The sequence below is a fragment of the Bubalus kerabau genome, chromosome 16 (genome assembly GCF_029407905.1).
Source record: "Bubalus kerabau isolate K-KA32 ecotype Philippines breed swamp buffalo chromosome 16, PCC_UOA_SB_1v2, whole genome shotgun sequence".
Classification (NCBI taxonomy): domain Eukaryota; kingdom Metazoa; phylum Chordata; class Mammalia; order Artiodactyla; family Bovidae; genus Bubalus; species Bubalus kerabau.
In genome coordinates, this window is record NC_073639.1 from 22222175 (window position 1) to 22283122 (window position 60948).

Sequence of the window (60948 nt, forward strand, 5' to 3'; positions counted from 1 at the left end):
AGAACTGGACATGGAACAACAGCCTGGTTCCAAATAGGAAAAGGAGTACATCAAGGCTGTATATCGTCAGCCTGCTTATTTAACTTCTATGCAGAGTACATCATGAGAAACGCTGGGCTGGAAGAAGCACAAGCTGGAATCAAGATTGCCGGGAGAAATATCCATCACCTCAGATATGCAGATGACACCCTTATGGCAGAAAGTGAAGAGGAACTCAAAAGCCTCTTGATGAAAGTGAAAGAGAAGAGTGAAAAAGTTGGCTTAAAGCTCAACATTCAGAAAACGAAGATCATGGCATCTGGTCCCATCACTTCATGGGAAATAGATGGGGGTCAAACAGTGGAAACAGTGCCAGACTTTATTTTTCTGGGCTCCAAAATCACTGCAGATGGTGATTGCAGCCATGAAATTAAAAGATGCTTACTCCTTGGAAGAAAAGTTATGACCATCCTAGATAGCATATTCAAAAGCAGAGACATTACTTTGCTAACAAACGTCTGTCTAGTCAAGGCTATGGTTTTTCCAGTGGTCACGTATGGATGTGAGAGTTGGACTGTGAAGAAAGCTGAGCACTGAAGAATTGATGCTTTTGAACTGTGGTGTTGGAGAAGATTCTTGAGAGTCCCTTGGACTGCAAGGAGATCCAACCAGTCCTTCCTAAAGAAGATCAGTCCTGGGTGTTCATTGGAAGGACTGATGCTAAAGCTGAAACTCCAATACTTTGATCACCTGATGCGAAGAGTTGAGTCATTGGAAAAGACTCTGATGCTGGGAGGGATTGGGGGCAGGAGGAGAAGGGGATGACAGAGGATGAGATGGCTGGATGGCATCACCGACTTGATGGACGTGAGTCTGAGTGAACTCCGGGAGTTGGTGATGGACAGGGAGGCCTGGCGTGCTGCGATTCATGGGATTGCAAAGAGTCGGACACGACTGAGTGACTGAACTGAACTGAGACACGGGATGTGATTATGACTTTAAAAGTGTGACTCCGCCTAGTTGGCCATATAGGATGTTGTGTGGGAGAAACTGGTTTGAAGAGACATGTAGATATGGAAAGGAAGACTAAACTCTCAGAAGCTGGCAGGCCCATCTAAGCAAGTATGGGTGGGGTGGGTGGGCTGCCTCAGGCTTTCAGGGACTTGTGTCAGGGGTATTTCTCTATGGACCATACAACTAATTTCATTTATTCTAAATCCAGTTTAAGCAAACATCTGGATAGAATTTGTCTCCTCAAGTACCTTTATTTGTAGACTGTGCTTGCCATGGCAGCATGAGTATTCTGGTCTGTTGACCATAATTCAGGTATGTACATCAGTCTCTGGGGGTCTGTTTAATGTGAGCTTATTTGAGGAATTTCCGAATCTGGGCCTTGATAAATGTTACATTTGTGGTAAATAAGACAACTGGAAATGCCGTTCCATTCACTCTGTGGACAGTAATGTCAAAAGATACACAAGGTACCCACCCCCTGCAATGTTAGCATTTGTACATGACTGATTACAGGACCCAATAACCTTAACTGCAGCCCACTAAAATATTTTTTAAAAAGCAACACAATAACATGATACTTAAGAAAACACATTTGGTTTTGATGGTCGTTATTTTTCAAATTCCTGCACCTTATTGATTTTTCTAAAGTATTTTCTAAAGCAGTCACCTCTTTGAAATCGTTTCCATTTTTTTTTTAATTATGTCATTCACCAGCTTCACAGAACCCAAGACTGACAAGGGTTTTCATAACCCATAATGCAAAGGCCAAAAGAACCAGGCACATGGCATAGGAAGAACATGTGTTCAGAGTGGACCCAGACAGGGAGACCTGGCCTTCATCTTCCCTTCCTCCATGCTCCAAAGATCTAAATTTAGTTTACTGTATCTACTGCAATGACATTAACATGTTGCAAGAACAAGAATCAAGCCAAAGAGTGAAGAAGAAGCATAATGTGGTGCGAGATATTTAAATGCCATGGCAACAATGTCTTCTCCATTATTTAATTCACTTCCTCGGGTCAGGTTATCCTGCCTTCTCTCCCCTGCACTTCCTGTTGCAGTGATCAAATCAGGTCACCCTGAATCTGTGAGTCCTCCTCACGACTGCAGTCATGTCTATTTCCAGCAGAATGAATTTTCTCCATCTCTTCCTTTGCTCCCAGACCTTTATTTTGGTGCCCTTGATGTTCCCAGTTGCTCTTCGCTGAGCTCCACACGCTGTAAATGCTTCCCTTTCATCCACATCTCCTCCCCCACACCCTTCCCCCCACGCTGCTCTCTGCCCCTCCCTCCAGCTTCTGCAGTTATCACTAACACAGTTAGCCACTTGATTAGCAACTCAGTGATTCAGAAGCCAAGAACCTTAGCCCTCCGCAAAGGCCCCTGCTTCTCTTTTCAGAGTCAGATCAAGTCCATCACCCCCAGATCTCTGTACCATTCAGTATAGAAGACCGGGGGCCTTGGATATTCCATTTGCCAAGTTTAGTCCCCACCCCCCACTTCTTCCCTTTTCTTCTTCTATGAGTGTCCCTGGAGCTCTTCATGCTCTATTTAACTTTTCCCCAGGAAAGGTGGACAGAGACGGTTTAAGTTTAGGATTTCGGTGGACGACCAACCTCCTCGTTTACAGATGGGAAAACCAAGGTCCAGAGAGTTTAACTGAGCAGCTGCATGGCTAACCCTTGGAGGAACCAAAACATATGGGATGAAAACTCAAGTACAGTGGCAGATTTGGTGCGGAAAAAAATCTTATTAAGGGGTGAGCAGTGCCAAGACCTGACTTGATGATTACCTAAGAGTTCCTTCACTCATTCTGCTCTTGTCTCCCTGCCAGCTGTGCAAGCAAAAGATCAAAGCAGAGCATGCATACCAGTCATAGATCCACCAGGACACCTGGGGAGGCTCCGCCTCCTGGGAGCTTGGAGACCCTGAAGACCGCCTGGGCCCCTCCAGCCCGGGTCAGCGGGACAAGACGAGGGTTCAGAGACAGCCAGGCTAATGAACTCCGCTCGAGTCCCACATCACTAGGGTTTTCACTATTAGCCAGCACACACAGTGGTGAATTGACAGAAAATCTCCCCCTCAGTGTAGGAAGATGCATAAAATACATGATGCCTGTGAAAATATATTTATTGCAAAAGTTATATCAGTCTTGTAAGAAAGCACCAGCCTTCTTTGGGGAAAGGCATGGGTGGGAAAATGAATAAAATAACTTAGTATTTTGACTGTTTGCTGCAGTGGAAGAGGGACTTCTGTTTCTCAAGCTGAGTGGGAAGAGAGGGATTTATCCTTGGATGCCTAGGAACAAGGCAGAGTAGCGTAGAAAAGTCACTCCTTGGTGTGAGCATGGGGGCAAGTCCCCACCCCTACCCCCAGGCCTAGTCGCTGGTCATTCCGAGCCAGCCATTCCTCCCGGGTCGGGCTTGTTCCGGCCCATTGGGATCTGCTGAGTGAGGCACTGAGCCTGGCTGCTGCCGCTGCTGCCCAGCACTGTGATTAAGAGCTCAATGATTGATTTTCTAGCCCATGACCACATTGGTGGGGACAGAGTATGGCAGAGGAGGCTGGCGGGAAGCCAAGTGGAAAGAGGGTTTATGAAATGAGCTCTCAATGAAGAAAACTGTGGGAAAGAATGCGATGGGAGCAGATCTGGGACCAGTAGATGTGGGAAAGCAGACAACTCAAAAATGCTCTTCAAACTCGAACTAAAAACACAGCATTTTGCCAAACACAGGAAGGATCTGGTGTGTGAGAAAGGCTCAGCGCTGTTTATATAAAACAAACTATTCCTCTCTGCACAACCATCGTGGACAAGGCTTAACCTCCCTTCTGTACTGGGCACTGTGCTGGGTTCTGAGGCTAGAAAGAAGAATCAGTCTAGAGAAGGGGATTGAAAACACACGGAATGAGGTGTTAAAAATGCAAATGGCTCTTAAGGGAGGCATCAAAACATTTTGCCTAAACTTTGGGCCCAGAGCCAGCAGGCAGGAGTGGGGCAGGGAGGGCCTGGGACTGTGCCCTGGCTGCTGCCTGCCTCCCGTGCAAACCTGAGGAAGGTTCTAGCAGGAAGACCCTGGTTGCTTCCCCCCGCACCCCACCCCCGTTACATCCAGAGGAGGTCTGCTGAAGTTATGGGAGCTGGGAAAACCTCCCAGTACCAAGGGGCAGTTAGACATCCTCTTTATAAGCCTCAAGTTGTGGACACTTGTGACATGATTCCTTTCCCTCCCCTCACACACACCCCCACCCACCTCGAACTTGGGTCTCAGTTGACTCCCCATGTGTGTTTTGAGGGAAGATTTAACCTACTATGCCCCTGTTTCAACCCCCTTTGAGTAAAGAAATAAATTATTTGTGTTTCGTTTAGCTTTCAGCATCTTTTTTTTTTTTTTCCCCTGTAAAATAAACTGGAAACTGAAGAAGATGAGTATCTGTGTGTTTTTGTGCATCCGTGTTTAATATGTAAGAGAGGAGATGATATGTTTTAAAGGGGGAAATAAGAAAAAAATATCATACAACTCAAAACTAATGCTTGACCAAGCTCAGTACCTGATGGTTTTATTTTTTTAATATCTGAAATAAAATTCTATTTCTGCAGTTCATGTCTGAAAATGGTGTAATCCAAAGTGGCTCTTTCATCTTCCACTGCAGGAACTGGTTCTTTTTGTAGCTTTGGAGCCCAGGTGTCTGCCCTGGAGGACTTTAAGGAGGTTATATTTAAGCCAGAAGATTTTAGAAAAGTATAGACTAGGCTGGAGGACCTCTGAGCAGTCTAGCCTGAGCTGGCAGACCTGATACCAGTGTAGCCTAAGCCTCTTATCTCCTAGGGGAGGAATTCAAGCTGTGAAAAGGTGGCCTGCCCAGGCCCTTCTGCAGGTGAGCATCACCAGGACACAACCTTCTTAACCCCTGCGCAGGGGCCTTCCCGCTCTTTCTCAGTCAAAACTGAAATTTCTGGCAGTGCTGAGACACATGTCCCTAACATTGTGCTCTTTTTCACAGAATAAAAACTGAGTCTAAGAAGAAACACAGTACTCGATTAAAAAAAAAATACCTGGCATTTAAGCACAAAGCCCCAAAACAAGGCGTGGTCTCCCGGGTACTGGAAGTACTCCGAAATCCGCAAAGTCTCATTCGTGGTTCAGAAAACAGAATAGAACAACTTTCTCTGCTCCCTCCTCTCCTCTCCTCTCCTCTCCCCGCCCTCACCCGCTCGCTCCGTGCAGTAGCTGTTCTTGGCAGATGCCCAAAGCGGCACCCGGTGATTCCACGGTACATTGTGTACATTTGCATCCATTTAACCAGCTATTTACAGCCGCCCTTTACCGCCACCTGTAAGAGGCAACGCCGTAATGACACTAAGTGGCGGGGCCGGGAAGCGGGGGCCCCGTGATGTTCTACACTTCAAGAGCAGGAATCTGTGAAGGGCTGGCACTTGGAGAAACCAGGAGACGGCTGGGGACATCACACGTACTGGGCGGGAGGCGACAGGAGGAGGCGCGCCAGACGGAGGGTCCTTCCTCGGGAGCTCCACTCGTTGGCTTTTCCGTTACCACCACCGCGAGGAGGGACCTGCCGGGCCTTCCGCGCGGCTTATTTCCTGCCTGATAAAGAGCCCGCTGCCATTTGGATTTGCTGAAGCTCTGAATCACTCGAGACGAGACGCCTGATGGTCCCGAGGAGGGTGGGGACGCAGCGCGCTAGGGTGGGAGCCGCAGTCCGGCGGCATCCGGGCTGGATGTCACCCCCTGGCGCCTGGGAAACCTGCTCGCGGATGTGATGCTGCAACGCGGGGACACCTGCGCTCCCGTGCGTGCCGCACTCGTGCAGCTCCGGGTGGCAAACGGGATGAAGTGGGGGCGAGGGCGAGAGGAAGTTGAGGCGCTGGAGTATCAGGAACGCTGCCTTAGCTTGCCCGGCTCTTTGGAGGCTGTCCCGAGGAGCCGGGGCGGGGAGGGGAGGGCTGCTGCGGCTGGCGAACACTGAACGCGGACTTCCAAGGGGTCCCTGGCATAGTTGGAGGTCGAGCGTTCTGAGCCCTCCCCACCCCCAAGGGTGGCTACCCGGAGGTCCCAAGTGCCGCGAGGAGCGCTCTCGGAGCGCACCCAGCCTCGCAGAAGCAAAAGCTAAACCCGTGATGGGCCGGGGGACTGGCGGGGTGGGGCGCAGAGCCAGCGCGGACCGGGAGCGCCTTTCGTTTTAAGGAGCCTTACTTCTGGGAAGGGACAGGGAACTGTCAATCAGCGAGGGAGGGAGCGCACCGGCGCTGGGTGATGTCAGCGGATCAGCTGCTCGATAACAAAGAGGGGGTATTACAGGAGAAAGTTGCAGCGGCGGCGGCGGCGGCCACGGCAGCACCCCGGAGCCTGGGAGGCAAGGGGGCAAGTGGGCGAAGGGAGGAGGGACGGCTGCCGACGGAGCAGCTTAAGGCCAAGGAATTGAAAGGGCTGTAGGGGGAGGCAGTGCGAGCCAGCCCCGACTGCTCCTCCTCTTCCTCCTCCTCCAAACTCGCAGGGTTCAGCCCCAGCGCTCGCTCAGCCGCCGCGAGCACCCGGAGGGACGCAAGGCAGCCGCGCGGCCCCGAGCTGGGCAGGGTCCCCAGCCGCCATGGATAGCGACGATGAGATGGTGGAAGAGGCGGTGGAAGGTACAAGCATCTCTGTGGGGCCCTGGGAGGAGGCGCCGGAGGGGGCACGGGACGCGGAAGGAGTGGCGGGCTGCGACCGGCGCGGCTCCGGGCCCCCAGCGGCCGCCACTGTCCCCTACGCGGGTGGCCGGGTTCGCTCAGGGGCCGGACGGCCACGGCCACGCCACTGGGAGCGCGCAGGGAGCGGCAGGGCGCAGGCCGGGAACGGGGCTCAGCTGGGTCGGGGTCCCCGGGGGGTCAGGAGAGGGGCACGGCTGCTCCATCCTGCCCGGCCACCGCCTGCATCCGCCCTAGGAGTTGCAAAACCTGCCCCGCACTCCGGCCTTCCCCTTTTCGGGGATGGGAGATGGAGGTGCGCAGGAGGACAGACCACCCCCCCGCCCCCGCTCCCCCGCCGCCGCTAGCGATCTCGGCGGAGCAATCCCGAGCCCCTCTCCCGGCGCCAGCCCTTTCGTTCGGCTTGCCGCTGCGACCCGCGGTGACCGCGGTCGCGTCCGGGTCCGTCCCCCGGCGCAGCGCACAGGGCTGGACCAGGCACGTGGCAGCCGCGGCTCGCGCGGTCGCTCCTCCGAAAAGATGAAATCATTGCAGGGCCGGGGATAAGGCTCCCAACCCGGGGCTTGAACGCACGCCGACCTGGCCTTCGCTGCCCCGGAGCGCGTCGGCCAAACCGCCCCTCCCCCTTCCTGCTTCCCCGGCGGGTGCCGCCGCCGCCACGCTGTGCAGGCGCCCCGCAAGCCCGGACCCAAATTGCTGGGTGACACTTAACTTTCTGAATTCCATGCAGTTGGCTGTGGGTGATATCACCGCCTCTGTGTCGTGTTTCTCCGCCCCTTCGCTTCCAGTGCCCCTCCCCCGACTTTTCTCGCCACTTTGTTTTGCTGAGTTTCTCCACCTCTTTTTTTTTTTTTTTTGGCTAGTTCTAAAAAAACGAGGTGGGGACGTTATACAATCTAGTTGTTTGTATCATGAGACGTTATGATTTTGTAACAGTGAATACTGGAAAATACACGTTAGCGTTACTTATTTCTATGATTCTACCCTGGACAGTACGTCGTGATGTTTTGCAGTGTTTCGTGGTATTATTCCAGAATATTTTAACCAAACAGCTAAGTAAACATTTTTTAGCTTTTGGTTGAATCTGCTTTCTATCTAATTTGTATTAACAAGTTCTTAGAAATGGTAAAGAAAGACAAAGTGACAAGGCTTACAGATGCATGAGAATGCAGTTACTGCTACTTTGGGAGGAAAAAAAATCCATTTTTATATCAACATAATTGACTCCGTTTGCAATGCTCCCAAGGTCTTAGGGAGAGATTAAGTTGAATAATATTTTTGAATTCTCTAAAATCTGTCTTCATGTAACTGTTGAAACTTATTTCTTTATCGTGCTTCAAGGAGTGTTGGTTTTGTAAATTGACAATGCCCTGAACTATTTCTAAGTAAAGCCAATGCTGGGATTTCCTGGGGCCCAAAGACGTTGATTGGTAATCTTCTTTAAACTTAAATTATTGACTACGTGTGCCTTCATGTTATGAAAGATAATTGAAAAATGCTACTCTCAAATTGTTAGGACTTGCTCTCATTCTTCAAAGTTTACTTAGACTCGTAAAAATAATGCAAACCCTTGATCCCAGGCAGTGCTCCCAAGGTTAAACTACCTTACCCTTTGAAGCTGTTTGGAAACCTAAGGCTCAGTTGTCCACAGTCCCAGGCTCCTTGCAGAATGTGAACAAGCAGCTTTAGAAATACATGGATGCTTTTGAGATTGCTTAATGGGTAGAAGCAGAGAAACTTCTTTATATAAGCAAGGAAGTTTCTGTTATATAGAGTGTGAGGGTATGTTCATATACATTATTATCCAAAGTCAGAATATACTTGAGAAGGGTCACTATTTAATACTTAGGCTGGCACAACTGGCTTAAACCTTGAATGTCTGGAGGAATCCAGGACACATGGTTACTCAGTAATACCAACAGTAAACAAAGTAACGCAGAGTCTTTAAGTCCTTAGAGGCACACAAGGCGCAGACTCACACAGTGTCTAGAGCATGCATGTGTAAAAGCAGGCTTTTTCCCAGCCATTCTTGGCCTTTTAAAGTGCTGTCTGTAATAGTGTCAAGATCTAACACATGCATGGGGGACTGGTAAAAGGCTAGTCTGAGCATCTTGGTGTTGAAGTACCAGCTAACCTACTTCTGTCCATATACAGAGCGTGTGTTCTCTGCAGTTTCATTGTCTTAGCTATCATTATTGCTGTAATTATTTAGTTCTTACTATGTGCAGGCTCTGTGCTAAGTATTTCACACACACGTTATGCATTCAGTCTCATGATGTGAGTACTCATATTATCCTAATTTTACAGAGGAGGAAGCCAAGGCTTAGAGAAGTTAAGAACTGATCCAAGGACCCTCAGCCATGCAGGGGACAGGCTTGGACCCCAGTGTGTGTGTGAATTGCTCAGTCATGTCTGACTCTTGGCAACACCCCCCCCCCCCGCCCCCGCCCCAAATTGTAGCCTGCCAGCCTCCTCTGTCCATGGAGTTCTCCAGGCAAGAATACTGGAGTGGATTGCCATTCGCTTCTCCAGTAGTCTCCCTACACCCTTCTTATTTTTTATTTCTTAATGAGCCAGTCACATATAGGAAACAGTTGGTAGCTGAGTTTGAAAGCAACCATTAAATGCTGTGTCAGTGTCATTCTTTATCAGTGTCCCTCTTTAGAGGCTGGTTCTGAAAGAGTTCAGTGACTCTCAGAAAAAAATATATTTGGGGAAAGAGAATTTAACTTATAGCCTCTGCTACCGACATCCTTTTCCTTCCTCCTTAGAAATTTACTCTGGGGAAGAAACTGGTCCCTTCAGGACTTAAGTTTGAGTGTTGATTGTCACATCATGTATCTTTTGGTTACCTCTCTGTTAGGGTGGAACTGCAGCTTGGTTGGCGTTCTAAGCTCTGGTGGAGGAATCCCTGAGGGCAGGTGGGTGGAGGGGAGGGAGTTTCTGTTTTTGATGTTGGCTGGGCTTCCTTGGGAGGGCAGCCCTGGGCCTCAGCAGGCCTGCAAACATCACCTGAGCTCCCGCTGTGGTTTTTATTCTTTTATATTATTATTATTTTAAAGGTTTTCTTGGCTGCCCTGCACAGCATGTGGGAATCTTAGTTCCTACAAGGGATCGAATCCATGCCCTTGGCATTGGAAGCACAGAGTCTCAACCACTGGATGGCCAAGGAAGTCCCCTTGCAGTGGTTTTTTTTCTTTGAGGCTCATTGGTTCAGCGAAGGGTGATGTTTAACTTTGGGAATAGAAGTTTTTATTACATCTATTTCTTTGCCTACCAGTAGACACAGAGATGAATACAAGGTTTTCCCTAATGTAATTTGAAATAAATATATCATATCTAATCAGATGAGTGATGGTGGTTGAGAGGAAGTGGAAATTGCATACAGCTTGTGGAAGTAGTTGGGGAAGGAATTCCTGGAAGAGTTGGCGTGGAATTGAGTCCAGTTGAGAGAGGTACTTTGCGAGAAAAGAGAGGTGTGGAATGAAACAACAATTCACAGGGAAAAAGAAAACAAATGACCAATAAGCATTTGAAAAGAAACAACTTCACTAAATAAATACAAATGCAAATGCTGAGATAAAGGTTTTCTCTAATTAGGTTGGCAAAATTCAATAAGACTAATATCATCCTGCAAAGAAGGGGACATTCTTACGTATGATTCATTAGTATCATCAAGGAATTTCAGCTAATCAAAGGTTAACCCAGGTACATCAAAACATAAAAAAGGAAAAGAAAAAAAAGGGGGAGAGTGGAATTATTGCAGGCACATTCAGAGACAAACTGCTGGCTTCTACTATAACAGAGGGTCGAGGAGGAGAAAAGTGGAGGGTAACACAGGGAATGGAGTCTTGTCACAGGCCAGACCGTGAAGTGTCCTAGAGGCTCTTTAGAGCTCAGAGTGGAAGGATGGGGGCTCTGCTCTGGGAGGATGAACAGGCAGTGGGGAGCAGGTGAGGTGATCATCTAGAAGGCTCTTTGAAGTAGAAGTTATGAGGGCAGGAAAAATCAGACAGCCCTGGAAACATAAAGGCGACATGGAGGAAGAAAAAAAGGGGAAAGAGCAGCATCACTAGAACGAAGAAGCCAGAATGAAAACAAGAATCTCCATGTTTCACTGCCCCAGTCCCCTCAAATAGTAAGAGGACTTTTTTTCCCCTTAAAATATTTTTATTTATTTTTAATTGATTGATGATTGCCTTATAATATTGGTTTGATTTATGCCATACATCAAAATGAATTAGCCATAGGTGTACACATATCCCTTCCATCTTAAACCTCCCTCCCACCTCCCACCCTTTCGCACCCGTCTAGGTCATGACAGAGCCCAGGTTTGAGTTCCCTGAGTCATACAGCGAATTTCTATTTGCTGTCTATCTTACATATGTTAATGTATATGCTTCCATGCTCTGTGTGTGTGCTTAGTCACTCAGTCGTGTCATGGACTGTAGCCTGCCAGGCTCCTCTGTCCATGGAATTCTCCAGGCAAGAATATTGCAGTGGGTTGCCATGCCCTCTTTCAGGGGATTTTCCCGATCCAGGGATTGAACCCAGGTCTTCCACATTGCTGGTGGATTCTTTACCGTCTGAGCCACCATGGGAAGCCCCATGCTTCCATGCTACTCTCTCTCAAATATTAAGAGTATTTTTACTGTCCTCCTAATTACTTATCCTACCTGTCTCTAATACGACTGCTGATGCTCTGAACTTAGGAAGAATACAGGCGAGGTGTTCTGGTAACACCCTTTGTATGTGGGCTTCACATTAAAACTATTAACCCTCACAACTAATAACTGAGCTCTTGCAAAGGATGACTTTCAAAAATCAAACTGTGTTTTTAACCACAAGCATAAGTGCTTCATCATGAAGGCACATTCTTGCACTAAACAGAATAAGTTTGCCTTTTTTATGATTATTACCTTTTTAAAAATAATTCTGTTCTACAAAACCAACAATGCATGTAAGGGTCTCTGGTTCTGAGAGGAACACACACACATTCTCTCAGACACACACACACTCAGATCTCCTGTGAGTAAGCCTGAGGCTGTACGCAGCAGAGTGTCTGATCCAGAGGGAATTTCCTCTGCTGAGAAGAACCATCACTGCACAAAATACAGCCCTCGCTCTCATCAGGTTCAGGAAAAAAACAGGAGGGAACCCAAGGGGAAAAAAAAATTGAACTTCTGTCTGTTCAGTAGATAATGATCTTGAGAGCAAAGTGAAAAAGTAGATTTGTGAGACGGTTCTTTTTTTTCCCCTTTCTCTAACTTCTGTCAATATTTGAACACCGTGCCGCAGACAGATGTACGACACAAGAGCTGGGGCAGCTCTCCCAACACACGACCGTCATTCGAGTGGGTTTTCCTTGTTTGGGTCTGGCCCTCAACCTCTGTGGAGTGGGAACTGGCCTGGAAGGCTGTTGGCTGACTTGGCACATTGCACAGGCTGACCTCGATCTGAGCGGGCAGGACTGGTGTTGCTCTTTGCGTTGGTAACACGTGGAAGAGGCAGGCATTTGCCGTCAGGATATGCTGGTGCTGTGAGAACTCTCTGAACTCTGAAGGCCTCTTCCATTTCTCTGCCTGGGACCTGAGATCACCTCTCTTTAGAGGTCACTTATCCTGCCATCAGCAGGAAAGGATACCCTGCCAGTTTGCTCTTATCCTAGGATTGAAAGAGTGGGGGAAGGTGTTCTTAGCCTCCATTAGCTCATTCAGGGTAGCTGTTAATGTGTTTCTTGGGCAATAGGGATGACTTTCTCAGCTGTAAGACTGGAATTTGAGGGATGGTTGTGAGGTTTAATTTAGATAATAGGAAATTACATAACTCAGTGCCTGATGCATAGTAGGTAGACAGATGTTTTTTTCTTCTCTGTGGTTCAGTCTCCCTCTCCATTAAATTGACTTACTGGCAAAATAAATATTACATGATCTTATTGTCCAAATGGCTTTGGAACAAGAGTTGTACCAGAAGCTCCGGTAGCACTAGTCGGTAGGAGATGTGAGGTCATAGCAACCCAGTCTCTTCTCTTCCTGACATTTCTTTTCTTGGAAAGTGTCTTAGCTGTTATTGTTTTGGTTGTGGGTGTTGTTTTAAATATAAAGTTCTGCTGCCAGAAACACCACCCCAGGCTATTAAATATTCAGGATGGAAGTCTTGAATGATCATAAGCCGTATTAACTTTTAGCTCCTTTTCATTGATCCTGGTCATTGATCACATCCTGGTCATTGATCACATCATCCTGCTTTTGGAAGGATGAGAAGAGAACAGACAAGCCAACCAGAGGACCCTGCTGTGATCTGATAGAAGGCGATTTCAGAGATTTCTCGCAGCATACAACCTGAACACCTGTGGAAAGGCAGTAAAGGGTCACCCATCCCAGCCTTCTTCCTAGACACGTGGTGTCACCAGAAAAACAGCCAACATTCAGCAGCCCCTCTGTTCCTTTCTCCCTAGAGACTAAGAAGGTGATGGGACTTCTCTCCACTGGCCTGTACAGAGACAAGCATCCTTCATGGAGCAGGGTTGATATTACCGCTTTCATCTCAGTAGGATTCAGGATTGTCCCTCAAGTGTTTTTATTGTGTTCTGTGATGCTTCCCATTTTCTCCAGTATCTAAATGCCGCTGCTGAGGGTGTACCTGTGGTGTTTTGCTCGGAAATAGGGCAGGACCGTTGCAACTGAGGAAAGGTGGGAATGAATTCACATTGCGTTTCTTTTCCCCTTAGGGTTCATATTTATCATAATACTTCTCTTGATCCAAAGTAGAATAGGGACTTCCCCAGTGGTCCAGTGACTCTGTGCTCCCAATACAGGGGGCCCAGGTTTGATCCTTGGTCAGGGAACTATTACTAGATCCCACATGCTACAGCTAAGACCCGGCATGGCCAAATAAATTTTTTAAATATTTAAAAAAAAAAAAAAGAGGCAGAATCACTAATTTCATCAAACATTAGATTTATAAAGTCTGAAATATGTGAACTGTTTTCTATGGAGAAAGCATTTTCAACAGATTAGTAGGTACTTCAATATAAGGCTAAAATGGTTATTCTGATAGTTATACCTAAATCAGAAGTGGGATGCTACATTCATAGGAATGCTAACAGCTAAATTTAATTTGATCTGAGCAACATTTCATTAGAAAAAGCTTTTAACTATACACTGAGTGGGTTTTTTATGAAAAAAGAAAAAGACTTAATTTATTTCAATGAGAAAAATGTCATCAGTAGATATTTAGGAAATAATTGTCCAAATTATTTCATATGATTCAAGTGTCATTGAATCATGTCACATACAGTTTTTGGTTTTTGAGCAAGGAAGCAAATGTGGTCTAGTTCCCTCCTAACCATTAACTTCCTGGCCCTTGGTGAAAAAAAATTGTGTTAAGAGAAAAGGATCCTTATTGACTGTGATTTATTTAAGTAGCCATGTTTTCTTGTGATATATTCTAGGTAATTCATTCTATACAGAATGAGATATAGCAATAAAACAGTCTTTGTTCATTTGTATTTTATGTTTATGTAGTCAATAATACAAATAAACAGGTTTTTTGTTCTTCATAAGAGTGCTTGCTTACTATCCCTTCTAAGGGATGATACTGTTTTACCACTTTAGAAGAAATTATTTTAGGAGAGTAAAGCATTCATTGTGGTGTTGTGGTCTGTGTTCCTTTTTTTTTTTTTTTTTTTATGTCTGTGAGCCATCTGGAAGCCATATTTAAGTGTTTAATGTCCCTGCATTGCACAGTATTTAATTATTTTATACCTTTTCATCCATGACTCAGGTCATTAACCCAGGAAAAAGTCAGCAGATTAACTGCTGCCTTTATTTTCAACCCAACTCTGCAAAATTAGCTCAGCAAAATGACTGGGGAGACACCAAGGAGGTGACTCCTGGGTTTTGTGAAATACGTAGATAATAATAAGAAACCTAAATGTTGACTGGAAACATAAATATTAAAATATACCAGTTGGTGACGTGAGAAGAACCAGCAATTTAAAGATCCCAGTGTAATCATGGCTACTGATGTTCAAAATCACTGCTTAAATGGTCATGTGGATACTTCTGGCTACATTTAAAGTACAAACCCTCTGAACCCAATGGGCAGAAGGTATATGACAAGGTTATTACTGAACATTGAAAGCTGAAAGGTTTTTATAAAGTAAAACAGTAAGTTCAAGCTTAGAAGGACTCTGAGTTTGTGTGTTTGTACAATGAGGTGCGGACGTTAGGGCAGTTGTAGAGAGAGGTGGGTCGAGCTCTTGTTGTCAGAAGGTAACAAAGAGCAGGGGGGTTTTCAGAGTGTGCCTGGCCAGCAGAGCTCCACATCAGACCGCATCAGTTCAGTTTAGTCACTCAGTCGTGTCTGACTCTTTGCAGCCCCATGAACTGCAGCACGCCAGGCCTCCCTGTCCATCACCAACTCCCAGAGTCCACCCAAACCCATGTCCACTGAGTCGGTGATGCCATCCAACCATCTCATCCTCTGTCATCCTCTTCTCCTCCTGCCCTTAATCCCTCCCAGCATCAGAGTCTTTTCCAATGAGTCAACTCTTTGCATCAGGTGGCCAAAGCCTTAGAGTTTCAGCTTCAACATCAGTCCTTCCAGTGAACACCCAGAACTGATCTCCTTTAGGATGGATTGATTGGATCTCCTTGCAATCCAAGGGACTCTCAAGAGTCTTCTCCAACACCACAGTTCAAAAGCATCAATTCTTCTGCTTTCAGCTTTCTTTATGGTCCAACTGTCACATCCATACATGACCACTGGAAAAACCATAGCCATATAATGATGTATAAAATTGTATTGTGCTTGGTTCTAGAACCACATCACATATTGTCAAGACAGTGTGCCATCTCAACCACATTTCGGTTAAGCGTGACCTGTCAGGGGCATTAATTCCAAACCTGAGGAGTACCATGTGGTTTGGTACTAAGTCAATTGAAACTCACACTGCAGATGTTATTATTGAGAATAACTTTCAGTCCCTAGTAAAATATGAGTGTGGCTTGGGTTCCTATTCTTACATGCGTCTAAGGTGCTCTATCGTGGACCCGTCCTTTTGAAAGAGTATTTGAGTGGAACTGATGCAGGCAGAGAAAGCTTGGCATTCGCCCTTCCCTGAGCAAGGAAGGGACCCCCAGGCTGCTCAGGGCACTTGCTGGCAGCATCTAAGCACAGACCTGAGGGTGGGGGAGCATGGAAGACGTTAAGGTTTGCCTTGTGTTTCCCTTTCCCCAGGGCACCTGGACGACGATGGATTGCCTCACGGCTTCTGCACAGTCACCTACTCCTCCACGGACAGATTTGAGGGCAACTTCATTCACGGAGAAAAGAACGGACGGGGCAAGTTCTTCTTCTTTGATGGCAGGTAGCACTCACGGTTTGGTTTTGTTTCGTTCTGGGGGTAGGAGGTAGGTACCAAACTATTTGGAAGAATGATATGAATGAGAGAATTTCAGTATTTTAGTACAATGTATAGAAGAGGTCAGGGTAAGCCCAACATGCATGTACTGCTTTGGGGCCCAGGGAATTCGGCCCCTGTTACAGAACTCAAGTGGCCCGCACACAGGGAAGCCAGTCTGCTGACACCAGGTGGTGGTGAGGGAAAGTGTTCAGTGCAGGGCCCCAGGCAAGGAGTCCAGGGCACCTAGTGCTGCCTGTTACACTCCTGCACGGGCTTCAGGAAAGCATTTTTAAAGACAAGGTAAGGGCGGGGCATCCCAGGATATGTAATGCGCTTGTGTACAATTCTCTGATTGACGGTGAGGTAACAGGGCGGAGTCATGGGGGTTAGCTTTACCAACCCAGAGGCGCCAGTAAGTCTGGGGGCTACTCGCTCATGGTCATCAAGGGGTCAGTTTCTTCCATTTGGCGAGGGATTTAGCATCTGTAAGTCAACCTGGGAAATGTGCATCAGTACTGTTATCTAGGTACTTCAGAGGGGAGGTACCGCAGAGGATATGGGGGAGGGGTCTGTCCTGGGAAGATCCCGTAGCCATCATCACCTTCGAGGGTGTACTTGTCAAAGACACCCTCTGCCGTGCCAGATTCAGGGGCCCTCATCTTGCACAAGTTGGTGGGTCTTTGATGGATTTCACCTGCTTGTTCAGGTAATGTGTCTCCATAAAGTTACACAAGTGGGGATCGTTCTTCGTCAGGGACCAGTGTGTGCAATCCCAGTAGTGACTGATCCACGTTCTTTTTCGAGTGTAATGCACACTTACTCCATTGCATTCAGCCCATTCTCAGACATCATGGTCCAGTTTCTTGATTTCCTGAAAGAAGCTTCAGCCACTCCACTGTTCCTGCAGCTTCATCATTTTCTCAGCATATTCTCTCTCCTCCTGAGATTAGTCAAGAGAATATTTAGCAGAGGTCCTCAAAGCCCCGTCATCACGGTTCACACAGTAAGACGGGTGAACATAGGTGGGGCCAGCTCCAGGCCCAGTGTTGTAAACGCTTGTCTTTGGGGTGATCAGACACTGCATGTGATACCTTAATGCTGACATTGTAATAGTGTTTCCTGTGTTCTCCCTCTAGTTAAAATATTTTTCACAGCAGGATTCTTTTACTTTGCTTTCACCTCCTGTATGAGAACACCATAAGGCAGAAGTTCTTCACCCTCTTGAGATAGGTGGGAATAGCTAGGACTGCTGCTGCTGCTGCTAAGTTGCTTCAGTCATGTCCGACTCTGTGCGACCCCATAGACTGCAGCCCACCAGGCTCCCCTGTCCCTGGGATTCTCCAGGCAAGAACACTGGAGTGGGTTGCCATTTCCTTCTCCAATGCATGAAAGTGAAAAAATAAAGTGAAGTCGTTCAGTAGTATCCGACTCCTAGCGACCCCATGGACTGCAGCCCACCAGGCCCCTCTGTCCATGGGATTTTCCAGGCAAGAGTACTGGAGTGGGGTGCCATTGCCTTCTCCGATAGCTAGGACTAGTCTCTTTCAAAAGAGATGGGTTACACAGGCCCAGCTTGCTGGTAGTGACTTTTAAGCCATGTTGTCTTCAGAAATGAGGAGTGGCTGGGTGAATTTCTCCAGCAATTAGAGGAATTCAGGGGCACAGAAGAACTGGCTCTTTTCATACCACTTGACTGAGTAATACAGAAATGGATTTTTCTTTTGGCCACATGTAGGATCTTAGTTGCCTGAACAGGGATCCAACCCACGTCCCCCTGAGTGGAAGCACAGAGTCCTAACCACTGGACTTCCAGGGAAGACCCCAGAAATGGATTTAGCTAAAAGCAGATTATAGAATTCTGTGGGACAAGATGCTGAAAGCTCAGCTTCTCTGTACACCAGTGCTGAATCAAATCTTGGAGACATAGTTTTGGGTGAACTAGAAAAGACTAGCTTTATTGCTTTGCCAGGCAGAGGGGAACACAGCAGGCTAATGCCCTCAAAACCAAGTGTCCCAGCTTGGGGAAGACAGTGACAAGTTTTATAGTAATTGTTCACATAGGGCGTGACCAACTCATGGATATCCTTCTGATGGGTTGGCAGTGAGATAAGTAGGAGTCTATATGGTCAACCTTCAGGTTCAACTGGTCTGGGGTCTACATTGCTTCTGGGCAGCATACCGTCATTAATCGCTAACTTCTCCCACCTGGAGGGGGTTTCAGTCTCTGCAGAATGGCTCAAAGATATTGTCTGTCACCTGTATCTGTTGATGGGAAAATAGGACTTTGCCCCAAGGCTGCTTTGAACTGTTTCTCCCTGGTCTTGCATCCCCTCCCTTCCCTAATTAACAACTGCTTGAATCTGCCCCTTGAAACTCAGGAGAGGTCATGGAGACTGAATGAAGTTTGTCGCCTATAATCAAAGAAATGGGAGCACAGAAAGGCCTTCTGCCCAGGAGCCCCACAGGGTCCTGCTCAGTATCAGGCATAGCACCACTTGCTAAATTCTTGACACTGGTAATAAATTAGGCTTCCACAAACCTTGAAATTTCTTCAGGAGAGAGATTGTCTAAGCTGATAGCTGAAGGGTGATCATAGACACTGGCTTGTGACCCAGCATCCCATCCCTTTTCTGTAGGTGGAGTGAGTTGCTTTTAAAAAAAAATATTAATACATCTTCAGGCTCTCAATTATCTAAAATAAGGAGGGGTGAGGAAAGCAATAAAAGCCTCAGAGAACTTTTGTAAACTTTTAACTCCAACCTTCTCTTTCCCATTGTCCCCAACCCCACACTCAACCTCATTTTAGCAGAAACTGGCTTCCAAACTATTCATGTTCATCAGTATTCTACTTCCTTTTTTCTGCCCTGGTGGATACCCAAGGCCTGTAGTGGCCTCTTACTGGATTTGGTATCAGCGCTTTTCTCTCTCACAACCCCTTTAAGCCATCCAGAGGGAGATTTTTCCTGCCTCGTTTATTTAAAAATAAAATAAATATAAATAAAAGAGTTTATAACTCTTTTTTGGAAAGTGTCACTATTTACCTCATGCAGTTATTCTTTTACTCATTCAACAAATATATATTTATAGGAATGTCTTATTTCCAAGGACTTCCCTGGCAGTCCAGGGGTTAAGACTCCTCACTTCCAATGCACGGCGTGCAGGTTCAGTCCCTGGTTGGGGACTGAGATCCCACAAGCAACAAGTGCAGCCAAAAATGAGTCTTATTTCCCCTACAGAAGTGAGGTTTCCTTGAGGGCAAAATCTGTGTCTGTTTCATCTTCTATGCTTAATAGCACTTTCTCTTAATTTGGTACTAAAAAAAAGTTCTTGCTGAATGAGGATAGGAGATGAAAAAGAGGGTAGAATTCTCACACACGTAGACACACACACACAAGTATTTAAAGAGCACCTTAAATCTCTTACTTTGAAGGTCATACCTAATTAATTGATTGACTCTGGGAAAACAGTCCAGCAGGTTTGGTTGAATTTAGTGTTGGTTGTGGGCTTGCTTTGGGCTTCCCAGGTGGCTCAGTGGTAAAGAATCCACCTGCCAACACAGGAGACTTGGCTTTGATCCCTGGGGATCCAGGGGATCTTCTTGACAATGGCACCCTGCTTCAGTATTTTTGCCTGGAGAATTCCACAGACAGAAGAGCTTGATGGGCTACAGTCCATGGGGTCACAAAGAGTCTAACATGACAGAGTGACTGAGCATATGGGCTTGCTCTGTACTCAAGAGTTGGGCTAAGCTTCCCAACCAGTGTGCCAGGAATGAGGCCTGGGGTGCTGAGTGGGACCTTGAGACTTCCAAATGCATCCCTCCTTCTGCCAAGCTAGTCACATCCAGCTCTGACCAGCTTCATCCAGTTCCTCCAGTGTGCCTTACTAATGCAGCGATCTGCCTATGGGTCAAGACCAGGGCAAACTGGAGCACCAGGTAAGGCTGAAGCATTAGGTCAGTAACCATCTCAGGAATAGAAAGAAATTCACTTTTTTTCTTTTTTTCTTTTGGGGGCACAAACTCACTGGTTTTTATACCTACCACTCAAACACCTGAAGAGACTTAGGTCCAATGGGAGACTCAAGGAATGATGGAATTAGCAAGGACCTGAAAAGCTCACCCTTGTTAGCCTTGTGCGCATGGCAGGTAATCCCTTGAGGGGAGAAGATCAGTCTCACTGCTTTTGTGACATGGGATGAAGTCGTGTGGTGACAGGTTCTCAAAAGGTCGCAATCACCTTCTCTCTTAAGCCCAATAACGATCATGTTGTGACACATCTATTAGAAGGATTTGTGAAAGAATAGATTTATGGTCACGGTGGGGGAGGGAAAGGGTGGGATGACTTGAGAGAGTAGTCCTGCAACATACATTACCATATGTGAAGTGGACAGCCAGTGGGAATTTGCTGTATGATCCAGGGAACTGAAAGCTGGTGACTTGGAGCGGGCGATGGGGAGAGAGGTGGGAGGGTGCTTTAGGAGACGGGCTGGAGGGGCGTATGTATCCTATGACTGATTCATGTTAATGTATGGCGGATACCATCCCAATATTGTACTAATAGAATAATTATTCTCCAGTTAAAAGTAAAATTAAAAAAAAAGAATTTGTGGAAAAATTAGTGACTCTTATGACTGAAATAAAATGCTATGTAATCTGTTAGATCTAACGGGGAGGTGCAGGAAGTGGTCATAGAGAAGTCAGTTTCTACATGAAGCAGCACCTTAGTTTACATTGCTTTATTAATTTTTCTCCCTATTACTGCTTCCAATTTTGAGGGGGTCTGATGTATTGAGTAAAATAAAGTGGGCATTCATGGTTTTTTACTAGCAGTCAGGAGGCTTTAGTCTGGAAAAATTCCTCCAAAAAGGGTGAAATTAAGGTTTTGAAATAACCATTGAGGAAACAAAAGGTTTCTGATTAAGTTTTTTAAAGTTGTGCGAACCTGTAGCGCTAGCTTATGTTGCCATCAAAGGCTTTGTTTGCAGTTACAGGAGCCTGTGTTTGGAAAATTCCAGGGTAGTGACAGAAGACTTGGCTTGATGCATTTTTAATCTTATATAAAACCTGAACCTGAGTGTATGATTTTTTTTTTAACTTGAGGCATGATTCATATACAAAAATCTGTACATGTTTAACGTACACAACTTGAATTTGGCGTAGTCTGCATCCATGAAACCATCACCACAATCTGTGCCATAGACTGGGTGTGTGATTTATGAGAAGGTTTCAAACAAATAAAAACTTATATCAAGAAAGGTCTGGAATCAGTTTTTCCCTTACACTGCTGCTGCTGCTGCTAAGTCGCTTCAGTCGTGTCCGACTCTGCGCAGAATATGATAAATCTGAATAAGAATTTTAAATATGCAGATCGCCAGGAAAGATGGCCTGGAAAAATAGAAGCAGAATATTTTATTTTGATTTTAAATTACATAGGTAGCAAATACTTGGTAGAAAAAAGCACTTCAAGAAATACAGAAATGTAAAAAGTGAATATGCTCAGTGCTTCAGTCATGCTGACCCTATGGACTGTAGCCCGCCAGGCTCCTCTGCCCATGGGAATTCCCAGGCAAGAATACTGGAGTGGGTTGCCATTCCCTTCTCCAGGGACTCTTCCCAACTCAGGGATCGAACCCAGGTCTACCACATTGCAGGCAGATTCTTTACCGTCTGAGCCATCAGGAACTAGTTATCTATTTCTAAATCAGTGTAAATAGCCAACATGTACATTTTTACTGCTGTCTTAGCTTCAGAGGCTTCAGAATTGTCGCCAGTTTTGAGATCTTAACAGTTGACCTGTCTTCTTAAGTTAAATCTGGCTTATTATGTCAGAAACGTAAAGTCTGACCAACCAGATAGTTTATCCCACAAATGAGGAATGAATGAGAAAATTGACCTGATTTTTTAAATTGTCTTTTTAAGCCTTTTTTTTTTGCCACATCATGCTACTTGCAGGATCTTAGTTCCCTGACCAGGGATTAAACTCAAGCCCTGCCGTGAAAGCACCAAGTCCTAACCACTGAGCTACCAAGCAGTTCCCCATTTTTCCCCCTTTCTAATGCAAAGAAGAGGATTGTCCTTAAGATTAGGTAATTGGGACTCCCTAACATCTGCTCTCGTCCTGATATAATGGTATTTATGTGGTGAGGAGAGAGGAATCTTGAGGTTTTGTTGGTGTGGTTCTGGAGTCTCTCTGGCACTAGTAATTCACTGGAGTACTGTAGGGGATTACAAAATGTGTAGTATGCAAAATGCTTCAATATACACATCTCTGATTTTTATACAGTAATAATCCCAGATTCTGGGACATGTTAATATCCTAATTGTTCTCATCTCAGCCAAGATTTGTGGATGTAAAGACAATTTAGCAGGACTTCTCGAAATCTTAGAACGGTAACAAGAAAAAGGTATTTCAATGTAGAGTGGCTTTGGGCTGTGTGATATTAGGGCATCATGTGGTTTTTAGCCTGATTATGAAATAGAGATAAGTGAATTCATTCAGGTTTTTTTTTTTTAAACATTATTGATGCTTCCTCCTGACCTGCCAATTAGATTTCAAAGTATTATTTGTTACTCCATGACTTCATCCTCCTCTGCCCAAGACATTTTCTGATGTTGATTTGTTCCTAATGAATCTAGTTAAGAGGACTCCTTGTAGTTAATCACTGACCAGATAACTTAAGAGAAGCTGCCCATCTGATGAGCCACTGAGAAGGGTGATATTTTCCAGGTGACAGGTCCACAGAGGAGTTCTTTTGTTGGGTTTTTAGAAAGTGCTTGGTTGCATTTCAGAGAAACTGGAGTTGGAACAGACTTCTGAAGTCATGTATCCCAACCTCCTACACAAGGCAAAAGTCCCTTCTATGTTGCTTTTGTTGGAACCAGGCTCAACAAATACATTCATCTGTATCCTAAGGAACAGTTCTGGCTGAGGCAGAGTTTTGTGATGGATGAGAAGAAAGGGAGAGGGAATGAGATGGAGAACTTTGAATACCTACCATTTGTTCAGCACTGGGCATACAGCCTTCACAGCAATCTGTGAAGTGGGTTTCATAGTCCTTTTTTACTTGTGAAGAAACTAAGGCACAGAGAGGTGAAGTGACCTGCCCCACGTGACCTCACCGGTAGGAGCTGGAGCTGAGAGTCAAGCCAAGGTGAGTTCAATTCCAAAGCCACCCCTCTTCTCCCTGAATCTGCTCCCTTCCTCTCACTGGAAGCAAGGATATAGCTCCAAACTTCCCTGGCAGTCCAGTGGTTAAGGCTTCGCACTTCCACTGCAGGGAGCCCAGGTTCAATCCCTGGTCAGGGAACTAAGATCCCACATGCCAAGGGAAAAAAAAAAAAAAAGCTCTGATCCTGACCTTCTGTTTCATGCCTTCATTTTACTTGAGGTTACTCATTAGCTTTAATTGTGGAAAATTCAAAGGAGTCCTGGGGTGAATTCAGTTACTTTCTTGTAGGAGCTTAAACAACTTGGGAGCTTGGCACATTGACGGGAGATTTTCCAGAGGAATCAGTTCAGAAGAGCCCTGCCCTAGCGAGTTGGCCTCCCTAAACTTGTTTCCTCATTTGAAAAATGGGGATAATTATTATCAACTTCTCCTAGTTGTCAAGACTGAGTGAAAAAGCCTGTAAAGACCTTAGAGTGGAGGGTACCTAGAAGGAGCTCTACTAGTAATTTTGTAAAAACTAGATCACCAGTCTGTTAAAAAAAGGATATAACTCAGTTTAGGATATAACCCTTTATAACGGGTTTCCCTGGTGGCTCAGTCAATAAAGAATCCACCTGCAATGCAGGAGATCTGGGTACAGTCCCTGGGTCGGGAAGATCCCCTGGAGCAGGAAATGGCAATCCACTCCAATATTCTTGCCTGGAAAATTCCATGGACAGAGGAGCCTGGCAGGCAACAGTCCATGGGGTCGCAAAGAGTCAGACACGACTTAGCAACCAAACTCAGGAGCAGCCAGATGAAAGAGATGCACTGAGCAAAGAAAGAGGAAGGGGCATGCGGCTCCCAGACCCCCTCCAAGGGCATCACTCCCCCAGCGTCTTCACAAGTTCACCAACCCAGAAGCTCCCTGCTTTTTTCCTATTACTCTGTCTGCATTTTTTCCCACACAATCAGATAAACACCTCCATTTCCCCACATCATTGCCTTTTGTGTATGTGTGTGTGGTGATAATACTTAAGATCTAACTCTCTTGGGAGTTCCCTGGTGGCCTAGTGCTTAAGATTCCAGACTTTCACTGTCAAGACCCAGGTTCAATCCCTGGTCAGGGAACTGAGAGCCCATAGCTATGTGGCATAGGCAAGAAAAAAGATCTTCTCTCTTAGCAACTTTCGAGTATAAAAGTATTGTGAATTATAGTCACTATGCTGTATATCCTCAGAACTTACTCATCTTATAACTGGAAGTTTGTACCCTTTGACCAACATATCCACATTTCCCCACCCTCCAGCCCCTGGAGTCCACTACTCTTTACTAGTCTGTTTCAAGGAGTTAGACTTTTCTTTTTTTATTTCAAATTTTTTGGCCATGCCAAAAGGCATGTGGGATCCTAGCTCCCCAACCAGGGATTGAACCCTCACCCCCTGCCTTGGAAGTGAGGGGTCCTAACCCCTGGACTGCCAGAGAAGTCCCAAGTTAAGCTTTTTTAGGTTTCTCATATGAGTGGGGACATAGAATATTTGTCTTTGTCTGACTTACTTGACTTAACACAATGCCCTCAAGAGCAAGGATGGATTATTATTGTTATGATTTTTTTACTATTATATTTTATTACTGATGTTACTATTATCAGTTAACAGGGGCCAGCAGGGTTTTCCCAGGGCTTATTTTTACAGAGCAAAACTCAATTTCACTGATTGCTCTTCACATATCCTACTGTTATCTTGAAACTTTATAACAATCAGAAACTGCAGACTCATAGATCTTCTATTAAAAGGTAAGAAATTTTGAAGATAGAACACAGGATTACATGGAAGCATGACAGAGCTCCGTTCAGTTTGCTTGTCACATCCTGGAGGAAGTTGGCATTTCTGGTTGGATAGAGCCCTAGCAGATGACTTGGGTTTTTTATTGCTGTTCTTCTTTGCTTAGTTCTCAATATTTTAAGAGATAATATGTAATATACTGTTGTATGCTGATGATATCTCAATTTTTTTAAAAAGAGCATTTAAAAAAATAGATATTGTCATGCAGCAAATTTGGCCTTGGCATACAGATGAAGTAGGGCAAAGGCTAAGAGAGTTTTGCCAAGAGAACACACTGGTCATAGCAAACACCCTCTTCCAACAATACATCTCTAAGTCGCTTCAGTTGTGTCCGACTCTGCGAGACCCCATAGACGGCAGCCCACCAGTCTCCCCCATCCCTGGGATTCTCTAGGCAAGAATACTGGAGTGGGTTGCCATTTCCTTCTCCAATGCATGAAAGTGAAAAGTGAAAGTGAAGTCGCTCAGTCATGTCTGACTCAGTGACGTCATGGACTGCAGCCTACCAGGCTCCTCCATCAATGGGATTTTCCAGGCAAGGGTATTGGAGTAGGGTGCCATTGCCTTCTCCTGCACTCATCTCACACGCTAGTAAAGGAATGCTCAAAATTCTCCAAGCCAGGCTTCAGCAATACGTGAACCATGAACTTCCAGATGTTCAAGCTGGTTTTAGAAAAGGCAGAGGAACCAGAGATCAAATTGCCAACATCCGCTGGATCATCGAAAAAGCAAGACAGTTACAGAAAAACATCTATTTCTGCTTTAGTGACTACGCCAAAGCCTTTGACTGTGTGGATCACAATAAACTGTGGAAAATTCTGAAAGAGATGGGAATACCAGACCACCTGACCTGCCTCTTGAGAAACCTATATGCAGGTCAGGAAGCAACAGTTAGAACTGGACATGGAACAACAGACTGGTTCCAAATAGGAAAAGGAGTACGTCAAGGCTGTATATTGTCAGCCTGCTTATTTAACTTCTATGCAGAGTACATCATGAGAAACGCTGGGCTGGAAGAAGCACGGCTGGAATCAAGATTGCCAAGAGACATATCAGTAACCTCAGATATGCAGATGACACCACCCTTATGGCAGAAAGTGAAGAGGAACTCAAAAGCCTCTTGATGAAAGTGAAAGAAGAGAGTGAAAAAGTTGGCTTAAAGCTCAACATTCAGAAAATGAAGATCATGGCATCTGGTCCCATCACTTCATGGGAAATAGATGGGGAAACAGTGTAAGACTTTATTTTTTTTATATAAAATAAAATCACTCCAAAATCACTGTAGATGGTGATTGCAGCCATGAAATTAAAAGACGCTTACTCCTTGGAAGGAAAGTTATGACCAACCTAGATAGCATATTCAAAAGCAGAGACATTACTTTGCCAACAAAGGTCCGTCTAGTCAAGGCTATGGTTTTTCCAGTAGTCATGTATGGATGCAAGAGTTGGACTGTGAAGAAAGCTGAGTGCTGAGGAATTGATGCTTTTGAACTGTGGTGTTGGAGAAGACTCTTGAGAGTCCCTTGGACTGCAAGGAGATCCAACCAGTCCATTCTGAAGGAGATCAGCCCTGGGATTTCTTTGGAAGGAATGATGCTAAAGCTGAAACTCCAGTACTTTGGCCACCTGATGCGAAGAGTTGACTCATTGGAAAAGACTCTGATGCTGGGAGGGATTGGGGGCAAGAGGAGAAGGGGATGACAGAGGATGAGATGGCTGGATGGCATCACTGATTTGATGGATGTGAGTCTGAGTGAACTCCAGGAGATGGTGATGGACAGGGAGGCCTGGCATGCTGCGATTCATGGGGTCGCAAAGAGTTGGACACGACTGAGCGACTGAACTGAACTGAACTGAACAATGTTTTAAACTTAGTCAAAATTTAATTTGGCTAGAGATAGGAGTTTAAAGTAGAATTACCCTTCATTTAAAATATCTTTCTTGTGTCTTCCCTGGTTGTGCGGTGGTTGCCCAATGGAGGGGTACTAGATTTGGTCCCGAGTCAGGGAACTGGATCCCACATTCTGCAACTGAAGAGCCCATGTGCTGCAACTAAGACCCAGCATGGCCAATAAATAAATAAATAAATAATTTTAAAATAAAATTTCCCTCTCCAGTCAGAATGGCTGTGATCCAAAAGTCTATAAGCAATAAATGCTGGAGAGGGTGTGGAGAAAAGGGAACCCTCTTACACTGTTGGTGGGAATGCAAACTAGTACAGCCACTGTGGAGAACAGTGTGGAGATTCCTTAAAAAACTGGAAATAGAACTGCCTTTTGATCCAGCAATCCCACTGCTGGGCATACACACTGAGGAAACCAGAATGGAAAGAGACACGTGTACCCCAATGTTCATCGCAGCACTGTTTATAATAGCCAGGACATGGAAGCAACCTAGATGTCCATCAGCAGATGAATGGATAAGAAAGCAGTGGTACATATACACAATGGAGTACTACTCAGCCATTAAAAAGAATACATTTGAATCAGTTCTAATGAGGTGGATGAAACTGGAGCCTATTATACAGAGTGAAGTAAGCCAGAAAGAAAAACACCAATACAGTATACTAATGCATATATATGGAATTTAGAAAGATGGTAACAATAACCCTGTATACGAGACAGCAAAAGAGACACTGATGTATAGAACAGTCTTTTGGACTCTGTGGGAGAGGGAGAGGGTGGGATGATTTGGGAGAATGGCATTGAAATACGTATAATATATATGGAACGAGTCGCCAGTCCAGGTTCAATGCATGATACTGGATGCTTGGGGCTGGTGCACTGGAACGACCCAGAGGGATGGAATGGGGAGGGAGGAGGGAGGAGGGTTCAGGATGGAGAACACATGTATACCTGTGGCAGATTCATTTCGATATTTGGCAAAACCAATACAATATTGTAAAGTTTAAAAATTATATAAAAATTAAAAAAAAAAAAAAATCTCCCTCTAGATTCCGTACCAGACAGAAGGAAGGGAACATGGTGCTGGAGGGAGCAGAGCTTATGCCTCAGGAGCTGGAAAGCCCCAAACCTTCTAGAGCCCAAAATGTGAAGGAAAAGCCAAAGCTGTTTAGTCTCCTTAAAACACTTTTGTGTATTCAGATATTAAAGAGAATTCTTCAGTGAAAATAGTTGAATAGATTGCAGATGTATCTGCCTAGGTAAACAACTATAAAATTTTTTCATTTCTTTGTAAGTTAGGTTTTCTCATTTAACTTAATACTGGAAAATTAAGTACAAGAGCTTTGATAAAACAGATAAAAATGGTCTGTGTGTATATGGGAAGAAAGAAATCTAATTAAAACTGATTTTTAAATTTTCTCTATGTTTTCAAGTTATTTGATTCAAGTGCTGGTACTGGAAAAATCAAACCATTTTTTGTAGCTTCTTAACATACTAAAATATCTGCCAAGTGTTGAAAGAAATTTTAAGAAAATACAAGTCAAGAACATTGGGTATGGTATGATCCCATTTTTGTTAAAACAGCCAACATGCAAGGTTGGAAAATGCATAATGTATTAATGGAGAAAAAAGTCTTAAATGATATATGCCAAACTGAGTAAGAGTACAGGGGGGTTCTGCTTTCCACATCTTTGTAGTGTTTGATTTGCTTTATGTTTGTTCATTTTACAATGAATATGTTTTACTTTTTTCACTTAAAGAAGCATTTATTCCATCCTTCCCTCAGAGAGGAATCTTTCTAGCTGGGTTTTTTAAAAGTAAATCTAGAGTAGTGTTGTTAATTTCTTTGTCTACTCCAGGGTCTCATAACCAGTTCCCTAGTGCTGCTGTTTTAAGCTAAGTTTCTCAGTAAAAAGCTCACCGTCATATACATGAAGGTGTGTGCTTAATAATAACAGTTGTTATTCAAGTTGTCGTTATGTCCTAACATCTTCTGAGCACTTGCTGTGTATTAAACCTTGTAATCCTGAATAGCCTCATTAGTAGCTGCCATTTACAAATGGAGAAATAAAGCACAGAGTTTAAGAAACTTTCCTCACTTGCTATTGAGTGGCTACAAGATAATGCCATTTTCTCACAGTTGATTTCTTTTTTTTTTTTATGCCCTCCCCTGTTGATTTCTTTTTTAAATGCACATACACTTCATATAAAAAATTCTCCCTGCGCTTGAGAAATACTCTTAACATGGTTATGTTCCCTCTCAATTGCCTCTTCTCAGAGCAAGATTATCCCAGTTTCACTCTTTCATTTAGGAAATAGCGCTTGAAGATATGCTGTGTTTATATGTGAGGGGAGAAATACATAATGCCCGATTTGTTCCTGTAAAGGGCTTACAATCTATTTAGAGAAACGGGGCCCATAAGCTGATCATGGATAAAGACGTGGCACTTCCTGTACCAGTCCATGACTAGGCTCCGGTGACTGCGGTTGCCGCGGTCAAGGTAGCCTCCTTTGGAAGCAGGGCTCCATGTGGGGGAAGGGTAGGCTCCCGGAGGCCGATGATGAGCACCCTTCTCTATAGCATAACTCCCTGTGCCATTTCAGCAAGAAAAAGATTAGAAAGTTTTCCCTCCATAGCTACTTCTCAAATATGACTGGATACTAACAATTGAGTGCAACATAATGCCATTTTCTCATAGTTGATTTCTTTTTTAAATAGAAAAAGACCAGAGGTTGGAGAATATTCATTCTTTTCCCAAAGTTATTTTTGTTTTGAATGATAAAAAGGCAAATGTGACCCATAACTTTTTTTTTTTTTCCTGAAGGCATCCTCAGGAATTTAAAAAGTTTAGTTACGTATGTTTTAAGGGAAGAAGCAGGGAAAACAGAGTATAGAAGCTAAGATACGTAGAGGTGTGCTTGAGGCCAGTGAATAATGTAAGCAGGGGCTTCTAGAGCAGAAGTCGGGCAAACCTTTTCTGCCCAGGGGGAGATAATAAATATTTTAGGCTTTGGGGGCCACATATGGCCTCTGTTGCAACTATTCAACTCTGCTGTTGTGATATGAAAGCAGCCACAGAGGATACGGAAAGGAATGTTCGTGGCCGTGTTCCAGTAAAACTGTATTTACAAAAACAGGCAGCCAGCTACGGTTTGCCAACCTCTTCAGGAGGAAAAAGTTAGAGAAAGAAGTGGTGCCTTTAACACCAGACTAAGAAGAATTTTTTATTTTATTTCCTTAGTGACAGAAGACTTCAGAGCCTTATCATTTTTTATTGCCTTGGAGATCACAGTTCCTATGCTAACATGTCCCTTTTTTGTTATCAGATTCCATCCAAGTTACCAAAACAATTTACCAAGGAAGCTAAGCTGTTTCCTCAGGCAGGGGCTGGAAAACAATGCAGTAAGTTTTGCTCTCCAAAGTCTTAAGACTTTGCATTTGGGAATCTTAGGTTTATTGAGCTATAGGAAATAGCAGTTTGTTCTTAGGATTATGATACTAATAAGGGTGGGCTCTGCTGGAAGGGAGGGGGAGACAAGCTACTGGACATGACCAGGGGGAAATATGTGCAAATCCACATGATCGTTTAACTGATTCTTGAGAGCCATGCCTTGTAGATTTCATCATAAACCTAAGAAATATTGGCAGTCTAGTCTGTCAGGGGATAATTCTGCCCAAACACACACAGTAACATTTTGAATGCCACTGAGAATTCAGTCAATAGGGTTGCCAGGTTTAACAAATAAAAATCCAGGCTATCCAGTTAAAATGGTATTCCAAGTGGCTCACTGGTAAAGAATCTGCCTGCAAGACAGGAGACCTGGGTTCAATCCCTGAGTTGGGAAGATCCCCTGGAATAGGAAATGGTGACCCATCCCAAAATTCTTGCCTGGAAAATTCCATGGACAGAGGAACCTGCAGGCTACAATCCATGGGGTCGCAAAGAGTCAGACATGACTGAGCACACACACACACAGATAAGCAACAAAAAATGTTTTAGTATAACTATGTCCTGTTCAATATTTGGGACATAATTATGCTAAAAAAGTTATTTGTTATTTATCTGAAACTCCACTGAGCATCCTGTATTTTATCTGGTAATTCCCCAAGTCAAAATGGATAATTAAATAGTTTTTTGTCCTGTCTGTTTCGTCGTTATATCGGTTGATTGGTTATCCTTCACCAAGATTGTTCTTTTCTTTTTTTTTTTTCGTGGTTGAAATCTAATGACAGTGTAATCTCATTAATTCCAACCTCCCTAATTTAGACTTTTGATTATTGATGCAAGGGCTTTGCTGAAGTACACCTTCATCTCTACATGAATTTACTATGCCTATGTATCATCGATCGTACAAACAAAACTGAAAGAGAATTATTGATCTCTTTGGGAGACTACAGATAGTCTAATTACACTGTAATCAGAGGGTATCATTATTTCAACTGTTGCTTTTCTTTTAATAATTACAGATCGTTCTGTCATTCATTAACAGCAAGATAAGACTGTTCCAGGCAGAGTCAGGTGCAGCCACATCCGTCCCCATGGCTCCCTCCTGTCCCCAGTACCTGTCTCCTGGTTTTGTGGCTGTCTTGTTCATAATGCTTCCTAGATCCTCATACAACTGTACTCACTACTTGAAGGCATCCTATAAATATCTGTTAGTTGAATTAATGAATGAGTGTTATCTGTGCATGTTAAGATAATCAAACTGTTTGTTGCTAAGCATCTTATGTTTTAATTGTAAAAAAAATAAAAATAATTTGAGTTGGTCTTTCCCTTTATTCCAAATTTCAGTTCATGAAGGAATTTTTGGATAAAGTTAGCTTTGTTGCATAATGGCCTTTGCAAGGCTGACACTCAAAATATGTTATGAAATCCAAAAAGTGTTTTATGAGGAGAGAAAAAAAGGTTCTTATAAAATCACCATAAACACCCCTGTGAGCTTTCTTCAGTTTTGGGACTATGGGTCTCAAACTTTCTATCAGGCTACTAATGAATCCACCTACAATGCAGGAGACTCAAATAACTGGATTTGATTTCTGGATTAGGAAGATCCCCTGGAGAACGAAACGTCAACCCACTCCAGTATTCTTGCTTTGAGAATCCCATGGACAGAGGAGCCTGGCAAGCTACAGTCTATGGGGTCACAAAAGAGCTGGACATGACTAAAGTGACTAAACAACAGCAATTGATGTTAGTCAGGTTTAGCCTGCCATCCTCCATACGTTACCCCCATTGCCCATGATTACACAGACATCACACATAGACACACACACAAGTACCTCCCCAGATATCTTCCGAAGAGATGGAAGGGGATACTTTTGAATGGATACTAACTGTGGTTGTCACCAATAAATAATGCATTAATAGTGTAAGACAGATAGGTAGACATCTACACGTTCTAAACCACGTTTCTATTATTGGAGACCACTCTATACAAGCCATCTAAAGACCCTTGGGAACTCCCAGTGAGTTCTGGACCACTCTTGAGGGAAGTTAAGCAGGAGTGGTTTATGTGTGGAAGGGGTAACACCAGCATTTCTGTTGCCTGGTATTGGTCAGCATCTAGCCTTGGAAATGTGTGCTTAGTCACTCAGTTGTATCCAATTCTTTGTGACCCCATGAACTGTAGCTCACCAGGCTCCTCTGTCCAAGGGGATTCTCCAGGCAAGAATACTGGAGTGGGTTGCCATGCATTCCTCCAGCAGATCTTCCCAACCCAGGGATCAAACCCGTGTCTCCTGCATTGCAGGCGGATTCTTTACCATCTGAGCCCCCAGGGAAGCCCCAGGAAACATAACTTAGATGAGGCTTATTCTGTTTCCACTTGTGGTTTCTTTCTCTTGTATTTCTTTCAGTAGAGAAACTGGATTTAATAGGAGCTAGGAGATTAGGAATTAAATCTTCCTCTGTTTCTAATCCTACTCATATCTCAGGAGTATTTTTCCCTAGCAGTCTCAGAGAACTCAGGAGGATATATTGAGTACAGGTGGGCATTGGAACAGAGGTGGGCATGATACGGTCCTTTCTTTTAGGAGAGTGGAGTCGCGGTCTCACTCTCCTCTTCTGTTCTCCCTTCTCTCACAGCACCCTGGAGGGATATTATGTGGACGATGCCCTGCAGGGCCAGGGAGTTTACACTTACGAGGATGGAGGAGTTCTCCAGGGCACGTATGTAGACGGAGAGCTGAATGGACCGGCCCAGGAGTACGACACAGACGGGAGGCTGATCTTCAAGGGACAATACAAAGATAACATTCGGCATGGAGTGTGCTGGATATACTACCCAGTAAGTCTTGTCACTGCTCATTTTGCTGAAAAATAGCATGTTTTAAGACAAGGCTTTGAGTCTTCCCAATGAAGAATAAAATGTATTCTCTATGTTAGAAAACGTGGGACTGTGAAAACTTGAGAGCCAGTAGCTGAAGCCAACAACTTAGGGGGGTTGTCCTCTCACTGTGAAACAGTTGACTTAAATTGTCCTCCGATCTGCTGTAAATTCCTCTTCAGGGTGGCTTTGGAAAGAAATGAGTAGTCACAATTAAAACAAAGTGAAGGAGACTTCCCTGGTGGTCAAGTGGCCAAGACTCCATGCTCCCAATTCAGGGGGCCTGGGTTTGATCCCACGGTAAATATCTTTTAAAAAATTAAAAGAAAACCAAACTGAGACAAACTGGCTTGATTGTACCACCAATAAAAACAAAAATACATTGATTTTAAAAAATATTTCTTTGGGATATAGAAAGAATGTTGGAATGTTTCATTGTTGCAATTAATTTTATTCTCTCATATGTAAGAATGATTCCAACAATTTCACATCTTTTTGGACTTATTACACTATTGTTACTTGACTTTCCAATCCCCCTCCCCATTTTTTGGTTTATATAGCTTAAATCAAGGTGATTAAAATTAACTAGCCTTTGAATATTTGATAACATTTTATGATCTTTCTGGAGTTGACTAGAGCAGAAAGATGCAGCAAAAACCCATGGCTGGGAATTAATGCTGTAATTTTTGTTTGCATTTCAAATACCCCATCTGTTCTTAGTGAGTTTCCAGAAAATGTTTCAGAAAATAGACCTGCAAAAATATTTTATCTAATATTTTATTTTGTCCGGAGCTTAAGTCAAAGTATGTTTTTTCTTAGTCTTAATCCTTTCCTTTTATGATTTAAAAGTATCAATAAAAACAAAGTCTCTATTATATGTGTAACAAGAAAAGTAATACCAGGAAAATCTACTTACACATTATTGTTGCTGAAAAATAAGTTATACTCTAGCCAAATAAAAAAACTGTGAAACATTTTTTAAAATAATTATTAAAGCATTTACACATTCTCTTGGTAGGATCTGCAGTAGCTCAGAAGTTTCTGTTACAGAGGGAGAAGAGGTGGAGGTCCTTACCAGATTAGGAAGCCTGAAACTTCTATTGCTTCGTCACTAGGCAGGATAAGCTTCCTACTGCCCCATGCTAGGGAGCTGCCCATAGCACAGTGAATCTTGAAGTCAGGGAAAGTGGCATTCCTCCTGGGGGTTGAAATGAGGGAAATGCAATTGATTACAAGATTCTCCCACTACTTGTAATTTTACTTGTAACTATGATCAATTTAAGTCCCTAGAGGAGATCAAAGATGCACTGAGGTGAATGGACCTGACTCACTCAATGTAGTTGCAGTTTGAAACCTAAAATGCGCAGCTGCATTTTAGCCTTCAGCTTGAATTAGTGTCCTTTTAAACACCAAGAGAGGACTCCACCTTAGAAAGGAAGAAGCACTGGGGAGTTACAAGCTGTCAAAATTAACTTGGTTGATGACATTTTGTATATAGTATCTGTTGGCATTGGGGCCAGGCGTGAGGCTGGTGATCACATCCCACTGCTCTGATCTCCAGGTTGAGAATCAATTAAGAAGTGGGCTTCCCTGATGGGTCAGACAGTAAAGGGTCTGCCTGCAATGCAGGAGATCCGGATTCGGTCCCTGGGTATGGCAACCCACTGCAGTATTCTTACCTGGAGAATTCCATAGACAGAGGAGCCCAAAGGGCTACAGCCCATAAGGTCACAAAGAGTCAGACTCAACTGAGCAATTAAGAAATGGACATAGGTGTCAGGGATCAGGACTTCATTATGGCAGAGTTAGAATGCAGAGGTGTCATGGGTTTCTACTTCTGCCCCTCTGAACTAAACAGATGGGCCAGGTGCCCACAGAGCAGCTAGAAAGCTGCAGGTTTCCCTTGGGGAGTAGGGCTGCCTGGGGGAGCGTCCCCAAGGAGAAGAGAGGGTGAGAGGAGAGCAGGTGCAGCCCATGGGTGCTGCCAGTTCTCAGAACAGGTGAGTGAAAATGCAGAACATGTGACAGCAGTCTTTATCCTGTTAACCCCAACCTGGTAGAGATGGGTGTCAGATTCTGCCTTCTCACCGATCAAGTGAAGGATTCCTCTTCCCATAGGGGGAGCCACTGAGCAGAGGAGAGAGGGGAGCAGCTTTCCCTTTGCTCCCCCAGTACAGCCAACAAGGAAGTGTTTTGTGACTTGAGGTCAAAGTAGGAACAAAGCGAGGCAAAAAATAATGATCCTCCATACAGGATTTGTAAGCTCATTCTAAGGGTGCTGCTGCTGCTGCTAAGGGTAGTTTATTTCTTTCAAAAGTTTACCTTGGAACAGTGATGGAGAGTTTTCATTAAAAACTCATATTTCTTTCCCTGGTAGCTCAGTTGGTAAAGAATCTGCCTGCAGCAATGCAGGAGACCTGAGTTCAATCCATGGGTGAGGAAGATCCCCTGGAGAAGGAAATGGCATTCCACTCCAGTATTCTTGCCTGGAGAATCCCATGGACAGAGGAGCCTGGAGGGCTACAGTCCATGGGGTCATGAAGTCGGACATGACTTAGCAACTAAAACCACCAACTCCTTTCTAAAATAAAAGAAGAATCTCTGCTTTATTGTTCTGGACAAATAAAATCACTTGCCCTCAAAACGAAGTTTAAAGCACGTAAGGGGGAAGAAAACCTGAGACCCTAGAAAGACAGAATGCTGAATAAATAGTAATCTTGATGGCTTAATTAGTTACAGTGTGTGAGGAGCACATGTGCTCTAACACCACTCAGCTGTCTTCATCACTGCAAGTCTGAAGGCAGATCTTGCAGAAAATACATCTCTATTCAGGCTGGGTTATTAAGAATTAACTCAGGGAGGAGGAAGAGCAGTAATACATCCCTAATGTCCTCTCTCGGAGAAGGCAATGGCACCCCACTCCAGTACTCTTGCCTGGAAAATCCCATGGACTGAGGAGCCTGGTAGGCTGCAGTCCATGGGGTCGCTGAGGGTCGGACACGACTGAGGAACTTCACTTTCACTTTTCACTTTCATGCATTGGAGAAGGAAATGGCAACCCACTCCAGTGTTCTTGCCTGGAAAATCCCAGGGACGGGGGAGCCTGGTGGGCTGCCGTCTATGGGGTCACACAGAGTCGGACACGACTGAAGCGACTTAGCAGCAGTAGCAATGTCCTCTCTATCTGGGAAAAATGCTTCCAAGTATTTTGCTTTCTATGGAAGTTCTGTGATTCATTTTTAAATTTATAACTTCTTTTTTCTCCAAAGAGCAATTAGACTACAGTGAACTGTGGAGATCCTATACCTGGTGGTTATTTCTTCCTGCTCTCTCTCAGTAAACAGCATTTGAAATCACTCAGAAGTCATCCCACATCACTGACTCTGAGTAGCTACTTCTAGAACCTTTCAGTTGAGGAAATAGCCAAGCTTTTAGAAGATGTCATGGCCTTACTAGTCTTAGGTCAAACCCACAAAGGTCTTAGATTTCTATTTATACCATGAGGACCTCCTAGATGGGAAGGAAAAAAAGGAAACATATCTTATACCCTAGATTCTATTTTTTTTAATTAATTCTTTTTATTTAATAATATATAATAATATTTATTTATATAATTTAATAATATTTAATAATAATTAACTATTGGTTTATTTTTAATGTCCCAATGCAATTTACAAAGTATTTATATCACCTCCTGTGTCCCTAACACTGGTACCAGGATAGAGAATTCTATGATAGCCTCTGCCCTAAAGCATTTAAGGACCCTTGGGAATGAAGCAAGTGACAGTAAAACAGGAAGCACAGCTGGCTCCTCTCCTGGAAGGAGGCAGAAGGGAGCAGTAAATAAAGAAGAGTGGGAAGAGAGAAGTGATGGGCAAAGGAGCAGAATTTAGTTGTTCTTTTTCACTTTGCATTCTAGCTCAAAAAAATAAAAAGCCATGGTATAGGACTCTCAGAAAGACAGTATCTCAAAGTTCTTTTGTTTATTCCTTAGAAAACACAGACAACTCTCTACTCATGTACATTGAACTAATTCTTAAGTATCTTTGGACTAAAGATTTTCTTAATAGACCAGAAATTCAGAATTCAATATTTGAAAAGCGAATTTCTAAGCATAGTGAGTAAGACTGTTTTGCTACAGATCCTCATCACATTTGATATTGGCCCAGAGAAACCCTTGTTACATTTCCTTTCAGTGTTTATGACATATTACAAATGGGTGGCTCAGTGAGTAAAGAATCCGCCTGCAACGCAGGAGACATAGGTTCCGTCCCTGGGCAGGAAAGAGCTGGAGGAGGGCATAGCAACCCAGTCCAGTATTCTTGCCTGGAGAATCCCAGGGACAGAGGAGCCTGGTGGGCGACAGTCCATGGGGTCGCAAAGAGTCAGACACGACCGAAGGGACTGAATACACGTGCACACACAAATACAGCATGTTTGTTTCTTAGGTAAGAAACCAAGTTAGAATCAGTAACTTGTCCAGGATTATAAAGTACAGCTCCATCTCTGACTCTGTAAATCAGGTTTATACGCTCCCTGTGCATATAGCCTATAGGAGACTGGGTGGGGAGGGATGATATGCCTCATGCTGTTCATGCTCATGTGAAAAGCTGAGTTCTTAAACTGTTATGATCCATATTAGTGCTACTAACAGTGGGCATGCACAAGAGAAATATCTTGAACTCGTGTCATATGAGTGAGTAAGAGCCGCTCAGTCGTGTCTGACTCTTTGGGACCCCATGGCCTATACAGTCCGTGGAATTCTCCAGGCCAGAATACTGGAGTGGGTAGCCGCTCTCCAGGGGATCTTCCTAACCCAGGGATCAAACTCAGGTCTCCCGCATTGCAGGCAGATTCTTTACCAGCTAAGCCACCAGGGAAGCCCAAGAATACTAGTCATGTCATATAGATAAATACTATAATATAATATTTTCTGGTTTTGGGTTTCTCCCATCAGGATGGAGGCAGCCTTGTAGGAGAAGTAAATGAAGATGGGGAGATGACAGGAGAGAAGATAGCCTATGTGTACCCTGATGAAAGGACGGCCCTGTATGGAAAATTCATCGATGGAGAGATGATAGAAGGGAAGCTGGCTACTCTTCTGTCCACTGAAGAAGGCAGGCCTCACTTCGAACTGATGCCTGGAAGTAAGTTGAATCTGCTTTGGATGGGTTGCTTTAATTCCAAAACAGGTTGTCAGGGCTTATTGGGGAGAAGTTTATTTCCTTGTCTTGTCTGGTGTATCAGCTTGGCCACTTAGGAGACACCTCAGCATCTCAGTGGTTTACAACAGCAAACACAGGTCTGATAAGCAGCTGTATTCAACTGGTGGGGCGTGGCCAGGCCAGGTGGGACTCGAGGCTTCTAGTCAGCTCGGTGGTGGCGATGGTGGTTTGGTCGCTAAGGCATGTCCAACTCTTTGCAACCCCATGGACTGAAGTCCAACCAGGCCCTTCTGTCCATGGGATTTCCCAGGCAAGAATACTGGAGTCAGTAGCCATTCCCTTCTCCAGGGGATCTTCCCAACCCAGGAATCAAACCATCGTCTCCTACTGATTGGCAGGCAGATTCTTTAGCACGGAACCACCATTCTCTAACGCTAGGGAAGCCCTGGTCACCTCAGAGCCTGTGCTGTGTCTTAATTCCGGGCCCTGTCAGTCGGTTTTCTCAGGTGACCACAGGAAGCCAGAGCATGAGCAGACACCTGCGATGCCTCTTGAAGCCTCAGTGTGTAACTGACACAAAGCCCCTTTCACCCACTTGTCATTGGTCAAAGCAAGTCACACGGCCAGGCCAAGCATCAGTGAGACCTACACCAGGCACTTTAGTAGCAGATACTGAAAATCACCTGGCAAGGGCATAGCTGTATAATTCTAACGCACAGAAGGAGTGAAGAAATGACAGCAGTAATTTAATCCATTTTAAATATTATATCTCGGGGTGGGGAACAACCCTACAGTTTAATGAGTTAATTGATAAAGAATCAAATTAGGTAGATCTCCAAGTTGTAATGCTGAATCAACCTGAGTTCCGATTGGGGAAGATAAATGCACATTGGCACCCGGGCTCTCTTCAAAGTCTAACATTGAGACTTTCCTGGTGGTCTGTGGTTAAGACGCGGGGCCTCCACTGCAGCGAGCATGGGTTCAGCCCCTGATTGGCTAAGATCTCACATGCCGAGCGATGCGAGCGGTGGGAGGGGAAAGTCTAGCATCTTCTTGGAGGACATACTCCACGCACAAATGAGCCTGTTGGTCTCCATGTTAGAAAAAGTCCTGTTTCCTTAAGTACAGGATGGCACCAAACTTTTTTCCTTATTACAAAATTATTTACTGTAGAAAATCTGGAAAATATACAAAGAAAAAAAATCAAGGTTTTGTATTCTGAGTGGCACAATATTAAGAAAGCTAAATTGGTCTGATTCCTGAGAAAACAATGTATGAAAGTGAAAGTCAAGTGCTCAGTCGTGTCTGATTCTTTGCGACCCCATGGACTGTAGCCCACCGGACTCCTCTGTCCATGGGATTTTCCAGGCAAGAATACTGGAGTGGGTTGCTATTTCCTTCTCCAGGGGATCTTCCCGACATATATGTATTTCCAATCTAAGTTAAGGTATAAGAAGAATCAAGTAGAAAAGATAGTGCATCTAGGCATTGCTAGGCCTAGATAATATTTAGCTCTGTGGATTGGAAGGAGATTCTCCAAAGGGTGGTTGTCCAAAAATAAGAAACCTAGCACTTTACATTTAGCTCCAACTTGAGTTGTTATAAATGTCTCCGTTTTTGTTTTTTTAAGTTAAAAACTGAGGCATTTTAAATGCAGTATGGGAATCTGGATTGGATCCTGGAACAGAAAAAGGACATTCGTGGAAAAACTGGTGAAGTCTGAATAAAGTCTGGAGTTCACTCAATAGTAACGCTATGTGGGTTTCTTAATTTGGACAAATGTACCATGTAACATAAGAAATTAACAGGAGAAATTAACAGTGAGGGGCATCGGGAGCTCTCTGTACCATGTTTGCAACTTTTCTGTAAATTTTAAGTCATTCCACAATGAAGTGTTTGGTTTTTTTTTAAGTGTAAAGGTAATCTTTGAACTTTAAACTCTAATATCTGCACTCTTCATGTCCATTTCAATAGCAGACAGTAATTACAATGTTTAGAAATGAGGAGACTCCAGCCAGGGGGAGATCCCAGTTGGTGATGCAGATTTTAAAACTTCAAAAATGGCAACACTTCTGGCAGCAAGAGTCTTGAACTTGAGAGTCACCTCTTTGGAGTCTTGGCTCCAGCATTTACTGTATTGTGGCTTGGGGGGCAGGTTACTTATCCTTTTAGAACCTGTTTCTTCCTTATAAAATACAGATATTGGCACCTACCATAAGGCCCCATCAGGGAAGTTACTGTGGTTATTACACTCTTCTTGGTATAAGTATGAAACGCATTTTGGAAAGTGAGAGTGATCAGTCTCAGGGGAATTATGGTTTTTCTTAGAACTCCTGGATGCAAATAGCAAGCACCCTCTTCAAACTCACTTAAGACCAGAAAAGGAGGGGTGGATCTATTGGCAAGATTCCAGCAGGCCTCAGTTCTTTTAAGGCTGGGTTGAACAATTTGGGTCTCAAAGGGGTCAGAAGACATAGTTGCTCTGGGTGGCTGGGAGGAACCAGGCCCGGTCTTTGCTCTGTGTTCCGCCCCTTTTGTTTCTGTCTCCTTCCTCTTCCATTTGCAAGTACTGCGCCACTGACTGGCTGACAGATGAGGGCTTTTGGGGTCATGTGGCTTCTGGCCCAATGGTTGGTGGAGGAGCAAACAGAACGCAAGGGTCTCACCTAAAACCCTCCTGACTGCCTTCTCCTGACTCTCTGTGCTCTTGGATCAACAAACTGCTTCTCTCTCTCCATGCTTCTTGCGGAGGTTCCTTGTGCCTCTGCCTGGAGTTTCTTCTCTCCTCATTTCTTCTTCGCCTCTTTACGTAGCAATTCCATGCCCTGGCTAATGCCTATTCCGTCTCTTTTTTAGTGCAATTATCAGCATCACTTGAATGTTTCCTAGAAATGCAGGTTGTCAGGCCCCCTTCAGGACGATTCAATTGAAGTTGCATTTTCTAAATTTAATTCTTTAAATGTTTATCGGAGTATAGTTGATTTACAATGTTGTGTTAGGTTCAGGTGTACAATAAAGTGAATCAGTTATGCCCACACATATATCCACGCGTTTTTAGATTGTTTTGCCATATAGGCCATTAGAGTATTGAGTAGAGTTCCCTGCGATATGCAATAGGTCCTTATTAGTTTGTTTTTTTTTTGGCCGTGCCATGCAGCTTGCAGGATCTTAGTTCCCCAACCAGGGGTTGAACCTGGGCCCTCGGCAGTGGAAGTGCAGAGTCCCAACCACTGGACTGCAAGGGAAATCCTTGCCTGTTCCATCCTTATGGCTTGGCTCCCCTCTTAGAAGTAACGTTTGTCAACTGAATGGATGAATTGCAGACCCAGGTCATAGTACCAATGACAGGGGAATAGAGGGTGGAGAGGGTGCCTTCAGCCTGTCTAAGGGAGCAGAGGGAGGGACGGTCAGTGTTGGAGAAGACACGTTGACTCATTGAAAGCAGGAAGAGATATGACACGACTCCTGCTTGTATCTGCACAGCCCCCAACGTGGTGTTTTATGTGTAATTGGTACTTAGCACATTTGTGAGGAAAGTTTTAGTCTAAGGAAAGGAGATGGGAGCTCTTAGGAGAATTTGTGCACAATAGGATGTCTATTCCACAGAAATGTTTGGTTGGGGAATGTGGGTTTTTGGGGGTTTTTTTTTTTTCTTATTTGAACTTCCTTTAATCGCTTGTGTGCTGGTTCTCAGCCTTCCCTGCCCTGCTTTACTGCAGGTGGGGGTGTCTGCCCCTTGCCTGGTACATTTCCCAGGCTCCATGCCTCCAGTTTCTGTCTGGGCTTGGCCACAGACCAGGGACAGGAGCAGGGAGAAGCCCTTGGTGTGTCCCGTAGAGTCCCCAGCAGGGGCTTGTCTCCTGATTCCACTACCTAGCAGGACGGTTCCCCTTGGATCCAGCTTCCCTGGACTCCCCCAGCTCCAGAGGTCCAGGAATGTCTCTGTGGCTCAGACGGTAAAGAATCTGCCTGCCAGTGCAGGAGACCTGGGTTTGATCCCTGGGTGGGGAAGATCCCCTGAAGAAGGGCATGGCAACCCACTCCAGTATTCTTGCCTGGAGAATTTCATGGACAGAGGAGCCTGCCAGGCTACAGTCCATGGGGTCACAAAGTGTCGAACACGACTGAGTGACTAACACTGCTTCTATGACTCAGGGTTATAGCTTTCTGCTCTTGACAGTTTCTGAGCTCTTCATTGCCGCCTTTGGCTTCTCAGCTCTTCTATCTTCTGTGTAACCAATTCCCTGTATTAAATTCTCTCTCTTGAAAATACTCAAATGGTCTGTGACGTGGACTGATCTGGATTGAGACATGGACTGATCTCAGACTTTTAGTCTGAGACATTAATTTGGGTTTTGATTGTATTAGAAAGAAAGAAAGAGGACCTGGTAACCATTGGTAACTACTTAGGAACTGCTTAATGGATAATTTATGATGCCTTAGTGCCTAAAATGTTGACTTTTCAGGTGTAAACTTGTTTCTTTACTTATTAGCCTTTGGAACACCTTATGTCTTCCTCGTGCTCTGGGAGGGTTCTTGGAGGCTAATTCTTTGCAGAGAAGTAATGTTAAGTCTCGGAGAAGGCAATGGGACCCCACTCCAGTACTCTTGCCTGGAAAATCCCATGGACGGAGGAGCCTGGTAGGCTGCAGTCCATGGGGTCGCTAAGGGTCGGACACGACTGAGCGACTTCATTTTCACTTTTCACTTTCATGCATTGGAGAAGGAAATGGCAACCCACTCCAGTGTTCTTGCCTGGAGAATCCCAGGGACGGGGGAGCCTGGTGGGCTGCCGTCTATGGGGTGGCACAGGGTCGGACACGACTGAAGCGACTTAGCAGCTTAGCAGCAATGTTAATTCTAGAGTGGCTGTGTGCCTTCATTTCTGAAATAAATTACTAATTGGTTTCTGAACCACTTTAATAGAAATAAGATGACTTTGTTAATGCTTTATCAAAAGCAGTCTGTTCTCCTTAATTCTAGTGAGGCTGAATGTTTATTTTTAGTGAAGGAGACAATTGCCAAGGGTGGGTGGTTGGATTCTACAGACTGTGTCTAGTGTGAAAAAAAACCACAAGGAAAATTTAAAACTATTATCCAATCTTATCCAACCAGAGAGAGATCTCAAGTTTTCATGACAAAGCCTTTTCTCGATTAAAATTTTTAGTTACACAAGCAGCTTTTAAATCATGTGAGTAAAGAAAAATGTGAATCAAAAGCAAAAATGGAATTTTAGGAGATATTCCTGATGGCTGTGAAGACCTGATAACAAAACTCCAGAGCAAATCAGAAAACTAACCATTTATATTTTGCACAGCAGTCTGTAATTACCAGTGCAAACCTGCTTGTAAGAAGCATGTTATCTAGCCAGCCAGCAACTATTTCATCCGAGCACCTATTTTAATTAGAATTAACATTATCACCTGGTACCCATGCCCTCTACTAAGCACCCAATTGCTGTATTCAATAATAACCTAAAAATATCTTTTAGCAACTCAATTCAACATCACAAAGTTCAACAAATGAACCATCAGATTTTAATCCCCTAGTATAAGAATATTTGATGTTATGACCATATTTGTTATACTTACGATTCTCAAATCAGGAATGATCTTAGAAGTATAACGTGAGTTCTACCAATGGGTTGGATGATGCTTAGATGTAGGTCACTCATGTAATTCCAGATATTTAAAGAATGAAAGAGTGAAAGTAAATTATGCTTTGCAACATGGTATCCAACTTCATTATTATATTCCTGAACATAGTGAAAGCATCTCAGGAGTAATAAAAAATTGTTACTTTAGATTAACTTTTTCCTAAGTGTCTCTCTGTATTTTTTCCACTTGGATATTCAGCAAAAGAAAGAAACCCCATATGTGTATCTTTTACTAGGTGACAAAATGGGTTAGGATTTATGTATTCACTAATAAATTCTCTTAAAAATAATGAATGTTATTATAGTCACAAGAGACGCATAATGAATATGATGGAGAATGAAGCTAAAAATTTTATTGTGTTTGCACACTCAGAATAAGTAAACTTTCTTATCATGGAAAAAGTATTATTAAAAAAAGCTCTCCATTTATACTGAAGAATTTCATTCTAGTTGGTTTAACTTGAGTAACATTTTGCATTATTTAACTTATGCTGGTCCCATTGATGAGAGAAATGTTTTTGATGCACTTCCCTAACTCTGGGCCTATACTGAAATTTTTGTTTGCTTTTTAGGTTCGGTGTACCACTTTGATAAGTCAACTTCATCTTGCATTTCTACCAATGCTCTTCTTCCAGACCCATATGAATCAGAGAGGTAATTGTTCCCTTGTGGTTTTAATGACATCATTTATGTGAGATTAAATAACTCTTGTGGTGGGAATTATTGCTCCTTGGTGGCCCTCTAGTCAGGCTGAGTTCCCTAACAGAAAAAAAATGTATATTCTGAGAAAGAGCGTTTTTATGGTCATACAGCATCTGTCCCTGTAAGAGAGTTTCTCTGCCCATAAAGCACAGAATAGCCTGTGTGTCGGTCCCAGAATGAAGCTTCTACAAAGGGACAGCAGTTGGGTCAGGCAGCCCGTTATACCCTGCCCAGGTGTCCGCTTTCTTGGGGCCCTTGGCATGGCAGCCTCTATTAGCCCCTCAGGAGCATTTCACACTCTTGAAAGCTCTAGTCGAGGCAGGACCAGATGTCTGCTGCTTTACTTAGCCCAGCTGAGAGGGTCTGGAGCACAAGATAATTTCTTTATTCACTAAGGGAAGACAGGAGTAAATAAAATGTAAGAAGCATAAAAACATTCCAGCTTACAAATTACAGGTTTCTGATTCTATAAGCTCCATTCCAGAGTGTCAAGCCCCATTCCATTTGACATCCTAGCTAAATTCTAGCTCTGGATTCCTGGAATGGCTTTCTCTGGTCTCTTGACTGGGGTTCGTATCCCCCAGTTACTGGCCTGTTTGTGGGTAAGAGCGCCATCTGCAGTTGACTTTCTCTTGGCCTCACTCTGTAATCATGGCTTCCATTTCTCTTCTGTCCGCATCTGAGAAAAGGCCTCTTCCCTGGTTTAACTTACGGGGCTGACACTACAGTGTCACAATGAATGAATGTCCCCTTTCTTGAGATGAGGCTCTGGCCTGTTTGCAGAGAGAAAAATTTGGTCTTTGTTAGCCCCCAAACACAACAGTCCCCTAACCATATGTATCTGTCTTTTTTTTTGTTACTGTCATTGTGATAATGCCACATAAAAGTAGCCTCAGACTACCAGCGATTTATGAAAGCAAATATTTTCTTTTGCACTCATACTTCTGTAGATTGGCTGAGGCTCAGCCACTTTCAACTGGGTTCCACTCGGCCCAGCTGGACTAGGCTGTGCTCCAGGTTTCAAGTTGGGTTCCGGTCTGTCTCACAAGCCTTCATTCCAAGACTCAGGCTAAGCAAACAACAGCCCCCTGGGGCATCTTTTCCTTGTGGAGATGAATGGAAGCTCAAGGAAGCTGGCAGAAACTTGCCATGCTTCTTAACACCCGAGACCTAGCTTTGCAGTCACTTCTGCCTAGTGGCAAAGCAGATCACACAGCCAGGAACAAGTCAGTTGGGCAGGGACGTTATCCTCCATGCAAGCTGAAGGGCAGTCACATGACCAAGAATCAGAATGACTCTGTCCCAGGGAGAGAGTCAGGAGGTGGAAGCAGTAATTCAGCCTTCCAGCCCATCAAATAAGCAGAAGATCTATATAACAGAAATCCCAAATGACCATTTCCACCAGACTTTTTATCCACCACAGGGGCTGGAATAACTGAAATTATGTGATTGGGGCATGTATTCTCCTAATAGGGACTTCCCTGGTGGCTCAGATGGTAAAGCATCTGCCTGCAATGCGGGAGACCCAGGTTCAGTCCCTGGGTTGGGAAGATCTCCTGGAGAAGGAAATGGCAACCCACTCCAGTATTCTTGCTTGGAAAATTCCATGGACGGAGGAGCCTGTAGGCTACAGTCCATGAGGTCGCAAAGAGTTGGACACGACTGAGCCACTTCACTTCACTTCACTTCAGGTGGTGCAGGGGTAAAGAATCTGCCTGCCAATTCAGGAGCCATAGGAGATGTGAGTTTGATTCCTGGATCGGGAAGATCCTCTAGAAAAGGAAATGGCAACCCAGTCTACTATTCTTACCTGGGAAATCCTGTGGACAGGGGAGCCTGGCAGGCTACAGTCCTTGGGGTCATGAAAAGTCAGACACAACTGAGCGACTTAACATGCACGCCCTCACTCTCTTAATAAATCTTGTTCTATAATCATGAGTTCTATCTTCTTAAAACCAGCACTTGGCAAACCTGTTTTGTAAAGGACCACGTGGTCAATATTTTAGGCTTTGTGAGTTTCTACAGCAGCTACTCAAGTCAGCCTTTGTAACCCCAAAGCAGTCATAGACAATACTGAACAAATAGGTGTGGGTGTGTCCCAATAAAACTTTATTTACAAAAACAGACAACAGCCAGACTTGATCCTTGGGCCAGAGTTAGCTAATTTGTTACAAACTCCTTTGTTGGGAAGTACTTATTGAGTATCTTTTATTAATTATTTGTCACTCTTTTATGTAGAAGATTCATCTCAGGGTTGAGAACCTTGGGTATAGCTTTAATTAGCTTTGGGAAGTGTTTGCCTAGTCCAAGAAGACAGTGGAAATTGTCATTAATTAAAACATACAAATTTTTAAAAACCTTATATTAAGCACTGAGTTACTTTGTGAATATATACTAATAATCCTTTTATCAGAGAGCAATGAGAGTCATAAGTATACACCATTCTCCAGTTTTCAGTGCCAAAATCTGTATTTCACTTTTTCTTTCTTCCTCATTGGATTACTATGAACTCACATTTTGGATTCTGTAGCCATGACGGCATTTGGGTGGTTAGTAAAGGATGATATATCAAACTAAAACAAAGCATTTGCCTTTTTTTTTCTTTTTAGGGTTTATGTTGCTGAATCTCTCATTTCCAGTGCTGGAGAAGGACTATTTTCAAAGGTAGCTGCGGGACCCAATACTGTTATGTCTTTTTACAATGGAGTCCGAATTACACACCAAGAGGTGAGTGGGGCAGAAGTGGGAACTCAGTTTGATTGGTGAAAGGGCTTTGTTTCAGACACCCTTGATTTTCTCATTAGTCCTTTTACTTTAATGCTCACTAAGAATATAAAGGAACAAAAGACTAGGCTTTTTTACAAAATTGTTCAGATATCGTTCTACAGCCAACCTCAGACTGCTATAGTAAAGACATCATAGATTAGGTAGCTTATGAACAACAGAAACTTCTTTCTCACAGTTCTAGAAGCCAGGAAGTCAAAGATCAAGGTGCCAACACATTCAGTGTCTGGTGAGAGCCTGCTTCCTGCTTCACTCATGTCCCTTTTTTTGCTGTAACTACACAATGCAGGAGGGATGAGGGAGTCTCAGGGGTCTTTTATAAGAACTCTGGTCTTATTCATAAGGGCTCTACCTGCCCCCATGGCCTAAATATATTTCGAATTTTTTTTTTATATAAGATAGGGGAAAGTTAATTAGTAAGTTGAAGGCTTCTCTGATGGCTCGTAGGCTTCCCTGTAGCTCAGATGGTAAAGAATCTGCCTGCAATGCAGGAGATCCAGGTTTGATCCCTGGGTGGGGAAGATCCCCTGGAGAAGGGATTGGCAACCCATTCCAGCATTCTGGCCTGGGAAATTCACATGGACAGAGGAGCCTGGTGGGTTACAGTCCATGGAGTCGCAAAGAGTCAGACACGACTGAGAAACTAACACTTTCACTTTTCACTTTCTGGTGGCTCAGGGGTAAAGAACCCACCTGCCAATGCAGGAGGCATAGGTTCTATCCCTGATCTGGGAAGATCCCACATGCCACAGAATAACTAAGCCTAGGTGCCACAACCACTGAGCCTGTGCTCCAGAGTTCAGGAGCCGCAACTACTGAGCCCATGTGCCTACCTGCTGAAGTCTGCTTGCCTTAGAGCCTGTGCTCAGGAAAAAGAGAAGCCACCGCAACGAGAAGCCTGCACACCACAGCTGGAGAGTAGCCCCTGCTCACTGCAGCTAGAGAAAAGCCCACACAGCAACAAAGACCCAGCACAGCCAAAAATCAATCAATCAATTAAATTACTTGAAAAATAAATAGTAAGTTGAGCTGCCCTGCACTGCTCATATATGCCCTTCCCACCATCAGTGTGTGGAGTATGCAGCATCAAAGTGCAAGGGGTGCCTTAGGCCAGGGGTCCCCAACCGCCAGGGTCTATTGCCTGATGATCTGCGGTGGAGCTGATGCAATAATGACAGAAATAAAGTGCACAATACACTTGAATCATCCTGAAACCATCACCCCACTCTGACCCATGGAAAGATTGTCTTCCACAAAACTGGTCCCCGTTGCCAGAAAGGTTGGGGACCGCTGCCTTGGGCTTTTGCCATATACCTGACACTCAAACCATGAGGTTAGGGATAAATGAGTTAATATCTTCGGTGTCCTTTGAGTTCCTGGGAGGAAGCTCGTTTCCAACACTCACTTTCTTGTTTTCTGCAGGTTGACAGCAGGGACTGGGCTCTCAATGGGAACACCCTCTCCCTCGACGAGGAAACGGTCATTGACGTGCCTGAGCCCTACAACCATGTATCCAAGTACTGTGCCTCCTTGGGACACAAGGCAAATCACTCCTTCACTCCAAACTGTGTCTATGACATGTGAGTAGGACACCAAGCTGCCAGAGCCGCAGGGCCCCGGGAATGAGGAGGGCACCTCAGAGGCGTATCCTGCCCCAAGGAAGGTGGCTCCCTTAGAATATCAGAGGGTCCTCTGCCAGGGGACTGCTCAGGCTTATTACTTGAAACTCAGAAATAGAAAAGGGCTTCGAAGAGTAGACATGCTGTGGAAATATTATACTTTGTGGTTGCTATTTTATTGTGGCTTTTTCTGTTCTTCAGCACTCTCATTCTGAAAAATTAAGGCTAGTGTCATTGGAAGTAACAGTACAAATTGAAACTGCACTGCAGAGATTAGGGAATCCTTTTATGATGTGAAAGGAAGGAGGACTGTAAAATCCTACACCTAGGGCGTGAGGTCTGGGTGTTAGAAAATAAAGAAGCCTATAAAGTCAGAGTCCCTATCATTTGACAGCCAAGAGGAGTGAAATGCTGACACAGGCAACAACACGGATGAGCCTGTGAAAACACGCAAGGAGCCAGTCACTAAAGACCGTGTGATGTGTGATTCCATTTCTATGAACAGTCCTCTATCGCCCCAGACACAGAATACCCATCAGTGCTTGCCTAGAGCTGGGGGCCGGGCTTGGGGGAGCGAAAGTTGATGGCTAATGAGCGTGGAAGTTCCTTTTTATAATTTTATATTGGAGTATCGCTGATTAACAGGTTGCGGTAGTTTCAATTGGGCAGCAAAGGGACTCAGCCATACATACACATGTATCCATTCTCCCCCAAAGTCCCCTCCATCCAGGCTGCCACATAACCTTGAGCAGAGTTCCATGTGCTATACAGCAGGTCCTTGTTGGTTATCCACTTAAAATACAGCAGTGTGTACATGGCCATCTCCACCTCCCTAACTATCCCTTCCCCTCACCTTTCCCCTCTGGTAACCGCAAGTTCATTCTCTAAGTCCGGGAGTCCATTTCTGTTTTGTAAATAAGTTTTCATTTGTATCACCTGTTTAGATTTCATGCGTAAGTGATATCATATTATATTCTTCCTCTGACTTACTTCACTCACTCTGACAATCTCTAGGCCACCCATGTTGCTACAAATGACCTTATTTCATTCTTTTTCAACAGCCCATTGTATATACGTACCGTGTCTTCTTTATTCATCCCTCTGTTGATAGACATTTAGGTTGTGGGAAGTTCCTTTTGAGGCTTCCCAAGTTAGTGGCTGTAGTTGCACAACTGAAAACCACTGACTTGTACACATTAAATGGACGCATTTTATGAAGCCTGAATTACATCCCATCACAGTCATTAGTTTTAAAAAATCAAATAATCTGTTTCAGTTTGAGCCTCCCCTTCCAATGGCACGCTGAACCTCTTGGAAACCTCCATGGATGAGAACCTTACCGTTATCCACAGAGGCAGCTGTCTGGACAAACAAATACATACTATGGAGTTGGCTGTTGGGCTCTGGTGACTAGAAAGTTCTTTCTGTTGCGCCCCAGTGGGTTTCCCTGTACTCTCCAGCCCTTGGCCCTGATTATCCCTTTTCTTCTTGTGTACAACGTCAGTCTCTCTTCCACATAGTAGTCCTGCACATATCATAGTAATTTTCATGCGCTCCCAAACTGTCTTCCCAAAGTCAAGCATCTCTGACTATTCCTTAAAGGGATAGCTGAGATTCCATGTCACTGCTGTCCTTAGCTCAGCCTGAGGATGACAGTTCCTCCTAGCAGCCAGGAGCCGTGTGCAGTCTTTCCTGCTCATCTGTAGTTTGCTGTTGCTTGGTTCTCTTGCTTGTGAACATAAGCGGGATCAGATCGTGTGCGTTTAATCTGTAGGAGAAGTGCCAGGATTCGCGTGTCCCTTCTTGCATCCCTGAGATGGCTTTAAAATTGTTCTGGCAGTCGCTTGCTCTCCTTGGCAGCCAGTACCAAGTACTGAAGCTACAACTTCTGTTTAAAGGGCGAGCAGAAATGGCAAAGGACATGTGTCATGTGAAATGAAACTGACACTGTTATTAACTCCAAGGCTTTTGTGGCCAATGTAAATTAGGCCAAAGCATCGTTCCAGGCTGCACACAGCTGAACAACAACCATTTAAACCCATGGTAACAAAGGATTATAAATGCTACTTGCTGCTGCTGCTGCTGCTAGGTCGCTTCAGTCGTGTCCGACTCTGTGTGACCCCATAGACGGCAGCCCACCAGGCTCCCCAGTCCCTGGGATTTTCTGGGCAAGAGTACTGGAGTGGGTTGCCATTGCCTTCTCCGATAAATGCTACTTAGGCTGCCCCTTAAAACGAATGAGTTTTGTGATTTAATGGCAAGGATATGATTTTTCTCATCAAAAGTAAGAGAGCACAGGAGAAAAGAGAAGGAACCATTTGTGAAAAATTAAGTCCCTCCTCAGAAATTTTTTTTCAAGCCCAATGTGAATGATTAATTACTTGGGGTCATGGAGAGACTGTGCCAAGTCACTTCAGGTGTGTCCAACTCTGAGACCCTATGGACTGTAGCCCGCCAGGCTCCTCTGTCCATGGGCTTCTCCAGGCAAGAACACTGGAGTGGGTTGCCATGCCCTCCTGCAGGGGATCTGACCCAGGGATCAAACCCACATCTCTTATGTCTCCTGCCTTAGCAGGTGGGTTCTTTACCACAAGCTTCAGAGAAGCCCCAGGAGAGACTAGCTGAATAATAATCAGATAGAACATTCAGATACCAGTCCATGGGATTCCTTTGCTTCTAAAATCATTGGTACTGTTATGCACACTTTAACACAGAACAACAATGTCTGCAAGCTGTTTTAACTGTAGTCCAGTACAGTGTGCCAAATGACAGACAGGAACTGCTTCCCTTGCTATAGATATAGATTACTCATCAACAAGGAGCCGAACTGCATGCTCAGAGGTTTGGTCTGAGGGCTGATCTTGCCCAGTGTTTCCTGAGCGCTTTCTCCAGGCCAGTTCTGTGGTACACGCTTCTGTGCACGATGTCATTCAATCTTCCCAGTAACTCCGTGGGGCCACCAGTATTACTGGTGATTATTACCAGTATCCCAGATCAGGGACAAGAAACACAGGGCTCTTGTCAAAGAGAAGTGCTCTAAACCTCTGTGCTTTAGGGCTGCCTTGAAGAATCGGCACGTTTCTTTTCAGTCTGTCTATTTTCTACTCTGAAAATAATGAAAATGAATAGGAAAATGAAAATGTAAGAGGATAATAAGAGAAATCTTAGGCTTCTTGTGGGATTTTTTTTTGGTTTTTTTTGGTGTACCGCAAGGTTAACTAGAGCTCCATTTCAAGAGTAATTTTTTTTTTTGAAGTATCTGATTTATAATATTGTGTTAGATTCAGGTGTACGACAAAATGATTCAGATACATATATATGTCTTCTTTTTCAGATGCTTTTCTTTTGTAGGTTATTATAAGATATTAAATATAGTTCCCTGTAGTGTACAGTAGGTTCTTATTGTTTATTTTCTACATAGTAGTGTGTATCTATTAATATTAATCCCATACTCCTAATTTATCCCTCTTCCCTCCTCACCTTTCCCCTTTGGCAGCCATAAGTTTGTTTTTCTTATGTCTGTGAGTCTGTGTTTTGTAAATTAAGTTCATTTGTATCATTTTTTTCAATTCTATGTATAAGCGATATCATATGATATTTATCTTTGTCTGACTTACTTCACTTAGTATGATAATCTCTAGGTCTGTCTACATGCTGCAAATGGCAATATGTCTTCCTTTTTATGGCTGAGTAATATTCTACTGTAAGGAGTATTGTTTTTTTAGTGAAATATTTTAGAGACCAAGAGTTGTGATTTTCACAAGTAATTCCCAAATCCCTGGTCCAGGAATATCTTTTGTGCCAGAGCACATTTGAGAATTCTGTGCATGCGCACAATCTCACACACCCACAGGCTTGCTTACGTGCTTAGTCACTGATGAGAGTCTTCAGTTGTGCCAGGGACACGGTGGTGGTCAGGAACCTACCTGCCTGCCAGTGCAAGAGACACAACAGATGCAGGTTCAATCCCTGGGTCAGGAAGATCCCCTGGAGAAGGAAATGGCAACCCACTCCAGTATTCTTGCCTGGAGAATCCCATGGACAGAGGAGCCTGGCGGGCTACATAGGGTCGCAAAGAGACAGCTATGACTGAAGTGACTGAGCAGAGCACAGCACTTTGTCACCGCGGGAACTCTTGGAGGATAAAAATCACTAGTCTCATGATTGCAGAGGAGGAAAGTGAGATTCAGAGGTGCAGAGGTGAGTTTCCAGAAGGAGACAGTAACAACATGCGGAACCAGGACTCACACCAGAGTCTCCAACCCCAAATTAAGTGTGCTTGCCAGGGCGCAGGACACCCAGGACGGATAGACATTGAGGCCCCTTGAAGTAAGGGTGCGATTGTTCCTCTTCATCCCGCACAAAATACGTCCATACGCCGCAGACACACCTCTCCCACCAAGTGCTTGCCATCATGCACCATGTGCCGTCTAACTTAGGATCTAGGACCTTCTGTGATGTTTCAGTGCCCTTTGTTCAAAATGTAAATGAACCAGACAGATTCAAAATGTAAATGAACCAGACAGATTCAATCATATGCATACAAAAATATAAGATTTTTTCTGGCCATGCCTTCCATATATCTGCAGCCCTCCAGGCTCCTCTGTCCATGGGATTCTCCAGGCAAGAATACTGGACTGGACTGCCATGCCCTCCTCCAGGGGATCTTCCCAACACAGGAATCAAACCCAGGTCTCTTACATCTCCTGCATTAGCAGGCAGGTTCTTTACCACTAGCACCACTTGGGAATCCCTTGTTAGAGGAGACAAATCTATTAATACTTATTTAGCCCCTGCTCTCCTGCAGGGAGCTGTGCAGGTGAGCCGGGCTGGGAGCCTTCGGCAGATGAGCATAATCCTAGCATGAGCCCAGCCTCTCCCTTCACAGCGTGGGTTAGCGGGAAATCTGAAAGAAGCAGGGTAGCAGGGCTTCCCTCTTGGAAAGAAATCTTCATTTACTTTCAAAACTAGAAAATAACGCTTCCTCAAGAAATACAGGATGGAATACAGCATTTTTTGCTTTTGAAAATCCACAGGGCTCTCTCTTAAAACTCCAGAAGTGCCCTTGCCCTGAGACACAGTCAGGTAATCTGATGCTACAGGCCGGATGAGCTGAAATGCTGACAGGCTACACTGAATCTGATTTCTCACTAAAGACAGATTTTGGGGGTAGATCTGGCTATTGATTTATAAATACAGAGTACCAAATATGCTCAAAAAGAAAGATAGGGCCATACTTTTTATTTACTTACTTACTTATTTTGGCCATCCCAAATGGCAGGTGGGCTCTTAGTTGGAACCAGGGATCCAACCCAGCCTCTTGCATTGGAAGTAGAGAGTCTTAACAACTGGACCACCAGGGAAGTCCCAGGGCCATGGTTTTTAAGCCACAATGCAGTGGTAAAGAATCTGCCTGCAGTGCAGGAGGCAGGAGATGAGGGTTCGATCCCTGGATCAGGAAGATCCCCTGGAGGAAGAAATGTCAACCCACTCCAGTATTTTTGCCTGGAGAAGCCCAAGGACAGAGGACACTGGCGGGCTACGGTTCATGGGGCCACAGAGAGTCAGACATGACTGAGCAACTGAGCATGCACACATGAGTCCCCTGGGGGAGGGGGAAGTGGTGTTCAAATGCAGACTCCACTGCCAGGTCTGGGTGGGGTAGCCTAAGCGTCACTGTGAGCACCAGGCTCCCAGGGAACGCTGATGCTGGCTCCTCTGTGACCCTCACCCTGGGGACCTGCCCCTGGTGTCTAGGCCACAGCATGTGGGTGATTCCTGTCTCAGCCCTTCTAGCCTTTGCATCTGACCTTCTGGTCCACCTGGGAATGACTGTGTGCCTCTTGATGTCTAGGTTTGTCCACCCCCGATTCGGGCCCATCAAATGCATCCGCACCCTCCGAGCCGTGGAGGCCAACGAGGAACTCACCGTTGCCTATGGCTACGACCACAGCCCCCCAGGGAAGAGCGGGCCAGAAGCCCCCGAGTGGTACCAGGTGGAGCTGAAGGCCTTCCAGGCCACCCAGCAGAAGTGAAAGACCTGGCTCCGGGCTTCAGGGGACCTGGAATAGAAACTTGGATCTATGCACTACGTTTATCCGACAACGGGACAACCAGGGACTGCTCATGCTGTGACATCACACCCTCTCTGCGTTCGCTACGACTTTCTCGAATACTAACTAGGTCTGACTGTATTACTCATACCAGATTTAAAATTAGCTAGCCTCGCAACAACGCCCTCCTGAGAGGTACTGTCGAGCACTTGACAGAAGACAGCATGATGTTCTTGGGTGGTTCAAGTCTAAATCTGTACCACTTCAGAGATGCCAAATGATTAGACTGAAAAAGGGAAAATAAGGGGGTTTTTCAGTCATTTTTAGTCAGTGGTTTTTCCATGAGATTTATTTCTATGGCCAATGCAAACTGTGGTGTCACACTTGCATGTGCGCCATACGAAGGGGAGAATTACTACATTTTTATTCTCTAAATGTAGTATAATTTGCCTTTTAACCTTTGATCTGTCTCTTGCAATAGAATGGCTTTGTTTTTTGCCCCCTAGCGAACAGAACCCCACCTTTTGAGTCAGTTCACCCCTTAGTCCTCTTCTCTCTCTTAGGTATCTTTCACAAGAGAAAACTTCCAAACAGATTTCGTGTCCGCGCCAGCGTGTAGGTTTCTCTGGCTCTTTCTATCGATCTGTCATTGTTTCATTATTATGTCCTAATATAAAGACCTGGCTCCTAGGGCCAGGCTATTATTATAGAATTATTATTCTCGCATGTAAACAAAGATATCTTTGCTTTAAGATGTGAGAAGAAATGAATTTACTTTGTTTGCATTAAGTTATGGAAGAGTTGTAATATATACTTTAAGAAAGAAGAGAGGGAAATTAGTATTTCTAAGCAGTAACTGTGGCAATTTTGTAGTATCTTCAATAGTGCTAGTCATTTTTTTTCTCCTTAGATACACATTAAATGTACATAACATAGAGCAGTCTGGCTTGTGGCGCAGTGCATTGAATTCAAAAGTCAAATAGCAAACTTGAATTCTAATCCAGAATTTGAAAGTCCTTTGTTTTGTTTCTTTTTAAATCGCTACTATTAAGAGAGACATACTGATCACTAGTTACAAATCAAACCTTAACTGCTAAAACTAACTCTTTATCATTGTAATTTCAAAGCATTTAGCTGCTTCAAAGCCTTGTGAATTAAGATTAACACCTGTATAGTTTAAAAGCAACCGTATCGATAGCATTTCAGTCATTTTGCTAGCCATGTGTAATCACAACTGCAGAAATAAAGAGAAACCCCCCTGTTTTTTAGTTTAGCTAATTAGGTATGTAATTTAACTGGGATTGCTCTGAATGGATTCTGAGAGTTTGGGGGTCATGGCAAGCGCCCTAGCCACATGCCACAGCTACGCCTTCCCTAGATGCCTCGCTTGGAGCTGGGCGTCTAGAGATTAACATTTGTTCCAAGTCCCAGCTGTCAGCAAAGCACCTGTCACCAAGTCAGTCTGGTCTTGAAAGCTGAAGCCTTCCACACTGTAGCTCCTGTAACTAGGGGAGGCTCAGAAAGGAGAAAAGAAACAGGCAGGGGGAAGTTGGCTATTTTGTGTCAGTTACACGTGCTCTGGGAAGAAGTTCACAGAAGTGCTTGATCCAGGGCTGCTCACAGCTTTCAGTTCTGGCAGTTGGCTCCAGGCACAGGATTCAGCCTTTCCCTTGGCTAGACTTTCCCAGAGCCCCTGTGTCCCCCCGGCAGAGTGGCTAAGTGGCCTTGGTTTCAGGGAGATATGCTGCTGGTTCGCTTGTGAGAAGTTCTGAGGGCTGCCAGAAAGATCTTCCAGGAAGGGAACTGAGACGTTTTCAGATTAAAAGGCACCAGGATAGGATCGCTTCTATTCTGTAGAAAGAGACCGTTCAGTGAACTGTGACAGACGACAGAGTCTTGGGACTTGTATTCCGACAGGTGCTTTCCTTCAAACGTGTCCCAAAGTGAGTGACTGTCTCCAGAGAAAGATGGCTTGAACTAACCCTGGTCGGTGGCATTGGGAGTGAGGTCAGGGGGAAGACTGGCACAGGACCCCACAGCAAGGACTTCAGGCTGCCCTGGGGTGTCATTTCTATACCAATGGGCTACCCCAATTCAAATGGAATTTCTCTTTTCTTTTGATAAAAGCGATTGAAATGAATTAAATAGTAGTGATTAACCAGCACAAATCCATTTTTCAGATGAGATTGTGAATGACAACACTTTGAGTTCAGAGCCCGGCAGTGTGTCTGTGACAGTCAGACACATCAGAGGAGGCAGTGCCCTCAACCCGAGCTTCTCTGCATCTCCGGGCTCTTCTTTCTCCTGCCCTCCGCTTTCTTCTCTCTCTCTGTCATCTGTGAGAATGCCCCGGTGTGCCTACATAGCAACCTACCAGCTGATCCCCCCTCCCACCAGCTGATCCCCCGCTCCTGCTCCTTCTGTGTGCTCCCCTGGGGCCCTGTCTGTCTGTCTTTCCCTCCGGGAGTACCTCTCTCCATCACTCTGCATCCATGTCTGAATCTACCGCTCCTCCTGTCCCCTGCCCTCCCCCGACACTCCTAAATTTAAGACTTCGTCACAGGGTGGGGTTAGAGGGCGCCCTAAGATTCACTGTGTTCTGTAGGTAGACAAAACCGCCAAGGGGGTCGGGGTCCCCTAAGGAATGAACTGCTGAGGGAATAAGGGTGTTTTTTCCCTGTTTGAGCCAAAGCTGAGGGATGTATTTTTCTACTGAGTCTTGATATCCGCTGTGGAAGGAGCTGTGTCAGGAAGCAGGTAGTTTCATGAGCAACAGCACAGAAATGTGAAAGAATCCATGTAGTGGGGATACAGGAGTAACTTTCTGGCTCCCCAAAAAGGGCCAGTGCTGAGATGGGTATGTGATGCCATGGTCCCCAGGAAATTCAATCAGAGCCATCTCAGTCCAACTCCTGCATGACTAGATTTTTCCTTAGCAGCTTTTCTATGACAAAATATTATCTTGTGTTAGAGTTAGGAATAGGAACTAATCTGTAGGAGTATGTCCCCAAACGGGCATTTGAATGGACTCAGAAAAAAACAAACGTAAGGATTGAATTTCTGAAAAAGGAATGATGAGATTAAAAAGCAACTGGCATAGAAGACTTGAGTTTTGCAGTACCTATTCTTATTTTAACCTGCTTCATCCCTGGTCTGCCTGAGACACTGAGAAGAAAATTTGTTGTTGAAGACCCCTTTGAACCTGTCTGAGGCTGTCTTTAAACTTATCTGCCCTCTGGGGGTTCTTCACACTTGAAAAACCGTTTCCTCATCACCAACAAACCTGAAAAAGGCCAGCGTGAAGGCCAAGTGTAACCATTGATGATATTTAGTTGTAACCATAAAATTGCAGTAACTGTGAATAGTGAGTTCAAGGGTTGTCTTCTCCGTGAGTCGTATGTGGCACTTTAGTAACTTTCCTTTAATCTATGAAATTCTAAATCACTCACTGCAAACTGCATTTAAGATCTTCCAGGAAGGTATCGTTTTTCTGTTGTGCTTTGTTTTAAAACAATCGCCTCAAGTTTCTGTCTTAAGAGTAGTGATTTAGAATCCAGACATCTTCTGTTTTAGAAAAACAAGCAAAACTATGTTGCAAGACTGATAGTGGTAATGTTTATTTGCCGCAGATCAAAGGTTCACAAAATATATGAAATTTTTACATCTACTTGAGGTACCTTGATAGTTTGTTGGTTTTTTTTTTTTTTCTGTTTTTTCAGGAATTTGGAACTTCGGTGTCTATTTTTATTTAAAAAATACTAAATTGTTAAGGTTTTATTTTGCCAAATGTGTGCAGACATATTCAAAGCAATGAAAACTATTTCAAGCCATACAACCACAGGGATGGAAACCCTTTTCACAAATTTTAATGTGTTTGTATGTAAATAGATGTTTGTATGAACTATTTTCATGGTAGAATGAATATATTTAAATGAAGTTGAATTATTCCAGTGCTATTTAAACAAATTGCAAAAATTTTTGGTGAGAATTCTCTGAGTCTATTGAGATATAATGCAGATCAATTTTGATTTTTAAAGAATCAAAAGCCTACAAATAACTCTGACACGTGGCAACTTCCCCACGTTGTTGCCCCCGACGTGGAGAGAGCTTGTAGGCTTCCCCAGTGCCTCAGCCGCTTCCTGGTGGAAGTCAGGTGCTCGTGGAGTTGTGTCCACCCTTTAGTGACATCACTCCAGGCCTTCAGGGGCCGGGGAGTGACTCAGAGGCATTAGAGACACCGGTGCAGTTATCTGGAGCACAATTTCTTTGCAGGGCAGCAGAATCAGAAGCCAGACATGGCCGTGGGAACCTTGGAACGGGTTTTCTGGCCGCCATCCACCGCCACCCTTACTGCCTAGTCACACACGTCAGGGAGGCTGCCCTGAGTGGAGTTGGGATTCAGATCCCCCGGGTGGGGCTTCTTTGGTTTTGCCAGCAGTCCCTGCCTCCGGGCCTTCACCTCGAGAGAGGATGGAGGAGGGTCCTGCTGGCAAGGCAGGGCCCATTTCTCAGCACAGTCCACTTCCTGTCTCAGCTCTGGGCGACTATGCACCCAAGCACCGAACTTTCCACCAGAGAGAGACATCCTTGGATAACGCAGATCATTGCTTCCTCTGTCTGTGACTTGACACACCATTGTTAGAAGTCGTTTTAACATCAAGACCAGTCACCTCCCTAGGACATACCTCCCAACTGCCCTGACTCTTACTAGAACACTCCTTTGTAATGATAGTCAACTTGAGTGGGTTTTGTTTTTTTCCACTTTGGTCCTGGATGAAATGAAATGATAAATATGATGACAGATTTTCACTGTGTATACTAGCAATATGTACACACGTACTGATGTATCTTAATATACAACTTGGTTACATTTTGGATGACTGTCACTCATCTCGATTCATGCATTGGGAAGCTACAGGGACTACGTCGTGTCTGCTTATCATAGAAGAGAGTTGGATTCATGGTTCCGAGCTCCCTACTTCAAGAGTTTTTTCTCCTGCATTTTCTGTGTTCTCTTTTTATCCTGAAACAAATCAATTAGGTTGTGAGGTATGTTTAAGGATTGGAAGCCAAGGGAATGCTTTCAGCATTTATTGCAACCAAAAGTTAACCTCATCACAGTTAATGAGCATCTTTGATTGGTCTTTTGTGGAATTTGAACTAAATCTATGAGCCTTATTCAATATCTATAATTCTATGGTTTTTTTAAATTATGGGAAATTAATGAAAGATGTTTACATGAATAATGTTTGCCCTTACTGTGTTATGAATGAGTTTTTTGTAGTGTGTCTGGGTGCATGTGCAAGAGAGTAGGAAAAATGTTTCTGAAACAAAACTTGACAAATATTTGTAATGAGAAGTCAATTTAAAGATTGCTATAATTGCGCTATAGAAACAATGCAAGTATTAAACAAAATATACAATCACCTGTCATTGTCTTCCTTTGGTTTCCTGAGACAGAAAAGCAGTAACATTTCTCATGCCATGTCTATCTATATATTTAAATTACTATGCAAACTTTACATTTGAACTGGTTTCAAAATGGTATTCACCTTTTACCATTTTCAAAGCATTATAGTAAGAACTGAGAGAGGGCTATGGATAGATTAAAAGCATCCTGTATATTTGGCATAATACCA

At 44.2% G+C, this 60948-nt stretch overlaps 1 protein-coding gene and 2 long non-coding RNA genes across 6 annotated transcripts; 2 read left to right on the plus strand and 1 right to left on the minus strand.

Annotated features, from left to right (window-relative positions):
• Nucleotides 1-5351: 5351 nt before the first annotated feature.
• On the plus strand, nucleotides 5352-60737 carry SETD7 (SET domain containing 7, histone lysine methyltransferase). Of its 2 annotated transcripts, none has more exons than XM_055550521.1 (9): nucleotides 5352-5802; nucleotides 6508-6640; nucleotides 15941-16070; nucleotides 33090-33291; nucleotides 38288-38477; nucleotides 44724-44805; nucleotides 47463-47580; nucleotides 49060-49217; nucleotides 55111-60737. In XM_055550521.1, the coding sequence occupies exons 1-9, from the start codon at nucleotides 5773-5775 to the stop codon at nucleotides 55289-55291; spliced, it is 1224 nt and encodes a 407-aa protein (XP_055406496.1). In that variant the 5' UTR covers nucleotides 5352-5772; the 3' UTR covers nucleotides 55292-60737. The 2 variants fall into 2 exon arrangements, with proteins under 2 accessions (XP_055406496.1, XP_055406497.1); XM_055550522.1 differs by lacking the exon at nucleotides 5352-5802 and adding an exon at nucleotides 5831-6366.
• Nucleotides 16079-31781, plus strand: LOC129630154 (uncharacterized). The gene is made up of 3 exons (XR_008703563.1): nucleotides 16079-23258; nucleotides 30331-30406; nucleotides 31472-31781. It is a non-coding gene; the product is annotated as an uncharacterized LOC129630154 (long non-coding RNA).
• LOC129630155 (uncharacterized) lies at nucleotides 33379-35147 on the minus strand. Of its 3 annotated transcripts, none has more exons than XR_008703565.1 (3): nucleotides 35010-35147; nucleotides 34406-34528; nucleotides 33379-33517 (listed from the first exon to the last, which is right to left on the minus strand). It is a non-coding gene; the product is annotated as an uncharacterized LOC129630155 (long non-coding RNA). The 3 variants fall into 3 exon arrangements; XR_008703564.1 differs by lacking the exon at nucleotides 35010-35147 and adding an exon at nucleotides 34757-34930; XR_008703566.1 differs by lacking the exon at nucleotides 35010-35147 and adding an exon at nucleotides 34662-34790.
• Nucleotides 60738-60948: the final 211 nt, after the last annotated feature.

Bases quoted from the DNA above. Each gene is read 5' to 3' on its own strand.
- SETD7 (XM_055550521.1), top strand. From the start codon at position 5,773: ATGCTGCAACGCGGGGACACCTGCGCTCCC. The intron at 33,292-38,287 runs GTAAGTCTTGTC...TTCTCCCATCAG, and splicing joins TGTGCTGGATATACTACCCA to GATGGAGGCAGCCTTGTAGG. The intron at 44,806-47,462 runs GTAATTGTTCCC...TTTTCTTTTTAG, and splicing joins GACCCATATGAATCAGAGAG to GGTTTATGTTGCTGAATCTC.